Below are 70,154 nucleotides of genomic sequence, written 5' to 3' on the forward strand. Positions count from 1 at the left end.
TCCTCCACATTACACTTCAGTCAAGTGATTGCAGCTTGTGTCTGCAGCCCTGGACAGCCACAGAACATGTGTGGGCACCGGCATTCCCCAAAAGAGCTATTTCTCTGAGGTTGGGGGCAAGGAGCAGGAGGTGGTGTGTCCTGTGGTTGGTCCCAGCAATCACAGGTAGCAGAGAGTATTTCCCACAGGATTGAAATGATTTAAGATAAGGATTTAACATGGTGCCTGGCAGTTCGTGGGCACTCGGTATGCACTAGTTCTCATTGTTCTAGGAGAGTTTCTTTGGTTCAGAGATATTCATGCTGGCAATTATCTTGTTCTTCTAGCTCTCCTTGCATCTAGGCTCAATGCTGAGAAGACATGAGATGCTTCTCTGTTTATGGCTGCTGGCCAATCCTGTGAATCATACCAACTCTCAAAGTTTGAGCTCAGAGGGAACTGGAATCTGAGGCCAAAGAAGGCAAAATATTTCCCCTTCCCATTCTCATTAAGTTCTTGAGTTACTGATGTAATGGAAATAAACAGTCCTGGGTTCAAATCCAGGGTTTGCACTTAACTGCTCAAGTTACCTGCCTATTTCAATCATGGGAAGAACTTGAATGGAAAAGGATAAAGCTGGCCATTTTACTCAATGCCACTTCTTTCAAAGGATGTCTCCTTACCTGTGAATACGGGCAACAGCAATTCTCTTGCAGGGTTGTAAAGAAAGTAATGGAAATGCTGCAAGCAGGATGCAGCAGAAGCCAGGGAAAGATCTGGAGACTTCATATATGCCATCCATTCATTCTAGACCCTGGCAAATTAGGTTGAGTAAGGGGTCCCAAGTTTGTTTCCTTTATCTTTTCCCCTCTCCAGCAGGAGGGCATCCTGGTGAGATAACTGTGGCTGCTCTGCTCACAGGCCAGAGTAGGTACAGGGAAGAGCCCTGTGAGGTAGTGGAGATGCCAAGTACCACCTAAGCCCAGCCCCACTTCCTTCCACCACCGAAGCTCCTGGCACCAAACAGTGTTGCTTCAGCTGCTAGTAGTTAATGCTCGTTTACTTGGAAACGTTTTCAGTTCCTGAGAGCAATATGATGCTGGGAGGGTCCACTCCTCACTTTCCTTGTCTCCCTACACTGGATCCCCGTGCACCCTACTCCCAATTCAATTTTCTGTCCTTCAAGGCTTACCAGGCTGCAGGCCCAGGGCCAACGTGGGAGGTAAAGGGAGTTGGGAGGGCGGGAAACTTTTCCGGGAAGGGGCCCAGCGAAGTTTTGGCTGACGGCCCTGTTAGCCACGGCCCAGGACCCTAGGGTGGGAGTGTGACGGGAAAGGTACTCGTGCCTGGAGTGGTTGCAAAATCCCTGCCATGGGGAAGAAATTGAGCTCACAGGCACTTGGTGAGGGAGCCCGCTACTCGGCCCTCCTTTCAGGTGCCGAGGCCTAAAGGGGGTCCAGTTCCGCTGCGGAAGGCTGGGACCCAGGTCGCCTATGGGCTAGACACCCCGCCTTTCCAGCCTTTTAAAGGGGGGTGCGGTTTAGCAGGCCCCGGCAGGAGTGAAGAGGGGTCGGTGTGGCGGCTCTGTCTCCCTGGGAAGTGGGGCCGAGCCAAGTCCAACGCGGGGAGGGGACAGGCCCTCCCCTCCCGGCGCCTGCGGGGACCCTGCGCCTGTGTCCGGAGGAGGCCGGCGTCCAGCAGATGCACGGGGCGGGGGAGAGGCGGGGACGAGAAAACCCACAACAAAACTTGCGTCGCCGAGCGCACGGCTCGACTTGAATGGAAGGAGCCCGCGCCGGCTGAGCGCAGCGGCCTCTCGGAGAGCGCGTTCCGCCGGCGGGGCGCGGCGCGGCGCGGGAGTGCGGCAGGTACCGGGCGGGCGGCCGGGTGGGCGGAGGGCCCCGGGCCGCGCCTGGGCAGCGCATTCGGACTTCGCCGCCCGGTCCGACGGCCTCAGCCGTTGACACGGGAGGGGCCGCTGCCTCTCGCCTCCTTTCGGGAGCGCTGCGCTGAGGGGCAGACCCAGGGCGCTCTCTGAGGCGCGACCCCTCCGCCATCCGGACCCCAGCGGGCGCCTTTTCTCCTCTCCGTCCAGAGGCTGGTCCCAGCCCCCGGGCCCCTCCCGCCGCGCACATCTGGAAAGAATCTGAGGGTGAATGGGAGGGGGAGTGAAAGGATGCGGGCGGGCGACCCGGAATGTGTGTGTTGGGAGGGGGCAGGTGGAAGTGGGGAGGGGCGTGGACCCCTGAACTTCAAAGTTTGGGCGCAGAGTACACTGTGTCTCTCCACGTCGGCTCCGTCCAGCTAGCCCACCCCGACCTTTTTTTTTTTTTTAAAGACTTATGTATTTGTGCATACAAGAAGTGGGGTACAGGCCAGAAAGGGGTGTGTGTGGGGGGGGTGAGAGGATTCACTAGAGACAGAGCCCGGAACAGAACAGGCAGACTGACTGCTGAGGGGAGCAGCGGGCGCGGCAGGAGAGGTCTGCCTCGCCATGTGGGTTGCTCCCTGGCCGGGGATCGAACTCGTGCTGCAGAGGCTGTGGATAGTTTCATAGTTTGCGTCTTAATCCCTTGCGCCGCCAGGGAGGCTCGAGACTTACAGAAGGAAAACTGAGGCCTAGAGAGGGCAGAGGGACGCACCTGACGCGCGGACAGGTGAAGGAGTCCGAGCGTCCGCCTTCCGGACCCGCCCGGGGCTCGGCTCCTCAGCCCAGCGCCGCGCACTCGCCGAGCCAAAGCTCTCAGCCGGCGGCCTGGTGTCGGTCTGTCTGCGCGGCTTCCTCCCCGCTGGGACAGCTGCCCTGAGGCGGGGTAGGGGGTGGGGTGGGGGCGCTGATCGCGGGAAGCGTGTTGGGCGCCTTCCCGCCAATGCGGCGGAAACCCAGAGTGTAGGTTCTAGAACCTCCAGCCTGGTCTGGGGCGGGGCGCTGGGTGGTGGGGTTAAAACACCCGGTGCGCGGTCAGGTGGAAGAGGAGGCGGCCGCGGCGAGCGCCTGGCTGCAGCTGGGGCTGGGAGTGGCAGGTCTCAGCTGCAGCCTAAACCTCAGGAAAGGAGCGGGCGTGCACTAGCATGAGTGGCGCGCAGACCCAGGGGCCCCGTGGCACCGGGGGATGCTCGCCGGCGCTTGGAGTGCTGAAGGGACATATCCAGGCCCACGCAACCTGAGCTTCCACCCTTGGACGTCTGTCGGGCAGAGAAAGGTGAAGCTGTGGTCTACCTGGCTCCCAGAGGCAGGATGGTGTGAACCAAGAGGGCCCCTGCATGGTCACATCCACTTTTAGGGTCCCTGGCACAGTCTGCTCTAGCCTAGAGTGCAAGTTAAATGTCAGACTCACTTGACCGTTTTCGTGAACACTTGTGGGAGCATACTTTGTCTCTTCTATCTGAATCTTGGGCAGGGTGGGGTGGGGTGAACGTTAGACCTGGTAGAGTCATATATGAAAACTCTACTTGGAACCCTCCATGGCTCCCTGCTACCGACACCCTAGCGTGGTGGTTAATGCTCCTGGAGGCTTGGATCTCCAGCCCCCCTGCTTAAACACCCCTTACTCTTCTCTCTTACTCATGCCTTCCCTCCCTTTATCCACCTGAATAACTCCTACTCAGCCTTCAAGACCTGCTTAAGGCTCTGGACAGGAGTCAGAAGACAAACTCTAATCCTGGCCTTGCCTTTACACACTGATAAACTTGAGGGAGTCAGACCAGATAATACTGCAGGTCTTTTTCAACCTGGCTTTCACAAATTCCTTCATACAGAAATATTTCCCGAGCACGTGTGCATGCCTGAGGAGTCAGGGCAGGCTCAGCTGAGTTTGGAAGGATGCCGCGGATGCCGCGGGCCAGGGGTGTGGTGGGAATTTTAAGGCGCTCCCTCCCCCGGCCCAGAGGGCTGGAATCCTAGGAGCAGGGGCTTTTGAGTAGGAGATTTGCTGGGAATTGGGCAGCAGTGGGACCTCCTTTGTGCTTGAATTTCCTCATCTGCAAAATAGGAACACTTTGTCTCAGCATTTGTATTATAGTCAATAAGATGTAGCTGTTCAGGGCCTGGTACATAGCAGACAATCAATTATTTTTTACTGAATTTTACCTGAGGGGGAAGGTAGGGCCGGGGGCCGAGGAACTACCTCTTGATTTGGGTCTCCCTTCCCTGTTCCTCTTCAAGCCTGCCTTAATTCCCCACTTAAGCCCTCTGGGCTTGAGGTTTGGTTCCCCAGGTTTGGGGGAGATGGGAAGGCAGTGAGGCCCAGACACTTCCTCAGGAACAGTAACCCCATGTATGTCACATTGGCCAGGCTTGTCATTTCATATGCTCCTTACGAAGAGCTGCCGCTTCCGATGCCTAGACGAGTGAGTGCACAGAGGCTGGGGGGAGTGAAGTGAGTCATGCAGGACCACCCAGCAGTCAGAATTGGAACCCATGTCCTTCGGCTGCAAAGTTTGCCATGTGAGGAGGATCTGCCTCAAACTGAGCGACCCCTCGCCCAGCATTAGCTGTGCTCACGGTGTGAGTCTCATGAGGGAGACTTCCATGGATCAGGAATCAGCTCTCTCAGTTCTTCCACACACAGCTCCAACATAGTTGGGCAGACAAATGGACTTGGGGCCTTATCTCGATCAACATTTTTAGAAGAACAGAAAACATTGAGACTCGGATGGGCCGGTGACATGACCAAGGTCACACAGCAAACCAGGTGGCTGAACTACAGCTGTCCAGGATCCCAAGGTCCCCAGGAGGAGGTAGCTGGGGGCAGGGGCAGGGGTCACCACTTGTCAAGCCCTCTCATTCCTCCCCTTTGAGTCCAGTATCTCCTCTCCGTCCCTTCGGCCAAGTATCTCCCTGTCTGCCCAGAGAGCTTATTATCCCGTGTGCACCATTGCTTGGTCTCTGAGAGTGCCCCACCCTTCCCTCCACAAACCTACCTGTGTCACACTCCTGATCTTCAGAGGCTCCTCATCCCCCCTAAGATAAAGGATCACTTTCCCTAACCTGGTTTTCAAGTCCCTTCTTGGCCTGCTTTTAGCCAGTACCCACTGGCATCACTCCCAGTTCAAGCCCCCAGCAGACGCTCAGTTAAGCTATGTGGAGGTGCCAGCGGGGGTTCTCTTGCCCCAGGTCTTTGCACATACTCACCCCCTTGCTTATGTCACCCTTTCCCCTTTGCCTTCTGCTCAGCTTTCCTGGCTGGGGAAGGCATCGCTTCTTATGGGAAGCCAGGCCAGGTTAGTGTCTCTGGGCCCCACAGACTGTAGCTTCCCTCTGTCACATCTCCTCTGACCCTGGGATTATAATACTCAGTCATTACATGTGCTGGAGACCAGTGTTACCAACAGAAATATAATATGAACCACAAATGTAAGCCACAGTTATAATAAAAATTTTTTTAGAAACCATGTTTAAAAAATGAAACAAATGAAATTAATTTTAACAAATTTATTTTACTCAATAGATCCAAAATTATGATCATATAACCAATATAAGCATACGTGAGATACTTTCTGCAATATTAATATTACTGAGATAGTTTTCATTCCTTTTTGTCCTAAGTCTTTCAAATGCATATGTCCTACACTTTCCCTTACAGCACATCTCAGTTTGGATTAGTCACATTTCAAGGGCTCAGTGGCCACAGGTGGCTACCACGTGGGACAGTATAGATCTGAGCTTTTTTTTTTTTAGATTTATTTTTTATTTATACAAGAGCTGCAGTACAGTCCAGAGTCACGGGAGGGTGAGAGGATTCACCAGAGACAGAGCAGGGAGCAGAACAGGCAGGTGGACTGAAAGCACTGTTGAGGGGAACAGCGGGTGAGACAGGAGAGGTCTGCCTCGCCATGTGGGGATCTCCCTGGCCGGCCGGAAATCGAACCGGCGCCGCAGAGGCTGCAGACAGCTTCACAGTGCTGCGTTCAACCCGCTGAGCCACCAGGGAGGCCCAGATCTGAGCTTCTTAAGGGCAGGAGCCAGCCTGAGGTCTGTCCAAGTCCTCAGTGCCCAGCTGTGTGTGGCCCAGGGCAGGACTCCATAGCATCGAGGTTAAAACCGGGGTGGGGAGCTCGCTTAGCCATTTAACAGCTGTGATACTTTGGCCAACCCCACCAGACTTCAGCTCCCTTATCTCTAAGGTGGTGATGATAATATGTTAAATATGGCTCATAATGTTAATGTAAATGAAATATTTTCATAGATAGTTTACAGATCTTTACAGATACAAAACTGAAGGTGAGGGAGGAAAAATAACCCATTCAGTAGTGCACGGGATAGGTGGGGCAGGGTCCTTCTCCCTGGCTTCCTGTCATGATTGGAACCTGGGTTCATAGTTGGCCCCCCAGCGCTCTTGTCTACCGTGGGTCAGACAGACAGCAGGGAGGGCGGCTTTGGTCTAATGCTGGCTAAGGGCTGTTGAGTTAGCTGGGGGAGGAGGGTGTTATAATGTAACCTAGGAATGATTTGTTGACTGGCTGAGGATTTGCTGCTCCTTTAGTCAGGGGACAGGGGCAGCAGGGTGTGGTGGTGGGCACAGGGCCAGGCTCAGTATGCATCACTCGCTGCTACAGACTGATCCTTGGAGCCGTGGAGCTATGTGTGTGCTGGTTCTCTGCCAGGCCGGTGGCTGGGCCCCTGTCTGCTCAGGCCTTATAGGCCTATAGGATCAAGCAAGTCTGGTGATTTTTCCTGTTCTCTCTGGAGCCTTGTGGAGTCACATGCTTGGTTGGATACTTTGTAGAGCTCACCCAGTCTGGGTCCCAGTCTGGGACTATTGTACAGTGGTTATTGGTACTGGGCAGCACCCCCCTGCAAACTGAGGGCAGGGCCTATCCAACTCACCTGTACCCCCTGTACAGGCCACACCATGCCAAGGGGAGAGGGGCCCTCACAGTAGGGAGCTAACTGAGCCAATGAGTGAGCAAAATGGTATCTGACATACTGTGGCAGCCACAGGCTAGCAGAAGTTCCCAGCAGGCCATTGTCTGCAAACCTCCTGGGAGGAGGTGGGCCTGGGGATGGACTGAAAAGCACACACAATATCTAGACAAGGGGAGGGAAAGAAGTGGGGTTTCTGGAGCAGGTAATGGGATGGGTGGGATGTGGAAAATGCCCACAGATCAGAGATTAATGGTAGGGCACACTAACATTTATTGAGCACTTACTGTGCGCAGTTTGTGATTGCCACTGACTCTCAGTCTCCCCATGAAAATGACTGTTACCACATCGTGGTAAGGATAAGGAAACTGAGGTTCAAAGGGTGACAAAGTGTGCCCAAATTCGTAATACTAGGAGACAGAGCTGACTTCACAGCCCCAGCTGCCTGGGCTAGAACCTCCTTCTTTTTCTTTTTAATTGATTTTTCTTACATGGTTGTTCAGTTTCATACAGTAATTGCTTTCTCCCCTCAGGTGTAGTCCCCTTAGCTTTCCCACCACCATATTGCTTGTGAACCATCACCGTGGTCCCTTATCAGAGCCTCCTTCTTTTTTTTTTTAAAGATTTATTTATTTATACAAGCACTGGGGTACAGGCCAGAGGCGCAAGAGGGTGAGAGAATTTACCAGAGACAAAGCGGGGAGCAGAACAGGCAGAAGGACCGAAATACACTGCTGAGGGGAGCAGTGGGTGAGACAAGAGAGGTCTGCTGCACCATGAGGGAATCTCCCTGGCCAGCCGGGAATCGAACCAGCGCTACAGAGGCTGCGGTGCTATGCTCAACCCACTGCACCACCAGGGAGGCTCCAGAGCCTCCTTCTTGATCAGTATCACCATCAAGCCCCCGGTTAACTTACCCATTCCAAGCCCAGCCTTTAACTGCTCTGTGGGTTGTGGTCCCCCATCTAATGTTGGGGAGAGGACTCATGGACTGAGTCTGGAGACTACTATGTACCTGCATTTGCAATCGTTGCAGGGACGGCAGCCCTCATCACCTCACTGGTGCCAGCTGCTGTAAGTTTATGTGAAGATCTGTGTTGTAAAATGAGGAATGAAGCTCAGTGAGGTCAGAGCCACTAAGGAGAGGAGGGCACTCCCCCTGGATGTATAGGACTCCAGAGTCTGCACCTGAGCTACTGCCTTATTACAACCTGTCACACTGCAGAGCTGTTTTCTGGGTCCCTATACAGAGAACTCCAGGGAACAGCCCTGAATCAAGCTAGGCCATGACCTGCAGAGATGGCACCCCAGCATTTTCCTCATGACCTGAAGCCACCCCCTTTCCCCCATCCCTGCAGCTCCAAGGGACCCTGCTTGGGTACAGATTCCTTGGGGCCAGGCCTGATGTGGGTTGTGGGAGGTTTTGCAGACCTGGACAGAGCTTCATCTCACCCCACCCCCTTCAGAGGATGACGCTTATGGGCTGGAATGGGGGAGGGTGGTGGTCAGCAATCAGGCGTGTCTCAGGGACGTCACAGTAGACTACGTCTTGTGTCCCAAGGGCTCCATGATGACACGGGCCCTACCCACATGCCAACCATACCTAACAGGCTAAGCCAGCCCTGCTGCCAAGTTGGGCCTGACTCAACCCCTCTTGCAGGCACCATGGCCCAGAGCAGGGCGCTGCTGCTCCTGCTGCTGTTGCCTCTGCAGCTGCAGCTGGGATGGGTGCTGGCGGTGAGGACCCCAGTGTTTGACCGAAGTGCCTCCCCCAACCTGAGCCCTGAAGAGAACGAATTTGTGGAGGAGGAGCCAGTGCTGGTTCTGAGTCCCGAGGAGCCGGTATCTGGCCCAGCCACGACAGACTGCCCTCGAGACTGTGCCTGCTCCCAGGAGGGTGTTGTGGACTGCGGGGGCATCAACCTTCATGAGTTCCCAGGAGGCCTGCCTGAGCGCACCAACCATCTGTCCCTGCAGGTGAGGCCTATGCGGTCATGGGCTGTCCCCTGCATGCGAGATGCATGTCCCCCTGCCACGGTGCTAGAGCAGCTCAGGCATCAGCAGTTTGGCTCCGCTGTGGTGTGCTGCCCTCTGATGGCCGGGCACAGAGTGCCATGACATTATAACCTGCTTTGTTTCACTTGAAGGAGTCTGGGCCATGGCCTGTACATAGTCAGCCTTGTCTGAAAATGGACAGACCTGCCTGGAACCTAATCCTTTGAATAGACAGCGTATCCCAGACACCACTGGGACCAAGGATGTAAGAGCAAAGGAGACCCTCTAGCATTATCTGGGTGCTCAGAGGACAGAGAGCGTTACCCAGCTGAAGCTTGGGCTATCTTTCGGAATCTCAAGAAGTGGAACATGCGTTCTAGGCAGGGGACTTCCAGAGCGCTGGTGCACCCATGATCACCCTTGTGTGTCCCAGTAGTCCTCGGGGGAGAGCAAAGGGCCATTGCACCCATTTCCAGAGATCAGGACCAGTGAAGGAAAGTGATTGGTCCACGGTCACATAGCATTGGTTTACCTGGGCTGGCAGGAGTGGAAGCTCGAGGCTAGGGGGGCCTGTGAGGAAAAGGGGCAGGTGAGGACAGCACTTACTATTGGTTCACTCACTCACTCATTCATTCATAAAATATCTCCTGGGTACCTCTGGTACTGTGTGGGGGCTTGCAGGAAGCATTAAGACATATCCTGCCCTTGTGCTGACTGTGGAAGGAGAGACCTAAACAGGGAGAGTTAATGGATAGAGAGGAAAGGCTAGTGCCTGGGGCCAGAGTGGTCTTCTAATCCAGCCCCTGAGCACAGCTGGGAAGATTTCTGACCCAGGTTTAAAATGTCTTGTTAGTAAGTAGGGACTGCAGGGACCAGAAGGGGAGCCCAGAGTGGCTTCAGGCTTCCCCTGGGGATGCCTGTCACCAGGGGAGGATACTTGGGGAGCAGGTCTGGAGGAGAGATGCACTGTGAGTCTGAACTGCCTGTCGACTTACATATGTGGGTTCCTAGAAGGTGGCACCCACACATCTGTACTGGTTACTGCTGTACCTGCTGGTCCAGAGCCAGCACGTAGGGCTGCCTGCTACCAGGGGTTGGGGAGGACGGGGGATTCCCCAGGGAGGTGCCCAACAGAGGGACTAGCTCCAGGGGTTGAGGGTAGGCTGGGCCTCCAGTGGGGCAGGGACCCCGGGAACCCCCAAGCTACCTTCTCACTGCCTCTAACCCTCACTCCCCAGAACAACCAGCTGGAGAAAATCTACCCTGAGGAGCTTTCCCGGCTGCATGGGCTGGAGACCCTCAACCTCCAGAACAACCGCCTGACTTCCCGAGGTGAGAGTTCAGCCAGAGCCCATGACCGTGCGGGGGATGCCGGGGAAGGCCTGGGCACCTATAGGGAGAGCCCTGCCCTACAGACCTCGGGGTGTGGAAAAGAGCAGGCCTAGTCTGGGCAGGCAGGGGGGCCATCAGGCAAGGGCCTCCCTAGGGTTTTCTAAAAGCTACCTCTTGGTGTCTGTGAGGCCTGAGAGTCAGAAGGGGAGAGGCTTCGGAGACCTTTGTTATAGACTCTTCCATCACAGAAGGCCTTAGAGTCAAAGAATCGTAAAGTCCTCACGTTTTTAAATGGTTATTTTTTCCCTGATGATGAAAATAATTTGATTATAACAGAAACTTTAGAAATGTACAAAATAAAATGGAAAAGAAAAAAATCGATCCATTATTCTGCCACTTGGGGTTAATCATTATCGGCATTCTGGGATATTTCTTTCTGTTTTTATTTTATTATTTTTTTAAAGATTTATTTATTTATGCATACAAGAGCTGGGGTACGGGCCAGAGATGCGGGGGGTAAGAGGATTCACCAGAGACAGAGTGGGGAACAGAACAGGCAGACTGATGAAATACGCTGCTGAGGGGAGCAGTGGGCGTGACAGGAGAGGTTTGCTGTGCCATGTGGGTTGCTCCCTGGCCGACCTGGGATTGAACTCGTGCTGCAGAGGCTGTGGGTTGCTTCATAGTGCGTGCTTAACCTCTTGCGCCATCAAGGAGGCCCTTCTTTCTGTTTTTAAAAGGCATAATTTGTAGACTTTACGATTTATGCAATTTCAAGGCACAATTTGGTGGGTTTTAGGTTTATACAGTTCTACAACCATCACCACGGTTCAATGCAGTCTTTTCTCTTTTGTTGTTTCGTCCACAGCTGAATTCATAGTGCAGCTAATATAACTTTTGTAACTGCCTTATTCCCCTTCGCAGTTACATTTCTCATGTTGCTAAAAGCGGCATGGCCATCGCTTTACCCAGTGGCAGCAGCAGATCCCACGGGGGGACAAGGCGCAGTTTATATAACTGTTCCCTCTACTTAGATACTTGGGTGAGCCCCAGCATCTGAGGGTCTGGGAGCCCGGAACTGAGTGTCAGAGGCCAGCGACAGGACTGGAGAAGGGCCAGCCTGGCCAGGCTCCCAGAGACAGCTGAGTCCTGACTCTGCGCCTGCCAGATAGGGCAGGGGTGGGCCAGACCATGGGGAGGCTCAGAGACCACAGCCCTGCCTTGTTCTAGGACCAGGGAGAGCATGCCTTCCCCGCAGGGAAGGGTCAGCCGGGATCTTCTGTCCCATGGCCTGACCTTATAGGGATCTATTCCCGCCTGGGCCGCCCTGAGCAATTGAAGGGTCTGTTATCCCTGAGTGGATTCTCTCTGCCTGCGGCTCTGAGCTAGTGTCTCTCTGAGCAAGGGGAAAGAAAATGGGGCTGGGCAGGCTCTACCGGCTGGTTGGTCCAGACTGGCTGGGAAAGGATTGGGGCTGAACCTGTGTGGGGAGTGCGCTCCCCAGTGCTGGGAGTGGGATAGGCTAGGGGGTTGGGTTGGTGCTGGCGTGCTCCCCTGTAGCGTCTCCTTCATCCAGGGCTCTGACTGATGCCTGTCCTTTGAAGGGCTCCCAGAGGAGGCGTTTGAGCATCTGACCAACCTCAATTACCTGTACTTGGCCAATAATAAGGTGAGGGGCCCAAGCAGGGTGGGGTGTGCTCCCTTGACCCCCTGGTCTCTGGGGCTGAGCTCAGGGAACTTTCACTAGGGCCTCTTTGGGTTGGCTACTGGGTCCCCATCGCTGCTCGGATATGGCCCTGGGAGGACTGACCCAGACCCCAATCCTTAACCCAGGGCATCAGAGTAGTCAGATAATGAAAATGAAGGCTGAGCTTACAGGAGTGTCAGAGTGAGAGATCATGGGTAGTGGGAGAGCATATCTGAAGGGCTTCCTGGAGAAGAGGGCAGCTGAGCAGGACAGTGAAGAGTAACAGGATTTCAGACAGGAGGCCTGAGGGGAAGGAATTGCAGGAGAAGGGCGAGCATGAGAAAAGGCTCAAACGCATTCAGCTACCTCGTATTTGGCATGTTCCAGGTCGCTGTCACAGCCCTTTCTGTCTGAGTTTACTTGAGGTGTCAAGTGCCCTCCTGGGGCTTTTACTGTCTGTTTGTATCACCACCACCTCTAGTGATGGTTTCCAGGCTTCCCCTCTCCACACTTGAGACTCAAAGATCTGCCTGCTGAAATCTCCCTTAGCCATCTAATGGAATTAGAATCACCTTCTCCACCCACAGTTCTATGCCCCAATCCTCTGCCACCTTTCCTTCTCTGTAAATGTTGGCCCCAACCACCTACATCTGTGCTGGTCTGAGCCACAAATCCAGGACTTCTCCATTCACAGATTTCAGGCTCACCATAGCCCTCAGCACCCCAGCACTGGACCACCATCCAGAAACTGCATGCCCTGGACCTTTAAAACCAGGCCCTGTTTCTATCCTTAAACCTCCCCTCCCTGCCCATGACTATCCAGAGGTTTTGCCTTCTGCCCAGAATGAAACCCACACTTTTTTTGTGGCCACAGGCCGGTGTGGTCCTGCCTTTCCACCTCTCTTAACTCATTTCCCCATGGGCTTCTTTCACTCTGCTCCAGTCCCCAAACCAGAAACCCTCTCACAGGGTCTGTATTCCCTGCTCCAGCTCTCCCGGTAGGTGGCATTTTGGTGCCATCATACCTTAGGTGTCACCTATTGAGGGGGCCTGCCCTGAGCACCCAGCTCAGCTGTTCTATGTCTTCAGCCAGTTTTAGTTTCCAGGTAGCAGTGATCACTGTTGGATACTTTTATTCCTTGTTTTTTGCCTTCTGCACTAAGATATAAGCTTTTGGTTTGGGGTTGGGGCAGGAATTTCCCGCCTTATTCCCCAGGACACGTCCAATACCTGGAACCATGCCCAGAGCATTGTAGACTCGGTGACTGCTGTTCAGTGAGTGAAGACTGCAGTGGGCTGTGTCTGGGAAGTGTGGGTGTTCACTGTGGCTGGGCACAGGGTCAGGTGGGAGAGCAATGAGAGGAGAGGCCAGGGGCACAGGTGGGCTTGGAGACAGGCCCAAAGGACTTTCAACATCAAGCTCAGGCCTATGGGGATCCATGGAGGTTCTGCTTTGTGCTATTATGGGATAGGTTTCCATTTTAGAAAGATGGCTGTAGTTGCAGAGAGGAGACAAGTTGCAGGTGAGCAGCGGGCAGGGGACCCAGAGCCATCCTCTGGCCCTTCATTGGTCCTTCTGCCCCAACTTCCCTTTGCAGCTGACCTTGGCACCTCGGTTCCTGCCAAACACCCTAATCAGTGTGGACTTCGCTGCCAACTATCTTACCAAGATCTACGGGCTCACCTTTGGCCAGAAGCCAAACTTGAGGTCAGAGGGAGGCCCTGGGCTCAGGCTAGGGGAGGTGGGGGAGCTAGGGCAGAGGCTGCCCACTGAGTAAGGCACACAGAGGACCGCCCTGGAGGAGGGGTGTGCTATGCAGTAGGGCATGATTTCCCATACCCAGGGCTGTGATGGGGGTTATCAGGGGCTGCAGGTGCACTGGATCTTGAGGGCTGACACCTAATGACAAGGAAGAATTATCCAGCAGGTGAGGGCATGGGATGATGTTTGCAGAATTGTGGGGAGCCAGGTGAAAGTTTTTCCTCCTTCTACAGCCCTGGGAGAAGGAAGCATCTCCCCATAGGCAGAATAAGTCCTCATTGGTGCTGTTTTGGGAGGAGTGAGACCTCTCAGCACAGGAATGAGCTGGGTGGATGGTGCTGGGGGGCTGTCGCCAAACCTCTCTCCAGCAATGAGGAGGGGCTGATAACCCCACATGCCATTTCTGTCCCTAAATAAGTCACTTCATTCTCTCTATCCCCTGAGGGGCCAGTATTACCATGTGTGACCCCATCCCATGGATAAGAAGGTTAAGGCCCAGGAGATGCCCCAAAGCGTGAATGAGCTGCATCTTCCATGTATTTCTCTGTTCCTTGTCTTTTTTCCTACTACGTTAGCTCCATGAAGGCGGGGTCTTGGTTGTGTCCACTGCATGCCTCAGAATCTAGAACAGTCCTAGCACATCAGGACATTCACTGTATTTGCTGAATGAATGAGGGGTACTATCCCCTGAGCCAGGCCCCACACTGAGCACTGGGGGAACCGTCTCTGTCTTCAGGAAATCCACAGAACTAACTGGGTGGGGTTAATAGGTGGGGTATGGAGGAACATGGACTAGGGGTCAGGAAATTCTTTTTTTGCCATAAGCTTGTGGGGAAATCTCTGGAGGGTCCTTGGTTCCCTTAGCTGTGTAGGAGAAATGGGTAGAGGCAGGGTCTGAGGGTCTTTAAACTCCACATCCTTGGATTTGGGTGGGAGGAGGGTGCCCTGGGTCCCAGGTCCAACCTGAGCAAGGTTTGGAGGCTCACCAGGTGAGTGGGTGCTGGGCCCAGGTGCAGGGGACCACAGTTGCTGAGTGGGTGAGGATCTACGCGCTGTCCTCCAGGTCCGTGTACCTGCACAACAACAAGCTGGCAGATGCCGGGCTGCCGGACAACACGTTCAATGGCTCCAGCAACGTCGAGATTCTCATCCTGTCCAGCAACTTCCTGCGCCACGTGCCCAAGCACCTGCCTCCTGCCCTCTACAAGCTGCACCTCAAGGTGGGAGGGAGAGGGCAGGGAAGGGTACAACCAGAACTGGGACCTGGAGCTAGGGAAATGCCCAGACCCACGTGGGCACAGTAGCAAGGCTGTAGGGCCTTGGGCACAGGCAAGAGAGCGCGGCATCCACTGTGGAGAAGCAGACAGAAGCCCAGGTGCCTGGCCCTTAGCACACCTGGAGTGCTCCAGGCCTGGGCCTCCCCACCATGGCTCTCCAGACCCTCTCCACACCTCATCTCAAGGCTCTGCCTTGGCCTGCCCCGCCTGCCCCTCACATTCCCTTCCCTATTATCCCACCCCCCAGAACAATAAGCTGGAGAAGATCCCACCAGGTGCCTTCAGTGAGCTGAGCAACCTGCGTGAGCTGTACCTGCAGAACAACTACCTGACTGATGAGGGACTGGACAATGAGACCTTCTGGTGAGCCCCCATCTGGGTCCTCAGGGTGAGCACAGCTCCCTGGGTGCTCCGCCCAGGCCCCACCTGCTAGGACGTCTCACACCTGCCCCTTAGTCTCCCTGGAGAAGGAACTTTGAGACGTGTGCCTTTTCTGGCATTTCTGTCCCCAAGAACGAGTGACATGTATAGGGATGGCCTGCCAAATTTCCAGTGAGGCAAGGACGTGTTTGCAGAGGCTGACTTCTTGGTATAAATTAGAAACTCAAGCATTCTTATTGAGGACAAATTCATTTTGATTTGTTTTTAGGACCCAGGGTAGCTATGACAAGCCTTAAACAATTCATCTTCAGATAAACTCCTATATGTTAGAAACCATGTTAGGCCCTTCTTACAACAACCTATTGTTGAATCAAGCCAATAAGAGGCTTGGAGAGGACTGAGGTCCCCAGTCAGCTAGTGGCCAAGCGGAGGAGAAATAGAAGCAGTTCCCTGCCACTTCCCTCTGGAATCTGTAGGAACAAGCACCTTCCTCCCAGCCATCCTGACCCCCCACGCCTTCCCGCACCCCGACTCCCCTCAGGAAGCTCTCCAGCCTGGAGTATCTTGATTTGTCCAGCAACAACCTGTCGCGGGTGCCCTCCGGGCTGCCGCGCAGCTTGGTGCTGCTGCACCTAGAGAAGAACGCCATCCAGACCGTGGACGCGGACGTGCTGACCCCCATTCGGAGCCTCGAGTACCTGCTGCTGCACAGCAACCAGCTGCGCGCGAACGGCATCCACCCCCTGGCCTTCCACGGCCTCAAGCGACTGCACACAGTGCACCTGTACAACAACGCCCTGGAGCGGGTGCCCAGCGGCCTGCCCCGCCGCGTGCGCACCCTCATGATCCTGCACAATCAGATCACCGGCATCGGCCGCGAAGACTTCGCCACCACCTACTTCCTGGAGGAGCTCAACCTCAGCTACAACCGCATCACCAGCCCGCAGGTGCATCGCGACGCCTTCCGCAAGCTGCGCCAGCTGCGCTCCCTCGACCTCTCCGGCAACCGGCTGCAAACGCTGCCTCTGGGGTTGCCACGCAACGTGCACGTGCTGAAGGTGAAGCGCAACGAGCTGGCTGCCATGGCTCGGGGGGCGCTGGCTGGCATGGCCCAACTGCGTGAGCTCTACCTCACCAGCAACCGGTTGCGCAGTCGGGCCCTGAGCCCCCGCACCTGGACAGACCTTGCCCATCTGCAGGTAAGGGGGAGAAAAGGGGGGTGGGCTATGCCCGTGTGGGATGCTACTGCGTTGAGCCCACCCGTGTGAGAGGCTGGTGAAGGCTGGACAAGAGGGCTGGATGGTGAGGGAGGTACCCACTGCAGAGGCTGGACCTCAGGGGCGGGGGAGCTGACCTGTGCAGAGAATATGGTGGTATCCCTGGGTCAGCCTAGCTCACCTCCAGGTACAGGAACAAAGGTAGAGTCCAGTTGGAATGGCCAGGCTGAGCTCACCACCCACAGGCATGAACTTGAGAAGTGCTGTGGGTGTAAGAGGAGGTCATGGCTGCAGGGAAGGGGCCTCAAGGATATCTGGCCATATGCATTGATTGGGTTTCTGGCTACAAAGGAAACCTCCAGACTCAATGAGCAGCTGAAAAATCACTTCTTTGGAGAAATCTGGGAGGCAGGACCAGGTTCTTTGAGGTGAGGGTCTGCTACAGCTCAGCTGTCCAGTCAGTCAGAACCTCCCCTGATGTCATCAGGGCCCTGCTCAAAAATCACCTTCTTGGGAGGTCTTCAGATCCGTGAAGCTGGAGCAGGTTGGGAGTTGGGGGGAGGCAGCTAGCCTGCAGGAACAACCTTAAATGTCTCTCCCCATCCGGATGGCCCTACCAAGTGCCAGACACCAAATCCATCCTCCTGAGCCAGTGGATGTCCCTCTTTGATATTCCCCAGGAATGCTTTTCCAGGGCCCAATCTCCTCCTCCACACCTGCTCCTCCTGCTGCATTTCCTAAGTTGCTGAAAGAGGCGACATCCACTCACATGCCCAGGGGAAACCTGGATGTTGCCCTTGACATCCCCTTTTCACCATTGTCTGCCCCCCAACAGCAATCATTACTAAACCCTGCCAATTCTACCATCACATCTCTAATCTGTCCACTTCCTTCCATCCCTGCTGCCCATACTGCAACCAAACCACCTTCATTTCTGGCCTAGACCCCAGTTTCCTGGGAGCTGTCCCCTTATGCAATTAGACAGTATCCTGAAAAACATGCCTGCCATCCACTCCTGCCCAGTACCCTTATGTGACAACACCCCCCACCCGCCGCTCCGAGCATCCTTAGTATCCAGACCAGAATACTTGCCTTGGCCTTCAAGGCCTGTCTGCCCTTGCTCTTGGGTGTGCTTCTTAGTTTTCCAGATGCACTGGACTGTCCTCATACTGGCCCCTCTGCTGAAAGCATCTTCTCCTTGGTGACACCTGCTCACTCATTCTTTCCACAAGTCTCCTCTATATGCCAGGAATAGTTCTAGAACTGAAGGCCCAATGAGGAACTAGATAAATGGAGGGTCACTGCCTTTCTGGAATGCATACCTAGGACTCACCTCCTCCCTGAAGCCACCAAATTATGGGCAAATTAGATGCCTTCCTGTGCTTGGGTGAGTTTGGTCAGAGATGGGATATCTGGTGTGGGAAGAGATTCCTCCTCTTATTGCTGGATCTTTCTATAAGCAGTTGCCCCTGCTGCTTCAGAGCCCCTATCTGCACTAGTTAGCCTCCACTTCTAACTTGAGGCCGGGTCAGATCCCTCCCCCAGGCTTCCTCATCAAGCTCATTCCACTGGTTGCCATTGTCATATTTTGTGTCCATCTCCCCCCCTCTCCCACTCCCCCCGATAGCCTGGAGGAAATGTCTCAGTGGATTCCATGTCTCTGGCACTTGTGGGCACTGAGGATGTTTGGAATGAGTGGATAGCACTGGAGTTTACATGGAGGGAAAATGGTAGGGAGCAGGGACTCCTGCTCAGTAGGGAAGGGAAGGGGTGCTCCCTAAGATGAATGAGGCTTGTGCTCCCCTTGGATCTTGATTCCACTTGCCTGGTTCTCTGGACTCATGGCCCCCAAACTTGATACTGAGCCCCAGCCTGTTGGGGTGAGGAAGGGGGCTTAGAGATGTTGGGGCCTCCTGAGGCCACAAAGGTGTGTGTGGGGGTGAAAGTATGCTGACAGCCTGAGGGACAGCGAGCTGGCCTGTGCATCCCCAGGGTCCTGCCACTGCAGGTTTGATCTGCACTCTGGAAAGCCCACCGCCACTGCCTTGACTGCCTGCCTCTTGGATGCTAGTCCAGGAGGCACATGGTGCCTCAGATTGACTGGCCTGGGGCCTAGCTGTCATGCCAGTGTCACCATGAGCTTCACACCCTTCCCCTGGCTCCCAAGGTCCATGAATGACCAGCTGCACCTGCAACCCTCATCCAAGGCCAGTGGGGTGAGATTCAAAGATGGGAGCTTCCCTGGTCCTTTCTGGGATCTTCAGTCTGATGGTGGTGACAGGTGTGCTAAGGAAGGCCTGTGACACTTAGGCGTCTGTGAATTCATGTGGGGAGCCAGAAAGAGACATATGGATAGGACATATATCAATTTAAACAAGGATTTGGAGTCATATGCAGGGTCCAGCCTCTTATGTGACCGTGTGACCTTGGACAGATCTCTTAACCTTTTTCTGTCTCCCCATCTGGAAAACATGATAAACCCCACCTGACAGTTACCATGACAATGAGATAGGCTGGGGTCGGGGGAGTTGGTGGGAGCTTTGTAAGCTGTGAAGTGCTTTGACTCCCCTGTAGCTGCTGGACATTGCTGGGAATCAGCTCACTGAGATCCCCAATGGGCTCCCCCAGTCGCTCGAATACCTGTACCTGCAGAACAACAAGATCAGCGCCGTGCCCGCCAATGCCTTCGACTCCACGCCCAACCTCAAGGGCATCTTTCTCAGGTAACGCCTGCCCACCCCCTGGGTCTGCGCGGCTGCAGCAGGGTGCTGAGGCACATAGGAACAGCTTGCAGGCAGAGGCCAGTGTCTGGAGCCAGGCTTTACTTCTCACTGGCCACCTGGCCCTGAGTATGTCACAGAACCCCTCTGAATCTCTGTTCCCTCTGTTCTCAAGGCTGGGGACAGTCCTGGCCAGGACTGGTGAGGTAACAGGTTTGTAAAGTTGTTTCAGGAACCTTAAAAATTGGTGCATGTGGCCATCATGGATGTTACAGAGTTAGAGGAAAGAGTGTCTTCCCAGTTCACCACTAGGGAAGCCCAGAGAGCTCGTGTGACAGCTGTGTCCACAGCTGGCCTGGCTGGGCTGGGGCCTCACCCCCTGGGTAGTAGATATTCCAGTCCTCACTGGGCTTTGCCAGTTTAGAATAATTAAGGGGACCCAGCTCCCCAAAGAGAGGAGGATCTTCCATATAGCAGAGCCAGGGTGGTCCTTCTCAACACCCACACCTCTCCCCCACACTCCCAAATCAGAGAGAAAAAAGGAGACAGAACAGAGAAAGGCAGAATGTGTGCTCCCAGGGTCCTGTGTCTGGGCCTTGTGGGGGTTCAGTGTGACCCGTGCCTCGGCTCCTGCAGTAGAGTGAGGTACAGAGTTGAGGGGGCCTGAGATCAAAGCCCACAGCCACCTTTCCAGAGCCAAGGGTGTCCTGGCCCAGCTTGGCCTGCTCTGGTCTGTGTAATACTCCACAGCAAGCAATGAGGGGACTGCAGCTGGTGGCCCAGTAATGTTAGGCCTCGGGGTTAAGCCAGCTGAGAGGCCAAGGGGAGACTCCCTTGTCCTGCTCCCTTGTCTCCCTTGTCATGCTACCCACATGATAGTGAGTGTGAGTACAGGCCACAGTTTATGGGTGGGTGACCCACAGTTAACTCCTGCTCCCCAGGCTGTAGCCACACTGAACAACCTGGTCTCCCCGTGATGCCCACACGTCTCAACTTGCCCACCATCTCCTGTAGGGCTCGTCATTCCCCTTTGCTTTCTATGTGAGTCTGGGTGGGACTCTGAGGATTGGGTCCTGGCACTGACCCATGTGGGCGGCCTATACCTACGCAGGTTTAACAAGCTGGCTGTGGGCTCTGTGGTGGAAAGCGCCTTCCGGAGGCTGAAGCACCTGCAGGTCTTGGACATAGAAGGCAACTTTGAGTTTGGCACCGTTTCCAAGGACCGGGGTCAGTTGGAGAAGGAAGAAGATGAGGAGGATGAGGAGGATGAGGAGGAAGCGGACAGGCGATAGTGACCAGGGGAACTGGATAGAGGTAGGTGGCCTGTGTGGGGTGCACTCACCTCTCCTCACCAGTTTCCTGTCCCTGACCCCTGTTTAGAGTCTTTCTGTTCAGTTTTTATGCAGACTTCTGCTTCATCATTCATTTTTCAAACCTGTAAGAGCACTAGGTATGTGCCAGGCCCTGGGTGAGAGGCTGGGATGGAACAGCAGCCTATGGGAGGCCGCTGTGCCAGGGGAGTCTAGCCCTGGGTGATGGGCTTTGTGAACAGATCCAGGGGCCGAGAAGGTGGATGCAAGGGATGGATGTGGGGCCTAGCTATAATGGGGTGGGGCAGCAAGGATGGAGACAAACAGATGGGCCTGAACCAGGTTAGGTGGGGTTGGGAGTGGGGTGCAGACTTAAGGGGCCAGAGTAGAAAGGCTGGGTATAGGCTGAGGAAGAAAACAAGATCCCTACCCTGGCTTGGAATTCTGGATAGATGATCGCATCAGGAGGAGCAGGTATGGAGAAGGGACTGTGGAATTTGAGGGGCCTAGCAGACACTGGGGGAGCTCCCTGGGAGTGGGTTGGATATATGGGCTTGGGGTTCAGGAGAGAGGTCTGGGCTAGAGATGGGCATCCAGGACCAGTCAGCCTTGGGGATCTCACCCCAGGAGAGTAAGTGGGAGTACACAGCCAGCGTGAGAGGAGCCTGCAGAGAAGGCTGCTGTGGAGCAGCAAGGGAAGGAGGTGAGGAAACTGCAGAGTGAGGACAGAGATGATGCAACACTTACATGCAACATCAGCAGCTGCACACATGAGTGCAGCAGCTCCCATGTACTGAGGCTCATAAGCATGCATACAAACACACAAAGCACATGCTTGCAGATTCCACACCGCACACACATGCACAGACTCTGACATCCACAGATGCAGGACATGTGTATACTTGCACACACACGAGTACACACACATACTTGCCTGGCACACAGACCCTTATGTGCACACATGTGAAGCACACACATGTGTGCATGCAATATGCATCTGTGCAGTCTTCTCTGGAAGTGGGAAATCAGCTTTGTTCGTGCTCAGCACTTGTCCATGCTGTGGAAGTGAGCACTGCTGAGGCCACGTGGAGGTCATCTGTGACTCAGTAGGGAGCAGTCTCGGCTGAAAAGATGGCAGTGGATAAAGTATAAAAGGGTAGATCTAGGGAGTGTAGACAATGCTATCAGGAAGTTTTACAGTGAAGAGAGGAGAGGGTGGTAATGGGAAGGGGGTGTCAAGTACAGGCAGGGCCCCCTTCGTGTTTAGCCTTTTTAAAGGAATAGGCTGGTTGGAGTGTTGGTGGGGAAGGGCCACTGTGCAGGGAGCCATAAGACAACAGAGAGGAGAGCGGGTGTGAGCAGTGCCTGTGGAAATAGCAGGCGGTACTGGTTGGGGCAGCAGAGCCATCCTTGGTGACAGAAGGCATGGCGGGCCGAGTGGCTGCTGTCACACACAGGCGAGTGGCTCGGGGTGGGGCATAAAGTCATGGCAGCCAGTGCCCCAGTGTGCTGTTTCCTCTGTGTGTAGCAGGAGGTGCTCAGCAGGTGGGGGTGAGTGTGGAGAGAGGAATAGTTGGATTCATCTGTGCGTGGGGTTCTGGCTATGTGTGGGGCACAGGAGGGCAAGGAACGAAGAAGTTGAGTGAATTGGCAAGAGAATGGCTGGTGGTGTAGCTCCCAGGGGTCAGGCTGGGAAGAGAAGGAGGTGCAGACAGGAGGGTGGAGGGCATGGCCCGCTGGACAGGGCTATTGGAAAGCATGTCCAGTGGTGGCCAGGAGCCAGGGGGAGAAGTGTGGTCAGAGGGGATATCAACGTGAGCTACGCTGAGGGTCATGGGGGTGCTGCTAGGCCCTACTCAGATGTTGAATTGAAGTAGGGCCTGGGGCAGAGAAGAGCCTGCAGGGTGCTGAGGACTCCATGGTGGATCATGGAGTTGGAAACAGGGGTGCAGCTGGTGACAGAGTGTACCTCAGGGAGGCTACCAAGCATGGAGGGCAGGCCCAGAGGCTGTGCTCCAGAATTGCCGTCCTCTGGTCCTGGGGCCCCAGGATGTGAAGATGAGGCTCCCTCTCCCCAGGCATTATCCTCAACCAGAGCTGGGGGCAATGTCCGGGATAAATGGTGGTTCAGTGAGGACGCTGTCACCCTCACAAGGGGGCCTATGGAGTCCAGGGCTGGGAGCAAATCTGCCCCCCTCAGGAGGATATTGGCCACAGTCATGTCAATCTCATGGGGCCTTGGGAAAGGCCCCAGGGAGTGGCCAGTGGGACCCAAAGGCCCCTGGCCACGTTGGCATGAGCACCTCCCAGTCAAAGCCTGCTGACTTTGCTCCCAGGGGCATCACCCTCCCCACACACAGTGGCCTGACCCTCCCATAGCCCCCTTATGCCAGCCACCCAGGCTATCATCCACCTCCCTCAGTCTGGTCGTGGGAGGGCTGCCACCCTCCCTGACTCTCCTATGTGTTCTGCAGGACGCTGGACCACCGGATTCCTTTCTGCAGCACGTGCCTGTGCCTGTGAGCCCCCACTCTGCCACTTCACAGACACACCCTCCCAAAGGTCTTCCTCTGTGCCCCACCCATCTCCTCCATCACTCCTTGGGAGTCATGCAGACTTGGGATCTGACCCTGCTCTGGCATTCACGGGTACCTGCTCCCTGCTGGTCCACGGACACATATGTGTGGGCGTGCACACACACACACACACACACCAGTTGTGTGCAAACAGCCCTCTGTGGCCTATGCCACCAACAACTTGTCCCAGTCAGAAACAGCTCATCATTTGCCCATCTGTCCATCCATCCGTCTGTCCCCTGGAGAAGACACAGAGCGATCTCTATGGCATCTGTGGCCAGATGCCTACCACCTCTGGAACTCACAAAAGCTGGCTTTTGTACTTTTCCTTCCTGACTGTGGCCCTGGCACTGGCTGTCCTGCCTTTCAGTTGCTAGGGCAGTCACAGTGCCAGGGCCCCTCCTGTGACCCCCTGGCACCCCCAGGGACCACTGCGATGGGCAAGCCCCACTGAGGCTTGCTGGGAAAGTCTCCTGGGGCAGGACTGTGGTGGAGGTGTTGGGGCCAGGCCGGGTGAGAGGGAAGGGCTCAGCTGCACCACGAGATTAACTCTTTGATTCGTTGGCCTGTGGGGAGTTCTGTTTTTTTATAATTTTATAAGAAAAAAAGGTTAAAAATGTCAAAGCTGATTTCTCTTGTTACAGAAAAACTAATATAAAGCATTACCGCTGTCTGGCACTTGTGGTGTCTCTGTGTGTGCTTCCTGTCAGGTGCTGCACTAAGCCCTGGCAGGGTAAGCCCGGCGCAAGCTCCAAAGCACCTGTCTGGACCAGCAGGGGTCAGTGCAAAGTTCAGCTTTTGGGGCCCAAAAAGTAGTCACACAGGCAGAGGTCCATGGTGGACCCTGCAGTGGGAAGGGGATTCTAGGGCCGGGACTCTTCCCAGATGCCTCAGACTATGGCCCCTAGAGGAAAATGATGGGAATGAGGTGGGAGGTGGGTGCCGTCCTGATTCTGGGTGACCTTGGGAGACCGGTCTCCTCTCCCAGTATCAGTGTCTTCCTGGGTTGGGTCCATGGTGCACGCCCCTGGAGCTTCTCCCCCAAGCACACTCAGAGCAAAGTGTGTGGCCATAGCTCTTCCATGTCCCCTAGAGCCTCCTGGAGGTGAGGGGAATGAGGGAGCGTGTCTGGGAATGTCCTCAGGCATGGGTTCACTTTATAGCAAAACATTCACCAAAGGGAGCCAGATTGGGGACCTTTTGTGGGGACCAGTCTTGGTCCTGGCTGCAGAGCAGAGCCTAGACTAGGGGCTGGGTGATCTGTCCACCCGAGTCTGTCGAGATCATCCCCTGGGCAGGCTGGGAGGTACACTACCTCCTGCATGTGACAGCTTAGACAGGCTGTCCTCACTCTGGCTACCAGGACAGGCTCACTTGCACTCTGGCTGCCCAGGCAGGCCTGTCCCCACATTGAAAATCCAGACAGACACACCTATCTATGTTCTAGCTTCACAGACAATTATGTTTATGTCCTGGCTACCTGGACAGGCCTGTCTAAATTCCAGCTGCCCAGACAGACCTGCCTGGACTGTGACAGCCTGTATTAGCCCAATAAAGAAATGCTGGCCAGAGTGTGGTCAGTAAACCATAGCACTTTTATTTAGTTATCACTGAACTTACAAACACAGAGAGGTATAGAAAATGTAACTCACTTCATCACACAGGCTTTTGGGGAGTTCTGAACCTAGGGCTACGTGGGCAGCTTGACCAAAGCATCCCAGGTGAGCCTGCCTACCCAGATCTTGGCTGGCCCTCCTGTCCAGTGGGCCAGATATTTCTCAGGGTCCATGCAGCTTGGGTGAAGCCAGCCTATCTCCACATTGGATGAACTGAAGTCTGTGGCATGTGAAAGGCATTGGGCCTTGACCTCCAGGCGGGCCCTTCCTCAGGGATGTTCATTTTAGGCCATGTGTTATGGAATGGAGGGGGTGCTGGCTGGGCTGAGACACAGCTGGAGCAGAACCAGGATGTTGTTGTTATGTCTTCATAAATTGAAAGCAGTAGTATGGAGAGGGGTAATGGTGTCTATGGGACTCCTCTTAGCATCTGGCCCTTTTGGCACCCTGTCCTCCAAGAGGGTGTGGCCTGGACTTGAAAGATGTGAACCAGTCTCCTGGCCCTCACACCACTTGTTCTGAGACCCAGGGCAGGTGTTTTCCACTGTCAGAGCCTCAACTCTATCATCCAGAAAGTGGGGGCTGTAACCTCTGCCTGCTGCCTCACAGGCCAACACAATGGACACATCACAGCAGGGCTGGCCACCGCTTGCCCACCAGGGCTACCTCTCTAGACTCTAATTTCCACCAAGTAGAGTCAATTCTGGCCACACAAGGGAGTGAAGAATGTGCGAGCCTGTCAGCTGCTTAGGAAAGCTAGGAGTTGAGATCCTGCCCTTGGCCCCTAACCCCGAGGCCTCCCTGCAGGCTCAGACATGGGTCTCAAGCTCTCTGATCTCAATGGTGCAGTGGTGCAGGCTGGTGGTGGCCAGCTCCTCATTCTGCTCCACCTGGACGGGGACATGGTGGGGACAGGCAGGGCCCAGGGTCAGCTCCGAGGCCTTAGCCACGCTCTTCACACAGCCATTCTGCTGTGTCACCATGATCTCCTGGAGGCTCACCGGCTTGGTCTCACCAGGTGGAAGTTTCTGAGGAGGGGAAATAACCTGGGGAGCAGCTGGAGAACCTGCAGCCAGACTCCAGGGAGGACAGAACAAGCAAAGGGCTGGGGACCAGGGGTCAGCTTTCCTACAGAGGTGCTGTGAGGCCCCTCTGGACTCCTGTTCCTGCTGTCCTGCCTCCTCTCAGGACTGTCTTAGTGGAGGGAGGGATCTGACCCCAGAGTTCAGTAGCAGCTCCCTGCCTGGGCTTCACTTTCCTCCCCTGGAGTAGGGGAGCCTGCTACACGTGGTTATTGAAGGAGCCCTGAAGACACAAATATTTGCATCATTGTAGGTAGGACCAATGCCACCCCCATATGAAGGTTCAAGCCCCCTCAAGGGCAGTTTTTGTTTCACCAATGCACCTCCTAGTTCTAGGTCAGTATCAGCTGTGGTGGGTGCTCAAAACTGTTAGAGGAATTAGTTACCCCTGCACTAGATGAGAGACTGAGGCTGGGCAGCATGGAGGGACTGGCTGAAGGCTGCTCAGTTGGTTGGTGGCAGATCCTGTACCCTGCCCATCCTGGCCTGCTCTACCCTCCTGGTAGCCTTTGGCAGCCAGGCTGGGAGGGAGGCATTGTCTTACCTTGGTGTCCATGTCCTGAGCAAAGTCCTTCCGGCAAATGTGGGCCATGATCCCAGCGGCCAGCGCATCACCCAGCACGTTAATCATAGTGCGGAAACGGTCCCTGCTAAGCCAAGGCAGGTAGTGAGCAGCTCCACTGTCAGCATTGCTGGGGGTGTGTGTGGGGGGGTGACGCTCCTCCACCCCTACCCCCACACCCCCACTCCCCGCAGCACCTGCCAGAGCAGAGGGGAAGTGAGGTGCCTTCCAGGGCCTCTTCAGCCACCTCCTTGGAGATGTCCAAGTGGGCTGCTGCAGGGCCGGCCTCATGCGCCTGTGACCGTGTGCTTGCACAGCGCCTGTTCTCGGAAGGGCCTGAGCCTGGTTTCATGCATTGCTCTCATCACCTCGAAATTGTGTCATTTTTGATGCTGGGACCTCACATTTTCATTTTTGAAAACTGGTCTCACAAATGATGTAGCCAGGCTGGTGTTGATGAGTAAGACACCCCCACTGTGCAAACCAGGGCAGTTCCCCCTCCCACCCAAATGGCTGCTGCTTGAGGGGTGTGGGCAGGTGGGGGTGAGCCCCACTCACAGAGCCCAGTCGATAGCGATAATGAGGGCAATGTCATCAGTGGGCAGTCCCACGGAAGTGAGCACGATGACCATGGTGACGAGCCCGGCCTGGGGAATGCCAGCTGCCCCGATGCTGGCTGCAGTGGCTGTGATGCTGCAAGAGGGGCAGGGAGAGAAGAGGAGGAGCAGAGGGCAGGGTGCCTGTCAGGGAGAAGGCCAGAATGCCAGGGCCTCTGAGATAGCTACACGGGAGCTGCTAGGAGAGCCCCATCAGAGCGTTCTCGGGGGCTGGGAAGTATGTCCCTGCATGAGGGTCTATGGCTCCACGGGCTCCCATCCCTGGTCTCACAGAACCACCTAAGGAACTACAGGAAAACTCTTGTCTGCAGCTGCTCCTCTATAGGTTTCCAGGAAGCTGCCCAGGGATTCTGATTGCCCACAGCACAGCTCTACCAGCATCCTTCTGGAGGTAGATCCCCAGACTGGTACCGCTGGGCTGACAGGCAAGGCTGACTCTGCCCCTCCTCACCCCAGCATCCTTTCTCAGTTCCAGCCACACCAGTGACCACTCCACCGTCCGTTTGCCCTGCCCTTGGCCTCTGTTTCCCCCCGGCCCGCCTGCAGTAACCTCCCCTGCTCTGTGTGGCAGCCTGCAGGGCTTCCTCTGGGCGTCGGCTCCCCAGCCCACAGCACTGGAGAGGGAGCCATGTCCCGAGTCACAGAGGATGGCTCACACTCCTGGCCCAGCACTGACCAGCTGTGTGGCGTGGGAGGAGCTCCCCCCCTCTGGTTTCAGAGACCCTATCAGATCTGAAAACAAGGGCATCCTGAGGCTCCCAGCCCCTGCCCTCATCCACACAAGCTCAGGGGCGTGCCCACCTGATGGTGATGATCTGGCCGAAGTCCAGCTCATAGTTGTTGACCTGGGCGATGAAGATGGTGGCCACGGCTTCGTAGAGTGCGGTGCCGTCCATGTTGATGGTGGCGCCTACGGGCAGCACGAAGCGAGCAATGCGTCGGTCGATGTGGTTGTTCTCCAGGAGGCACTTGAAGGTGATGGGCAACGTGGCTGAACTGTGGGCAGAGAGGCCAGGGTTTGCCCACTGCCACCCCTCTTCAGCCTGGGATGAGCTTCAGGACAGTCAGGACCTCTGGGCTGTCATGTTGGGGGAGGACGGGCTGAAGGGACTTTGACAATGGTCACCTGGGGTGCCCTTTGGAGGTGGGGTCAGTGCCAAGCCAGACCCGCCAGGGCCTGGGGCAGCTGAGAGAGTCAGAAGGGGAATGCCCACTGGCAGAGCCGACCGTGTGCCAGGTACTGTGTGCTTCACAGCTTCTCCTGAGAGGTTGAGTCCATTTTAGAGATGAAGAAACAGAAGCCTGGAGGAGAGGAGGGGCCGGCCCAGAGCTGCACGTTGTGCATGTGTAGAGCTCTGGCCTAGACTCCCTGAGCCGCCTCTAGCCAAGTGGCCCTGGCAGGTTTCTTAACCTGTGTGAGCCTGGCCTTCAACGGGAACACCTAGACCAGAGCTCTTAAGAGTCAACATGTACGTGCTTAGAACGGTGTCTGCCTTGCCAGCTACTGGCTACAATGGCAGCCGCTACTATTCCTGTTACTGGGCCTCCCAGGGTAGTTCTGGGAGTAGAACTCTCATCCCTATTCTCCCCCAGGTCACTGCCTGGGGAGCCCACCCCACCTGCCAGAGCCTGTAGTCGGGCCTTAACGTATTACACCTCAAAAACCAGTCTTACTACCACAGCTACCTCCACATTTGTGAAGTGGGCTGTGCCTACATTTTCTGTGGTTTGTGGCTATAGACAAATGATGGCTGGACAGATGGACAGTTCAGGTTACGCCACCTGCTGCCCGATGCCCCATACCTGGAGGAGGTGGCCAGTGCGATGAGCAGGGCCTGGAGGATGCCGCGGATGAAGATGATGGGGTTCTTCTTGGTGATGAAGAAGTAGAGCAGGGGCAGGATGAAGAGGCCATGGATCAGCAGCCCACACACCACAGTGATGGCATAGAAGCCCAGCTTCTTTCTGACGACTGTGGGGTCGTCCATCTCCAGGATTTTGCCGGCAATGAGGAACACAATGCCAAAGGGGAAATACCTGGGGGTGGGCAGGGCAGCAGGCTCAGTGCCAGACAGGTAAGTGCTAGGCTGTATCACTGCCTGGTCTCCCAGACTCCAGGGAGAAGCCGGACTGTGTGCCCAGGTGCCCAGCCCAGGACATTGTTAATAACATCCTCAGCCAACCACCCCCCCTTCCCTAGTCCTGGCCTCTGAGGCCAGTGCTCGCCCTCAGGAGGCCCATGTTTCAGCCCAGCAATGCCACAACCTCTAGGGTGACCTTGAACAGGTCTCTGCATATCCCTCTCTAAACTGTGCAAGGTTAGAAGATTCCTAAGGTCTGAATTTTAACCAAAGAGTGGCAGCTGGTTCTCACTTCTGTTTCTTTTCTCCAAAAATTGAGCTGATGAGATTCCATGTGACAGGGAAACTGAGGCTTGGGATAGCAGGGCCAGGCTTACTTCTTAGCTCTACTCCTTCTGATTGAGCCAGAAGTGGCATCCAGGGTTGGAACTAGCCTGGTCAGGGGGGATATAGTGGGACACATGGACACATGGAGTTCTGCAAGCCCAGGCCCAGGCTGAGCCTCCTAGGAGAGCAGAGGATGGGACCGTGGTGTTCCTCCACCTCCCAGGGCAGGCGAGCAGGCTTACCACACAGCCACCGCCACGATCTTCATGACAGACTCATTGAGGCACTGGCAGAAGCTGACCAGAGGGGTCCCACTGTCACCCATACGGCCCAGCATGATGCCTGAGGAGGCAGGCACACACAAGCAAATCACAGGTGCTGCAGGTGTCACAGATGCTGCAGACTGAGATGCAGGCAGGTGCCCTGCACGTGCTGACACGCTGGTGGCCAAGCAGGGACAGACCCCGTGCACGGCTCACCTCTGCCCTTGACTGACTTCCTAGCAGCCTGAGCTACCACATCCCTCCCTCTTTTTCTCAGGCTCTGCCACTTGGCCAAGGTGGTGACCTCCTGACAGGGATGTTATCTCTTCCTCTTCTCCCACCCACACCCTATACAGCAGCTAGCGTCACTCCCTGCCAAAATGTCCTCCCTGAGCTCCGAGACCATGAAAAAGGACATCCAGGCTACCAGATTCAGGGAAGGATGAATTCAGGGAGGGGCTGGCTCCAGGTCACACTGTGGCCCAGCTGGCAGCGCATACCCATGCTGGCAGAGAAGATGACGATGCCCAGCACGTTCATGCCATCGCTGGTGCCAGGTTCTGACTTGTAAACCACCTCGGGCGGTGGGGTCAGGTCGAGGGTGAAGTTCTGGACCCGAGAGCCATTCTCTTCCTGGATGCCGTAGATGAGGATGCGCCGAGGAGAAACCTCTGATGCCCTCGTGGGCGACTTGACAATAGGGATAGTCTTGGTGCGGTACTGGTGGCGACACCCCAACCAGGAAGGAGTCAGGGCCAAGTGTGGTTAACATCAACAACAACATGGAAGCACATCTGCGTCTACTTATGAGCTATTTGATGGGCAGTAACCTCATGAGGTAGTCAGGACAGGGTTATTACCAATATTTTACCAAAAAAGAAAATGGAGATTTCTTCATCCATCTACACTCCACCCAGATGTGCCTCTCCATCCCTCCAACCGTGTATGCATTATTACACCACCAGGGTTTGCTTCTAACCATTGTCCACCTCATCTTTCCCTGTAACCCTTCATTTATCCATCTATCCCTTATCAACCATCCATTACCCATTCACTTAACAGCCAGCCAGCCCCGGCTTCCACTAAGGGAAACCTGGACCTACTATTTGGCCTTCGACCAAGACCTGAATACTCAGGGTAATGCTAACATCTTTATGTTTGATAGGTATTGTCAGTATAACTGAGAGTTTGATCAACAGGAGGCGGCTTGATAAAGTTAATTCTTATATTAGAACCCACAAAAAGGAGGCCACGTGGGTAGATCAGCCCACACCACGAATCTAAACCTAAGATAGCCTGAACTTAAGGGAAACACCTGTTAAAACACCCAAACTATATCAATCACAACCCTCTAACTCAGCTTCAGCTGTGGTCAGGTTACTTTCCCCTGGAAAACAGGACCTGCTAATTTCATATGGATATCCCCAACCTCCTAGCCAGTCGTGTCCTGTTTCTATGTGGCCTCTTCTGATGATCAATAAAATGTGCTCCTGTCCAAAATGCCTCATAAGAGTGATCCACTACTTGTCAGGCACTATCCGTGGGTTGTTTTCCCTTGAATAACAGACATCAACCACCAAACTTTTAAAAGAGGACAAAAAACTCTGCTGATGAGGTGAGGCCCCAGCTGGGAAGAATCAAGTAGCTAAGGTAGCTGCCTTTCCTCTGCCCCCAGGGCATTCCTGGCCTTTTCCTCTCATCCCTCAAGTACTAGAAGCCCAAACTGGAGTCTCCTAGCCTCCCAAACACTGAAGTATCATAAGGTAAGCCTTCTGAGGGGAGGTGGATAGGGTTGGAGAGAGCCACACAGGAAATGTATAGGACTGAAATTTCTGTTCTTCAGTTTCTTCATCTGTAAAATGAGAATCATACAAATATCTGCCTCATTAGATAAGCCAGACAACATGCACAAAGTGCTTACCACAGAGCCTGCCACACAGCTAGCCTTATGTAATGACTGCTGTTATCACCACCACTGCTATCATCATCATTCCAGTGCTGAACACTCTGTGCAGGGTCCCCAGAGACACAGGATTGAGCCCAAGATTTCTTCCCTGACTAACTGTCTGAATCAGACAGCTTCACAAAGAAGGGGACATTTGATTTGGGTCTTGAAGGAGTTTGTCAATAGAAAAAGGGGATTCCAGGTGGATATGAAGAAAAGCAGTGCTCTCTCTCTTCTGTCTTCAATAATTCCCCATCACTGCTGGGATAAAACCAAACTCCCTATTTAGAGCCCATTACTAAGCAACTCATAGCATTAAAGAAGACCCTAAAGTTAGCAAAGATACAGTGCTTGGCTTGAGGTCCGTGGTTCCTTATTTTGGAGCCTCCTCTCCAGCCCTCAGCCACCTCCTTGGTGTCCCCACACCCCCGACAGAGCCCAGCACAGGGAAGAGGGTCAGGAAATGCTTGCTGGATTGAGTCAACCAACCCTCCATAATTTTAGAAAAGGGAAAAGAATAGGATATTATTATATATGCAGACAAAGACTGCCACACAAGGATGTTTACCATCATTTCCAAAGGGCAAAACTTTGAAAACAAAGACCACCCAAAGGAGGGTCTGGGTGAATGTCCTACAGTCCAGCCTTACAAAGGGTGATTGCATCACCACTGAATAGTGTATTTTAAGAAACATTTACTAACCAGAAAAAAAGCTCATGACATAAATAGGGATGGGGGTGGTGCAGGCTGCACACTGTCTATGCACAATGATCCTAGTTTTATTTTTGAAAACATTTATGCAGAGAAAAGACAAGACTAGAAGCATACCAGCTACTTCCACTACTGCTAGGGCCAGGAAATAGAGATGATTTTTATTTTCTACTTTATATATTTTTTAGTATTTTCCTAATTTTCTACAGTGAACGGTATTACTGTTCTTATGAGAAGGACAGAGGATTTTTGTTTTAAAGAAAGAGAAAACAAGCTTAGGAACAGACAGGCCGGGCTTTGCCCACTAGCTCTATCATTTCTGAGCAGTATCTGCTGGGTAAATGTTTGAATCCTTTGGAGCCTTGGTGTCCTCACTGAGGAGACGGCCCTGTCCTTTCTGCAGGGCAGAGTATTGTGAGGACTGAGTGAGATGGTGTGTGAGCGCGCGAGCACGTGGCTGAGAGCAAGGACAGAGCAGGCATTACATAAGGGGAAGCCGGCCTAGGGATCCAGCCACAGGATCCAGCCACAGGTGGCGCTAGGGAACTAGGCCCCCCTCCTTCCCCTTCCCTAAGTTCCCTCCCCTATCCCTATGCAGCCTAGGGACCCCCTCACCTGTTTGAATGTGGCTTCCACAAGGTTGGCTGGGAACATGTTCCTGGGAAGAGAGTCAGAAATTGCAGAGTTCCAGATCCAGGACAGGAGGGAACTTGGGGTCATCTGAACACCACCCTGGGCACTTGAGGCCTTCATGACCTAGCTCCACTCCCTCTGCAGTCTCAGCTCCCCACTCCCAGCCACAACCCCTCTTCCCCCACCCTCCCAAGCCCTGGGGGTATGAGCTCCTGTGAGCTCCAACACCATTTGCTTACAGTTCCTCAAATATGCTGTGTGCTTTTCCAGCTCCAGGCCTCTGTCCACACTGTTCCTCTAGATTAGAATACCCCTCTTGCTTCGCTGGCTGGCTAACTCCTGCTCAGACCTTCTTTGACTGCTCAGGCCAGTTCTGTGACCCTTCTGCAGGTCACCCATGTTCCAGCCCATGCACTGGCTGATGTGGCCATCTCCCCGTCTCCCCCGCTCCGCCCCAGTCTCACAGAAGTGGATTCCATTATTCATATTTTATCTGTGGCACCCACAGAAGTGGGGGCATTATTTTTATTAATATTTTCATAAAGTTAAAGGAGAAGGGGGTCTTGTCCTACCAGATTTGAAAGCATAAAGATGTGACTGTCAAAACAGTGAGATGCTGGCAGTCTTATCAGAAAAATCAGTGTAATAGGAACATAGCCCAGAGCCAGAACTTCATACAGCCAAGAATTTCATGTCTGATAGAAGTTGCTTTGGTGAGGACAGGAAGTGAGAAAAGATCAGTGAGGGAAGGAAGGATTCATTAAAAAGTGTTGTGCAATTGACCAGCTATTTGAAAAATAGAAGTTACATCCGTATTTAATACTTAGCACCCAAAAACTTTCCACATGGTTTAATAACTAAAAAGAAAACTGAAACCATAAGAAAGTAGAAGAAAATGCTAATATTTTACCAGCTTTCAGCATTTGGAAGGACTCTCTAAGAACAAAATGAGCAATAAAAAAGTCACCAGATTTTACTACATTAAAATTAAGAATTTTCCAAATACCATATGGTATCCTGGATTGGATTCTGAAAAAAAGAAAATTAGCAGAAAAACTGGTGGTAAAATACAAATCTAATGGAATCCTGTCATCTACTATATAGCATTGCATGACTTTATTTCTTAGTTTTGACAAATAAGTGGAAGTTGCTAACACGGGTGGGGTGGGGGGAGTTGGGTGTGGGTATCTGGGTGTGGGTATCTTTGCATCTTTTCTGTAAACCTAAAATTATTCCAAAATAAAAGTTGAAAAAATTAAGAAGCTCTAAGATGGAACAATCCGAATAAATTTAGAAAGCAAATGACAAACTGGGCAAGTTCTATAACAAAGTCCTGTATCTTTAGGAGCTTTTAAAAAGCTTGTCTTTGTTTTAGTGTTCAGCCTCCCTCTGCAGGCTACCAGGCCCCTGGAGGCAAAGGGCTGCCTTCTGTTCCCTGCTGTGTCCCCAGCACCTGCAAAATCGCCTGGTGCTGGGTCAATATTTGCTGCCTAAATAAATGGCACATAAAACACTGATATTCCCAACAGAAAAGAAAGTCACCACTGGGCAATTCACTTAAAAAAAGCTTTTAAAAAACATTTGGCTTCATCACTAAATTAAAGACACTTTCACCTATCAAATGGGTAAGGTATTTTTTTATTAAAAATATTTTTTTATTTAATTTTTAAAAAAAATTTGAATCATAGAACGTTACCTCCGTAACTCTTAAAATTTTCTTCTACTTTCTTATGGTTTCAGTTTTCTTTTTAGTTATTTCTTTAAACCATGTGGAGTGTTTTTGGGTGCTAAGTATTCAATACGGATGTAACTTCTATTTTTCAAATTGAGGTAGCATTGGTTTACAGCACTATTTTTAGTGCAGATTGACACCCCTTCAAATGTATGTCACCAGACCACACCCATCACAGAAGTACCAGTTACCCTGCAACACAGCCCATGGGACCCTCCACTTTTTGCTCCCACCCCAACACCCCCAGGTCAGGAATCTTTAAAATGGCCACACGCAATGCTGAGGAGGGTTGGTGACCCGGGCACCCTGCAGCCTTTCTGTAAAGCAGTTTAGCGATTCATGTCAAGGGTTTTAAGAACATTCTTTGTCTTTATGGTTTTCTTCCAGGATTTATTCTAAATCAGAGATGCTAACAAGGATGCCCCCTCCGCTCACACCTCCTCCACCTGGATGGCTCCTCCCACTCTTGTTTGTTGCCAGTCTCTCCTGCTCTTTCAAGACTCAGCTAATACATGCATGGGGGTGTATACAGGAATACGAGTGAGCATTATTTCTTAACTTTACACCCCAGCAGCTTCTGTTGTAAAGCAGAAACTAATTTTTTTTCCACTGCTGCTAAAATACAGGTTCAGTGAAAGCATATGGCAGGAGAAACAGGGCTTAGAATGAGCGGCCAAGTCAGAAAAACAGGAAGGAAAGGCCATGGCTGCTGCCATTAATTTGTCACAAAGGGGAGAAGCAGTAGGGGTCAGGAGCTGAAATCTTAGAAGCTCAAATAAGGTCCCTCCCCAGCCTCTCAATGAGTTATAAGGCTTTTGCCACCAGAATAGTAGCTGCCTACAATGGCTTTTGACATCAAACAGACGTAAAGCACCAAAACCAGGCTAGTGCTGGGGTGTTCTTCCACACACCAGGCACACAGCCCACCAGAGGCAATGGTCTACCCTCCTGGGCGCTCATGACAAAATGGACGATACTCATGCTGTGCTGATTGTTGAATAGAAAAATCTCTCCCGGGCATGGGTTTAAGAGGTTTGAGTGACTTTCAGGGTGGTTTTCTAATGAAACTTAGAGCAAAGCCTGCATTAGGCTGAGCAGAAACTTAACAACATTTAAAAAGTAGAAGAAACCTAATGGACTTATACATAGTGGATGGTACCTAGTATGTATATTTCCTTTAAAATTAGAGCAAATGTCTACTGTGGCAAGGGGCAGCCAGTGGCCTACCCAGTCTCCTCTCTCTCCTTTTTATACTATCCGTGTAGCCCTGGTAGACTAGTATAGAAGCCCTGGGATATTCTGGGGACCCACAGGGCCTTGCCATCAAATCCTGTTTCCAGCCTCTCTTCCAAAAGAAGGAGCAGTATGATGTAGGTGGAGTCATTGGGGAGTGCTTCTTGGAAAACTTGGGAAAGGTGCCCATTTGGCCAGGACTTTTGATCCCTGATTTTTTTCTTTCTGCCTGGACTGTGGTTGTAATAGCTAGTGATTGAGCTACCCTCTTGAAACACAAGGTACACTGATGATGAAAGGCAAGTGCTGTGAGCCACAAGGCACACAGGTTGGAGGGAGCCTGGGGTCCTAGGACCACAGACTGCCCACCTCTGAACTGTTATGTGGGAAAAGTCGTGAGCCTTAATCTTGCCAAGCCTCTGCTGCTTTAGGTTTCTCTTAACTAACAGTGAAAAGCAATGCCTGACTAATACGTGTGCTCCTATTAGTAATCAATGAACTCAGGCTCCAGATTTAAACAAAGAATTATGTTTTTGATTATTAAATGGGAACATGCAGAACATGTGACTTTGAACACCCATAGAAGCCTTCCATTTGCCCCTTGAGGCCTGTGGTCCTGGCGGCAGTTACATAAAATGCAGACATAGCCCCCTGGGAGCCATGCCCATCAAGGACACACTCCGTCCGGGCCTCCCAGCACATCTCCCGGAGCAAAGTACAGTCCACCTTGTGGCTCCTCTCCTCTCTTACTATTTGTAGGTTCCCACTGGGATGACTCCCAACTAACCCCAATTCCATGTCCCCAACCAGGCAGCAGAGGTGGGAATTGTTCTTTCCTACGCCCAGATCCCGAGAACTTCGTCCAATTCCTGAGAGAGTAACTGGGAGCTATAAATAGAGTCATTACTTAATCCCTCTGGTGTTTTAATAAGATTGGGGGAAAAAAGCAAGGGCCGAGCTCTGATTAGTGTTCTATTTGGGGTTTCTCTGTGAAGCTGTTGGAGCCAATGTCAGTTTTCCGGAGCCCCTACTTGGAGCCCTAGGAAATGGATCCATGTCATGGGGGATCATCCAGGAACAGGCTGTGGTGTTTCTCTAGATGCATCTTAGAGATGGATGTGTATGTGCCCCCCACTGCCCCGAGGGGTGCTGTGGACCCTTATTCCCCTGTTTAGTTGGCACCCACATCTTTCCCACTTTTTACTTGTCTCACCACCTCAGTTCCCAGTTATCAGCCTTGGTAGCCACCTCCCTAGGCCAGAGCAAGTGTGAGGGGTACCCTCACTGCCAGGGTCCTCATTTTCTGTACCATGTCTCAGAATGTGACAGCTGGAATGGGTCTCAGAGAGTGACTGTCCTCACGCCCTTCTTGTCTGCCCAAATATGGCGGACAGTCTGATGTTGTCATTTGTCCTTGCTGCCCACCCCCCCACTCCCCAGTTCCTGGCACAATGTTTTCTCCCAGAACAGGTGCTTAATAAAGGTAGGTGAATGGAACAGAAGTGACTGCTACCCTCTCAGGGCAAATTCGTGACCCCAGTCACATCCCGTTCACTCCATCCTACTCCTGCTCATCTCTCCCAAATGCACGGGCTTCCTTTTTCTAAAGGGTACAGTCCCCCCCTCAGCCTGGATTCACGGTCTTCAAGCTTGGGCTCTGATTTGTCCTCCCAGCTCCATCTCTCAGAATCTGCTCCCAGAAGCTTCTGATCATTCCCTGAAGGCTCCTGTTGACTGTGGCCTTTGAGTTTCAGAACCACAGAATTAGAAAGAATCTTGGAAACTACTGGGGAAATGAAGACCCAGAGACAGGGACTGACCTGCCCAAGGCTATACAGAGACTTCTGGGCAGAGCTGAGACCAGATTTCTCTTTCCAATCTTCTGGCTCCCTGTCCTGGGAAGCATGTGATCTCTCTCTCCAGCCTCTCCTCTGACCTAGAAATGGTGACAGTGAGGTCTAACTGTTAGCTTTGCAAAACAACTTGCCTCAGGGTTGAGACTGACCAGGGGGGAGAAAACCTCAAACCAGAGGGATCAATTTTCCCCATGTGAAAATCAACCAGGAACAGCAACCGCTGCTGGAACATCTGACACTGACACGTTGTGCATCTGATCCAGAGCCCTCAGCCCCTGAGCGGGAAGGCGGTGCTGGGGAGGATGGGGGCTCCCTGAGCACCAGCAATTCCTTTCATCATGAGGAAAGCTGTTTCGAATCAAAGACTCCAAGAAAAGATGAATCATAGTCACCAAATCTTAGAAATAATGGATCTTAGAAAATGAAGCTTCTCGAAATTCCACTCCCTTGGCTCCTAGAACAACTGCTTTCCTGGTTCTCCTCCCGGGCCTCTCTCACTCCTACTCTGTCAGCTCTACATACCTCCCCAAGGTGGCAGTGGGCCAAGGCTCACCTGGAGCCTCTGCCTCACCCGCTTGGCACATCCTCCCTCAGCAAGTCCTCCCAAGCAGGATTCTGGTGGCATGGGTTACCGGATAAGGTCCAGCAGGGCGTCGGCTGAGCTCATGATGGGCTTCCCGCTCTGCTCAGTCGTCTCCTTTTGGGCTGCCCCTCCTGGGTGGATGACAGAGACCATGATGATGCCCACGATGACTGCCAAGAAGGTGGTCCACAGGTAGTATGCCACGGTGAGGATGCCCAGGCGACTGGAGGTCTTGGCATCCAGAGAGGCGAGGCCGGACATCAAACTGGGAGAGCAATGTTCATCGGGGTCTGTTGGGGAACATGAGGGCTGGGCACCCAAGCATACCCACTCTCACTCCCCTTTTGGCTCTGTCCAGCACTCTCACAGTGCTCTTGGGAACAGGTGGGCACAGGAATCCCCTTCCCAATAGTGCTGACCTTGTGATTCCTTCTCACCTCTCTCTGCTCTGCTCTCTGCCCTGAGCCCAGCGTCACCAGCCAAGTCCTTTCAAGTCTCAAGGTCTTTTCATGGGCTGTTTCCTCTGTTTGGGGTCCTCTTATCAGCATCCTTTATTTGCCTAACTCCTACCCACCAGGTACGGCCAAGCTCAGTGCCACTTTATTGGTGAAATCTTTGTCACTACCTGCTTCTCACCCAGAGTCAGGAACCCATTCTGAGGCTCCGAGAGCCCCAGCCTCCTGTGACGATCCTGGTGGTCACTCGCCTGTCTCTCACACCAGACTGGAGGACTTGTGAGAACAGGGACAGGTCTGACTTCCCTGTGGGTCCCCAGTGGCCAGCCTCGCTTCCTGGAGCTGCCAGTAAGCAGGGGTTACTGCAGGTGTGCCGAGTGAACTAATGACGGAGAGTGAGAGAATGAGTCAGAGCACTAGGCTGGGAGTTGGTGCCCTCCACCTAGTCCAAGTTCTGTCCACTAGCTATGGGCAGAAAGCCACTCCCCATCTTGGTGCCTCGGGTCCCCATCTATAAAATGGGGCCATGGTTAGATTTTTCTCCTGCAAGGTGCCACCTTGTGGCCACCTTCGGTTAGTGCCCCGGCCCACACTCCCCCTGGTGGGAGGCTGTGGTGACAGGACCTGTGGGTTCCCTCTCTTGGCTGCTCCCACCCCTGTCCGTGCTGACCTGGGCTCTCTGCCCACCAGTGCAGGTGAGCCTCTTATTTACTCTTCTCACGGCCCCTGGGCTGCAGGGCCCAGGAGTGAGAGATTAGTTAAGGAGATGCTTGTGCTTTGCTTTACTGCCAAAAGGATTTTTTTCCCCCAGAGCCCTTTCACTCTTTCAGATAAAGGAAATATTTTTCTAATTTTAATCATGTAAACAAGAGCACATAACCCCTTCGTCCTGTTGACATTAGACTCTGGAGCAGGCAGCAGACAGCATCCAGCATCAGGCTGAGCACAGAAAGTCTCTTCCCTAACACAGGCTGCAGTCACATTTGTGTGCACTCCGATCTTCCAGCTTGCCACAGCAAAGACTCACTCTTCTAAGATACAGTTTAAAGTCCCCCTCCTCTAGGAAGCCTTCCCTGACCACGAGCCTGGGCGAGAGTTCTTTCTCTGGACTCCCACGCCGTTGTATTGTGGTGCAACCCAGCCTTCGCCTCACTGAGGTGCTGTTTACTGAAAGTGTCTCCAGGGCAGGGTCTGATTTCAATGCTGGGTCCGCAGAGCCAGGCACAGGGCCCAGCTAGAGTATAGCAATTCTCTGATGAGGAAGTTTTTACAACCTCTGTTCATTCTTCTCTGCCAGGACGCCATATGTGAGTATTGGGCTTAGGGTGGGTCTCAGACATTAATCCTGAAGGGATAATGGGATTGCATGGCTGGGGGAAATGGAAGAGTGCCCTGCAGCCATTATCCATGAGAGCGATTATCCCTAGCTCAGAAACTGTCATTGGGTGGTGAGATTCTGGGTAATTTTTATTTTTATTTTAAATGAGTTTTCATGTTCTCTATTAGAATGAACATGTCTTGCTTTGTGTTGCTGCCTCACCTGGTCCTCATACAAGGCTGTAAGTCGGCCCTGCCCTGAAGACTCACACTGCGAGCCACTGAGCTTCCCAGTCGGCATATTAAAAAAGCGCAAAGAAACAGGTGAGATGAATTTTTGGTGAAATTAATTTTAATAATTCTTTAATCCATTGGATCCAAAATACTGTCATTTCATTGTGCAGTCAATATACACGTGTTATGCTCCTGCAGGTGTTTGAATTTGATTTTAATTTGTAAAATTAAAATCTGCAGTAAAATTAAGTTCCGCAGTTGCACCAGCCACATTTCAAGGACTCAGTAGCCACACTGTGTAGTTTGAGGGACAGATAACAAACTCAGGGAGTGGGAGGTCACCGGCCCAGCCATTGGCTGGTAAGCTGTAGTTGGTTTCACTCCTGTGGAAGAAGAGGGTGTTTTGGTTTTGGCTGACTGATTTCAGTGTGGTCCACTCCACGGAAGGCCTCTTGTGGCGTTGACGAGCCTCCCCACGGCAACCCTCGGATTTGTGGTGGTGAGCTCTCTATCTTTGGGGGCATCCAGTTGGAGCTGTGATGGTTGCTGTTGGGATGCTAGAGGAAGGTTTCAAGATTGAGTAGGAGATTCTCTGAGGATGACCCTTCCTTCTGGCTCAGATTTATGGTGAGGGGGAAATGGATAACCTTGCCTCTCTGACTCTCAGCCTGGCTGGGTGTTCCAGGAGTCCCCAAGGTCCTTGAGGGTCTAGGGGACAGCTTCAGGGAGCAAAGAGGTCTGAGGCTCCCTCCTAAGCCATCTGGCTACTACTCAGGGCCAATGGATTGTGGATCAAGAGTTGCGGTGATTGGGGAATCTCCTGAGCTCCAGGGCTCAGCCTGTTTCAATCTGGTAATTGCTCCACTTACAGAGGGATGGGGGGAGGGAGGCAGCAGCTGCTGGGCTCCTCAGGGAGGGAGAATAAAGCCTCTTACTCACGGGCACCTGGTTCCCACACCACCCCCTGAGGTGAGTGTCCTGACCCTCTCTGATGTTGGGAAGTACCCAATGCTGCTTGTGTCCCTGGCTATGGAGTGTGGTCAGGCTGCCTGGACTGCTGAGAGCCCCCTTCCTGTTTGACATCCTTGGTGGCTCCCCAAAGCCCTCAGTCCACACTCCTTCAAGGCCTTGGGTCCAGTGTGGCCTGATTCATTCCCCTCCTCCTTGTTGGGCCACCCCAGCCGCCATGATCACCCTGCTGCTCCTTGAGCCACCTTTGTATTTGTTCCTTCAGCCTGGAACCGTTTAACTCCAACCCCTCACCCCCCACACCTCCCCAGTCTGACAAATTTCCATTTGCTCTTTTCAAGATCAGCTCAGATGTCACTTCTGCCAGGATGCCTTCCCTGGTGTGTTCCTCTTGCCCACCTTCCCAGGGCACACTGTATTCTCAATTGGTTACAGGTCATGCTGTCGGTATGCCTACTCCTGAATCCCCGAGGCCCAGCTCAGTCTGGCACAGGACAAGCTGGCAGGGAGCAAGTGCTGAGAGTTAATGATGGTTGATTGTGAGGGTTATCCTAGGTTTAGAAGAGTGAGTGCCTGGAGACTCCCTGGTGGCACAGCGCTTAAAGACAGTGCTATCAAGCTATAGCCAGCCACTGCAGCATGAGCTCCATTCCTGGCCCTCCTGTCTCACCCGCTGTTCCCCTCAGCAGTGTATTTCTGTTTATCTGCCTGTTCTGCTCCCCACTCTGTCCCTGGTGAATCCTCTCACCCCCTGCATCTCTGGCCCGCATCCCAGCTCTTACATGCATAAATAATTCTTGAAAAAAAAAAAAAGAAGAAGTGCCCGGTGTATAATAAGTGTTTGATGCTTACTGTTACTAGCATATTCCAGTTACTAGCATCCACTCATTATCTGTCACCATGTCCTCTGATTGCCTGCCCCGTGACTGCGCTCCTCCGAGGAAGGCTGAAGGGGCTCAGTCAAGGCACTCAGCGTCCAGGGCCTGTCATAGCCAGATGCATGTGACATTAAGCCACGGTGGAATTTTAGACTAGATTGTTAAAAGGACACATGAGCTTCGATGACCATGGGCACCCATTGGGGGGCTCCCTGAGAACAGGAACTTGTGGGCATGGATGAGAACTGTTGGGAATGACTGCTGCAGGCAGTGTGCACTTCTGGAGTGAAGAAAAATGGACAGGGTCTCCGCAGGTATGCTTCTCTGCAGGAAAGCAGAGAGGACTGCTTTTAGCCTTCTCCTTCCTCACCATTTTTATTAATGGCTTGGCCAAGGCCACTGACAGCATGTACTCCATCAGATTCACAGAAGACAGGAAGCTGGGAGGAACAGCTAATGTTTGGATGAGGGAGTTGGGACTGAGCAGACCCCAGCAGGCTGGGACTATGGGCCAATTCTGACACGATGAAACAGAACATGGACACGTGTTGGGCTGTGCTTGGCTTCAGCAACCTGGAAAGCACAGACTCTGGGGTGGAAGGGGCGTCTGAGCCGCTGCCGCAGCAGCAGCACGTGGAAAGGGGACTTTGGGGGTTGTTCACTGCCAACTTGATGAGTCACTTGGGGCACAGGGCAGCCAAAGGGCAGGTGAGGCCTCAGCTTGTGGGGCCAGAAGACTGGGGAACTTGTTAAAGAGGCCATGGACCTATTCTGATGATGAGACCCACTGGGAAAGTGATAGGGGAGGGAGGTGTGTGTCCCACAGGGCAGCTGGGATCAGTGGCAGGTGTTAGAGGTGCAGGCGTGGGGAAGCATCTGAGAGGCCAGGGGCTGTGGAACCAAGAGCAGACCAAATCTGGGGCATGCTGGTCTTGATGAGGAAAGCCCAGGGAAGCAGGTCCCAGCTCAGTGCCAGGAATAATTTTCTAGCAGACAGAGCAATCCTGCCCTGGACAGGACCACCATGAGAAGCAGTGACCTCCCAGTCACTGGGGGGGTGTGACCCACTGAAGTCACACAGTGAGTAAGCAGATTCAAATCCCAGTCTATGCGCATGACAATATCCATAGTCACAACATCCTGGCACTGACACGACCTTGGAGACAGGAAGGAGCCCTGAGTCCTGTGGCCAAGTCCTTGGTCTCTGGCCTCAGCTGACCCAGTCAGGCGGACTATCGCAAACTGGTGGCTGGGATGCAGCTGCAGGGAGTCCACCCCACAGGCAATCAGAAGGAGGCATCTGGGGACCCATGGGAGGACCTTCAGCCCTTCCATACCACATGGCTTGTGTCTTTCCCCTGAAGAGACCACAGACCTAGCAGTTGACAGCAAGTGCCACATTAGCGCCTAGTTATGCTCCCCAGATGGTTCTGTCTCATCCCCCACCCTGAAGCCAACTGCTTCTAAGATCTGGGGCAGGGTGGCCAGATGCCCACTTGGCCAATGTCTGGGTCATTTGGCCCCAGCACTCCCATCCAGAGGGCAGAAATTCCTCTAAAGCCTCTGCTTGCAGACCTCAGAGGACTGAGAACACACTATGTCCCAAGTCAGTCTCCAACGTCAGTCAGTTATGCTCATTAGGAGGTTGTTCTTGTTGTCAGAATGAAATCCGCTTGCAGAGAAGAGAACTCCCCACACAGTCCAGCCCTGCCCCTGGAGCCACACCTCTCCCCCCAATTGCTTTAGATTCCACAGGGACTGGGAAAGAGGGAATGTTGGGGTTCAGAGGACAGGGGATAGGGCAGGAGGGTTCCTTCTTGAGCCCCTGGGCACTGGATCAGTAATCTATTGGGACTTATAAATATCAAACTTGAACTGAATCAAATGCAAAAGCTGGAGCAGCTGCAGTGGCAACCCTGAGGGCTTCTGCTGGACCATCCAGCAGTCTCTTCCACTTGTCACCAGAGGCTGTGTTCCCCAGTGTAATCAGTCCATGGGAGCTGAACCTCTACCCTTCTCTTTCCCCACAAGACAAAGTAAGTCAGGTGTATTCCCACAGGGAGTCCACATGACTCTGCCCCATAGTTCCAGACTGTTGGCACTAACGTGAGGAATGATGTCCTTGATATGTCTGTCAGGGCTGCCTGTGACCAGGGCCCCCACACCAGGGTGACCCGGGGGATATGGAAACATAGGTCTCCTCTCTCCCCTTGTGTTTTTGGTGGAGATGCTGGTGTCTGCCCCTCAAGGTTGGGCCTGGCAAGTGAGCTCCCCAGGTTGAACAAGCCCTCTCCAAAGCAGTGATCCTGCACAGAAAAGGTGGCAGGAGCTGTTTTCATAACCTGGCCCACCTTCCAGACTCAGATATGCTCACCCCCCTGTTGAGCTCTTGCTCTCGGTGCTATGGGTTCCCAGAAATGAATGAGGTGGGTTTGTGGTCCTGAAGGAGCTCCATGTGGTGGGCAGGGTGACCTGCAGCTGGAAACTCAACACCCTGGGTCACAGCTATGAGTGAGAGCGCAGTGGAGGGAAAGTGGAGTAAGTCAGGCTTTTCATCTCCTTCCTGCCACTAGCCTCTACAGCCACCACCCGCGGCCTTGTTTTCCTCCCAGGTTTCATTGCCCACTTGTGACATGCTGGTGCAAAAAGTGCTTGGAGTGTGAGCACTGGGCGCATGCACCTATGAATATGGACACCTGGGCAGAGAGGCCAGAGAGCACGGGGATACACGTACCTATAAGTATGGATGCCCGGGCCAAGAAGGGAGATAATAGGAGAGATTAAGAGAAGAGAAACCAGAGGGAGAGGAAGCATGGAGATTGTGGGGGCTGGAAGGCTTGGTTGCTGCCTGCCTCTTAGCCTCCCGGCCTCCCTGCCCTGCCTCCCTGCCCTGCCCCCTCTCGCCCCACTTGCCTGCCTGTGTCTGGTTCCCTGCTTCAGCATAAAACGCCTGTCAAATCTACTGAGAGCGCCAAGGTTCTTTTATCCATTTGCCGGAATCCGCAGTGATGGTGCCTGTACCAGGCAGGATCTAGTGCAGTCAGGGAATGAGGCTGGGCTGGCCAGAGGACCCTGCCAAATGGAGCCTTGAAGGCTGAGTAGGAAATCTCTAAACAGAGAGGGGGAAAGGGCATGGGAGTTGGCAGCGGGTGATGAAACCCAGGAGATTTTCAGTCACCAGGTTAAGAGTTGGGCCCCACCCACAGCCCACAGCTGGGCCACATCTCCCCTCCTGCCGAGTAACACGGTCAGCTGACTGGGCGAGAGGGCCAACGACAGGGCCCGGGGCCCCCCCGCAGTGAGAGCAGCAGATTTCTATTAAGAGTGGTTGCCCTGTGGCTTGCAGGGCAGGGTGCTGAGGCCCACGCCTCCTGCAGCCTCCCCCCTCAGTCTGTCCTGGGGGGCTCAGGGCAGCTGCCCCAGGACACTGGCTCCCAAGCCAGAGTTTGACAGCTGCTTGGCCCAGGGTCATCTCCAAATAAGTTAGAACGTGGGTGTTTGGGAGTTTTCTGCCAAAGTAGAGTTCCTCGGGAAAGGGGAGAAGGGAATATTTTTTTCAGCCAAACATGATTTCCCGATTCTAAGAAAAATCGGTTTTAAATTCTTAGAAAAAATACAAAGAAAAGCAATGCCCCCCCACCGCCCGCCACACACAACCCCCTCCCCCACCGCCTGCCACACACACCGAGAGAACCATGCACACACACACAAACCCGCACGCACTGGGACTTCTTCGCTGTGATGTGGCATTTACAGATGCTCTGAATGTTCAGCATCAGCGAATCACAAACACATGGATCCAGTTTTCCTTGAATGGTGCCTGGTTTAAGAAACTGAAGGAGGGGAGAGGAGGGTTTGGCAAAAAGCAAGTGGAGCATTGGAGGCCCTCGCTGGCTCCAGATGCTGGTTCGACCCATCCGGCTCCTTGGGCTGCTTTTTGTCTGGGAATGTGAGCAAACAAGGCTCTGTGGACTCGCCAAGAGTAGATGCAAAGTCTAGCCTCCATGGGGCCGCAAAAGAAAAAGAAAAGCCACCTGCTGGAGCTGCTGGATGAATTGGTAGATAGCGCTGTGTCTACCTTGTGGCTGAAGCCAAAAGTGTGGTAAATAATAGGTCTTGAGGTAAATCTAGAGTCCTGGGGCATAGGGATCCCCTAATGGGGATCCCTGGGTATGCAGGGGCCCTAAGTGTCCAGTGAGGGGAAAGGACCTTTGCATACTCTCCTCCAGCCACCAAGTGGAAGAATGAAGCAGGATTGCAAGATGAGGATGAGTGTGGGCAATTGATAGGACATCACACTGAATTGGAGAGGTGGGGAAGAGGAGGATATGGACTTATTTTTATAGAAGTAAGAGTAAGGTATTCTCCAAGAACTTAAAGAAACAGGAAGTTGCCAACATTCTTTGGGTTAAAGTAGAAAAGAAAAAGGATGGAGTAGCAATCAGTATTCCTGGGAGAAAAGGGGAAAGGGAGGTTTCTCAGGCCCCAAAGGCCTGACTTTTCTAATGACAGATGGTGTAATTAGCATGGGTCGTCAGCACTGGAGCACAGAGCGGGGAGCTGAGAATGGCAAACCACCCACCCTTCCATATACCACCCCTGAAAGAGGGACCTCAGTTCAAAGACATGGCAATGCCCTAGCAGGTCCTAACCATCAGACTGAATTTCTCTACCAATGCAACAGGAGGGAGAATTTTCTAAATTTTGTCTAAGGCTTCTGTATGCATTTTCATCTTGGTTATATTCCCCATACAATTCTCACCCCCCTTATTTTGACTGTAATCCCTCCTTCCCGCCCCCCACCCCCGGTAGTATGTCTCTGGTTTATAGCTGCTTGTTGATTTTGAGTTTTACTTTATTATCATTATTCTTTTTCCTGGTCCCGTATTTAGGTTTTCTAAATTCCTGCTGAGTGTGAGATCAGATTTTGTTTTTAGGAGAATTTTTGAATTGGCAAATACTAAGGTGAGAAGGCGCACACTGTCCAGGACAAGGGAGCACCTTTGTGGTTTCATGGAAGGACCAGATCAGGACCTGGAGACCTTCAGATATGCAGAGTGAGGGGAAAGTGCACCAATTTGCATGAAAGGTTCTGGGGGCCTTCTGAAAGTAGAGAGACTAAGACCTAACCCTTGTTCCCTGTATTAAGGTAATGCCAGGGTCCAGAGTGTCCATTACTGAAGACTGTTAGTACTAAAGACTCGCCAGGCTAACCCACCGGGAGGGAAAGAGCCTAAAGGGCTCCAGCCCCAGGGAGCTAAGCTCAGGGCTTGACTGAGGCTGCTTGGAGAAGTAATGATTCAACACTTCGGGGTCTAGGAGCCTGAGGGGGGCTAGGCACCAGCCAGCGGCAGTGTGCAGGCTCTTCCCACACCGTGCAGAACTAATATTCCATGACATCATGTGGAAGGAACCAGAACAATAGGGCTAGGTGTGAGATCAGATGTTCTAGTTTGCTCTTTATCTACAAGAGGGAATCTTCCACTGAATGAGATAAGCTCACCTTGGCCACTGAGGCACAGACCTCAAGAAGACACTGGGCTCCTGCTTGTAGAAAAGATAGAGCCATTCATGATAGTCAGTTCTCAAGGCTGTCCATAAAGCAAGAACCAAGTATAATTGAAACTGTTCTTGAAGATCCTTAAGTTCTTGAAGATCCCATAAAGTCCAGCAGTTAGAATTTTGTATAAGTTCATTCAAGACAGTTTTCTTCTCTGTTTTGGACTGGGTTGCTGTTTCTTTGGGTGAGCACCAGCTGAAGCAGTCAGCATACTCTGAGAAACCATGATCTAAAAACCGCCATTGAAAAACCATCTTCCCTTCATGCCCTAGAATCACAATCACCACAGGCAGAGGCTCTTACGCAGAGGGGCCTTGACTTTCTGCAAAGCAGACCCATCTCTCCGATGGTGTGCTCGCTCACAGGCACAGCTCTTTGAATGAGGGGGAGCCTCCTGCCTCCTTTATATTTTTCTTTCTTATTTAGAGCATATGTAATTTGATTCACTTAAGTTAAATGCACACATAATGGGACTCCACCAACATCTGTGGGGCCCTGTAAATTAAAATGGCAAATCTGGAGTCCACTCATTTAGAATTAAATAATTAAACTGCCCTGTCAGTAGACAGATTTCACCAGTGTGTTCTCCAAGTGATGAGCTTACAGGGAGAAAGTCCCTGGCCAGAGGCTGTATGCGACGGTCCCCCATGGCAATTGTATTTATTTCTATGAATGAATAAATTGGCATTTGGTTTATTTGTTTCTCTTGCAAACATCAGAGGTCAGCCCTGACAGGCCCGGATATTTAGGACCAGCAAGGACCACACCCTGGGTCTGGTGAATTCACTACTAAGACTAGTTAGAACAAACATTTACAGAAAAACATAACAGTGGCAGAATTTGGATTATGGAATGATAAGAGAATTGTTTCCATCTGTTATCTAAAATGTTTATAATTTGCTTTATTATTTTTTGAAGTATAGAAAGATCTTGAAAAGACAACTCCTAACCCATCTTCCAAGGTCAGTTCAAATGTTGGCCATGACACTACCCTGAGTTGCTTCGACTTCCCTCCCCCTGCTCATCATTCTTTGAATTAGCATTTACTTGGCCTCTGCTGTTACCAGACCCTGTGCTGGCAAGGAGAAATCAAATGAAAGAGTCAGGGAGAGCCCTGCTTCAGAATCCTCTTTATGGCCAGGGAGTTGCCCTGTTCAGAAGCAATTCCTTGGTGAGCCACTTCAACTGAGGCTAAGGGGCACTTCTATCCACCCCACTCCAGAGGCAGGGCAAAGACAAGATTTCTGGCTCATCTATGAGTTGGGGTAGAGAGAAGGAAGGTGAGGGAAGAGAAGGGTGGACACACCCGAAGGTGACCCCCAATGATCCACACCTTTGGGCAAGCCCCCTCCTGGAGTGTGGGTAGGAGCAGTGACTTGGCTGTAACTAACAGAACATGGCAAATGCGATGGGGTGTCACTCCCATGGTTACAGGAGACTTATCTTAGGAGACTGGGCAGTAAGGGATCCTGCCTTGACAAGCTGGGAATTGCGTTTAGAGAAGGCCCTAAGGCCTGTGGGGAGCCTCCAGCCTGAGGGTGGCCCTAAACCATCAGCAAAATAAGCCAGAAAGAAAAAGAAAAATACTGGATGGTCTCACTCATAGCAGGAATCTAGAAAACCTAAATAAGGGACCAGGAAAAAGACTAATTATAATAAAGTAAAAAATCAAAATCAACAAGCAACTATAAACCAGAGACACACTGTGGGGGGGAGGGGAGATGGGAAGAAGGGATTAGGGTCAAAATAAGAAAGGGTGAGAATTATATGGGGAATATAACCAAGATGAAAATGCATACATTGTGCAAAAATGAAAAATGATATATAAAAATATATATAATTAAATAAAATTTAAAAAAAATAAAGAAACAAACCCAAACCCCTGCTTGGGCCCCTTGGTGGTTCTGGTTCAATAAGCCTGGATGAGGCCCAGTGTCTGAGTTTTTCAAAGCACCTTTGGCGATTTGCTTTGCCTGAGTGACAATCCCCACACCAAAGTGGTTGCTTCATGAGGGTAGGGATGCCCAGCACTGGCCAGGAGCAAGAGTACAGAGAGCTGTGGGGGGTGGATGGGTGGATGGATGGATAGATGGGTAGATGGGTGGGTGGGTGGTTGAATGGATGGATGGATAGATGGATGGGCAGTTGGATGGATTATAGATCAGTTTGAAGCTAGAGAAAAGAAGGTTCAGGATGGAGAAGGGGGTGCTTAGAAATGTGTCATTTTTTCCCCATAAAGTTTTAATTTTCTCTCTGAGTAGGAACATTTTAAAACACTTCCACTTTCAGTGACACATTTGCTCTTACCAGCCCAAGCTGTATAATAAGTAAAGTGTATAAACACATACTGTTTTTGTTTTTTTTTTCAATTTAATACCACATTCCATTTCCAGCCAGGAGAAAGCACTTCAGTCTGCTGGCAGAGACCAGGCCTTTGAGAGGCCGGACTCAGAGGCTGGACAAGCCCTTCATCACCAGGTTGCCTAGGAAGGCACCAGGGCAAGGGTGCCTTTCCTAAGCCACACGGAAATGTGTGGTGGAGGCAGGTCTAGAATCCTGACTAGGATTTTCTTTTCTTTTCTTTTTTTTTTTTTAGTTAAATGACTTGCCCCAGGTCACACAGCGAGGCAATGGCAGGGCTAGAATTGCAGCTCAGGTCTGTCTGACTCCAGGGTCCACACAAGGGCCTCTGCCCTCGAGCTATTTCTATTCTGCATACCAAGGTGACCCCCAGGCAGTAAGAACTGTCGGGGCAGCCAAAGAGGCTAAAACTGCCTGTGCAGTCTCCATCAACACACTGATCTAGCTGTTGTGCAGTTGTCAATTTACCCCTCAGTCTCCCTCGCACCCTGTGAGTGCCACAGGAACTGAACTTCATTCATCTCTATATCTGCAGTGCCAATTCAGGATCAACTACCCAGAAAGCACAGCGCATGGCTGTGGAGATAATGGCTTTATCCACTTGACAAGTCCTGATGAGTCCCTGCCTACCGTGAGCTGGGCACTCAACAGTCTATTGTCTCTGCCTTCACAGAGTTTGCAGTACAGTGGAGGATAAACAAGTCAGCAATTGAAAACAGAAAAGCAATGCCAAATACGTGCTGCTGCGCAGGACAAGAACAGGGTGAGGCAGAGGGAAGGCAGCGGTGAAGGGGAACAGGTGGGGAGGGCCTTTGTAAGGAGGTCACAGGTAAGTTGAGGTCTAATGGGACAGGAGGAAGAAGAGGTGTAAAGTGTTGGGGAAGCGAGTTCCAGGCAGCAGAGAGTGATGTGTGATGACCTTGAGATGACGAGGATCTGGTCTGCTTAGGGAATGGAAAGGCCAGGGAGCTCAAGTGAGTGTGGTGTGAGACCAGGTGGGTGGAGGCAGGGCAGGAAGCTAGACCAGGCTAAGGAGTGCGGGCTTATTCTCAATGCCATGGAACCATAGAGGGGTTTTAAGAAAATGAATGGCAAGTCCCAATCAACTTTGATGAGATTCTTTTAGCCACTGGGTAGAGAATAGATGGGGTGGAACTAAAGTAAGGAGAACTGGGAGGTTACTGTGGCTTCTGGACTTGTGTGGTGGGGATGAGGTTGGGTTCTTATTTAGAAGGAATGTATTCATTCATTCATTCAGCTGGAGCTGCTAATGAACTAGTGGTGGGGGAAAAGAGAGTAAGGAAGGGGAGGCTTAAATAATTGGGTAGATGGAGCAGCTGTTTAATGACAACAAAAACAGGAAAAGGAACTTCCAGTGGCCTGGGTCAAATTTCAAGCTGGTTATGCTAAATTTGAAATGCTTCTGAAACCTCAAGTGGAGATGTCAGTTGCCTGAGAGAGCTCAGGGGAGAGGCCTGGGAGGGAGATCTGGGTTTGGAAGTGCTGTGCTGGTAGGTGTACATGCAAGCCCTGAGGTTCCCCTAGAAAGGGCCTGAGAAATGGCAACATTTAGAGATTGAATAGGAAAAAGAAACTGGGCTGGAGGGCAGAGCAGGCAAAAGCCCAGGAAAGTGCAAGATCAGAGAGAAGGGTATTTCAAGAGGGAAAGAGTGATCAAGTGCATCAGCTGCTTTGGAGGGATCGGCAGAACAAGCACTAAGAGTAGTACTCTTTGAGTTTAGCAACACGGAGACCATTCACCATCCCAGTGAATGACTCAAAGGCTGCAAGAAGAGACTACCAGAGTGGGTTGATGAGGCAGGGAATGATTCTGGAGGGAGGTTGCATTTCAGCAGAGCTTTGAAGGCTGAATCCTGAGAGATCTAAATGCTGCCTACAAGAAGCTGAACTGTACTATTAATTGGCATCTGGGTCTGGGCAGAACTATCTCCACTGCATTAGAGGGAAGGGCAAAAGGAGCTGGCTTGCTCCTCTGCAGCAAGGAGGACAGGGAGGCTGATGACCTGTTTCCAGGGGACAGAACCCGTTCATGTCCTCCAGGACTCAGAAGCTTGGCTACATAACTTGCTGCTGAGAAGTCCTGGGAGGTGAGGATTCCAAACCCATGACCTCAGAGCAAAGGGCTCTTAGACACCATCCAGAGCAGCCAGGTCATGACACATCCAGAACATGTGAGACCTAGAGAAGGGGCAGATCTTGCCCAAGGTCACCCAGTACAATCCTGACCAAGTGATCTCAGGCGATTCCTTGTGGCCCTCGCCCCAGTGGATATTGAAGGTTAAGAGTTCAGAATCTGGGCCTCCCTGGTGGTGTAAGGGGTTAAGACGCAACCTATGAAGCTGTCAGTGGCCACTGCAGCACGAGTTCGATCCCCAGCCAGGGAGGAGACCCACATGACGCAGCAGACTCTCCTGGCTCGCCTGCTGCTCTCCTCAGTAGTGTATTTCGGTCAATCTGCCTAGTCTGTTCTCCATTCTGTCTCTGGTGAATCCTCTCACCCTTCACACCTCTGGCCTGTATCCCAGTTGTTGTATGCATAAATAAATAAAATCTTTAAAAAAAAAAGAATATAAAAGGAAGTATGAAAAAAAAAAGTGTCCAGAATCCTCCATCATTGTCTTCCACCAGCCCTCCCTCACGCCTTATGATCCAGCCCTCTGAACGTTTAACATATGCAAAAATGTACCCTCTTATAGAGTTCACAACAGCTCTGGAGTAGGTGTTGTTATTCCTGTTTTATAGATGAGGAAAATGAGGCTCAGCAAGTTTGATAAACTGTTCATTGATACAAAGCCTGTACAGTACACCGCTGACCAGGATTCAGCTCATCAGTGTCTCTGAAGTCAACTTACCTGCATTCACCAGTCAGAGCTCCCTCCTATAGGAAGCAATCCCTGAACTCCCTGGTCCCCAGCTAACCTGGAGTCAGGTCATGTCCTATGACTGAAAGTCACTCGTTCCAGCCACTAAAAAGTCCACTGGATGTGACTAAAATACCTGGAGCCACAGCCTACTGCCCAGGAAGACCCCACAATCCCACTGCTCTCAGTCCTGCAGCTGCAGCCCAGCACCCACAGCAGGAGCAAGGACACCTACAGAAGCTGAGCAAAATGCTCTTTCCCCCTTGGCCCTTCAGCCACACACCCAGCTCCTCACCTGGAGACCACCAGTGGCAGGATCAGCATCTTCAACATCCTCATCAAAAGCTCTCCAGGAAACTGGAAGTAACTAATTTCCTGAAAACACAGAGAGAGCAGGTGTTATAGCAGGCAGCGCAGCCTCACAGTTGCACAGTTCTTGACAATCTTCAAAGCTCCATTCCATTCACACTCTTCTGTCCAGCACAGGGCAGCAGAGAACATAGAGAAAGTTCTTTGGAGTCCTGGATTCCAATCTTGGCACCTCCCTCCTGCCCAAGTAACTGTGTGGATTTAAACAAGTTACTTGACCTCTCTGAGTTTTTCTCATCTGTAAATAAGGATAAAAAACACTTTGTAGGGTTATTGGGAATGTTAAATTAGAGAAAGCACTTAGCAGAATTCCTGGATTAAAGTAAATGTTCATAAAGTAAATGTTCAGTAATCACACTAAATAACAGCTCCCCTCCCCTCACACCATTCACCCAACGCTCTGTGGTGTCCATCTGTCTGAAGTAGCAAATGGTAAGAGGTTCTCTGGGGCAGCTGTGTACTGTTCACACACTCATTCAATCCCACTGGTGCCAGGTGTCACATTGGGCACCAAAAAATGAATTAGGCATGGTTCCTGCCCCAGAGAAGTTCAGGAGACTGACTTATAGGCAGACCATGGATTCTTGAGTCAGTTTCCCTTTGGTATTGGGTCCACTCTCGTACCCTCCCCTCCTACCACCACTTTTCATCAACTTCCCAGTGTGTCTCCCATTTAAAATGCCGAGAGAGGGCCTCCCTAATGGCACAAGGGGTTGAGCACAGTACTATGAAGCTATCCACAGCCTTGCTGTAGGAGTTAGATCCCCTGCTGGCCAGGGAGCTACCCACATGGCGCAGCAGACCTCTCCTGTCTCTCCCGCTGCTCCCCTCAGCAGTATATTTCAATCAATCTGCCTGTTCTGCTCCCCACTCTGTCTCTGTTGAATCCTCTCACCCTTTGCACCTCTGGCCTGTACTCCAGCTCTTATATGCGTAAATAAATCTTTAAAAAAATAAAATGCTGAGAGAAAAATTGGGTTGGGTTGGTGACATACCGCTCGCTACAAAGAGTCCCTACTGAGCAGGGATCTCCATCCAGTCTCCTCACAGGCTGCTGGTTCTAGCCTATAGATGGGTCTGGGTTAGGGTGCCACAACCTTACCCAAACAGCTGTCCCTAGGGTAACCACTCACATGATCAGAACCTGTTACAAAGGGGACCACTAAGCCCAGTGAAGTTTGGATTTCAGGTAAACAACAAATACTAAAAAGTATATTTTTTGTTTATCTGAAATTAAAATTTAACTGGTGTTTCTGTTTTTTTGTTTTGTAATTTAATGTAATTAAATGTTGCTATTTCTGGTCTTCTTGGCTTGAGGTCACTTTGCTCCAGGGTAGGATTGTGGATGAGGTTCGTACAGGGACTGTCAAACACCATCCAAGTTAAAATTTTGTAGTTGCAACATTTTAAAAAATCAAAGCCAAACATAACACTTGGTTAATGGTGTCATGCTTTGAAAAGCCCCAAATCATAGAATTTTGATACTGAGAAGGGGTTTTTAAGGTCTTTTAAAGGTCTTTTAGTCCACTGACTCATTTTATAGATGAGGAAGCTGAGCCAGGGAAGGAAGGTGACTTGCTCACGGAGTGAGTTAGCAACAACTCAGAAAATCTACTTGAAAAATATATACCCATCATGGCTATGTATTTTTAAATAATTTTAATTTAATTATATAAATAGCACTATAATGATAAAAAAGACAGCACCCCCTCTCACCCAGCTAATCCCCACTCTCAGGAATGAAAATCTTCAGTTCCTTAGCGGATTCTCTGAGTATGGCTATCACTGAGTAATATGACAGTAGTAATACTGCTCTCTTTTGGATATCTATTAACTTCCCTATAACCATGATAAATAAGGATTTAGTTCCTGGTCCCTTTATTCTCCTCCTATTTCACCATTATATTTATATATATATATTTATATAATTTATATAATTATATAAATATATAATTATATAAAATATATATTATATAAAATATATAATTATATAAAATATATAAATATATTTATATATATTTATATATATACCAATTATTGGTTAAATTAATAATCCAGGTCTACAATATTTTGATCATATAATAGTATTCAGTTTTGAGCCAAGGAATATGCTATAACCAGAGCTCCTTTCTCATGCAACCTTCCTCTTATCCCTGAAGTTAATAATTCACTGATTTTTCATCTGCTTTGTTTTCTGTGAACCACTGATAAATTTCTTCAAAATGCTTTCACGTCTCTTTAAACGCCTAACAATAGCATTTTCTATACACCCAAGCACAGCAGCTCCCCTGTATCTCCCCTAACATTGGCCCAAGAACTGTCCATCTTCCCATTTGTAGGGAAAATGGAGTGGCTCGTCGCCTTCCCACCGCTAGCCTCTATGACTGCCACCTGTGTCCTTGTTTGCCTCCCAGGCTTCCTTACCCACACGTGATAACGTGCAAAAAACACTTGGGAGTGCAAGCACGGGGCACACGCATCTATAAATTCTGACCCGGGGCCGAGGGGTGGGGGCACAGGACACGTGCACCTGTGATTAGGGACACCGGGGCAAGTAGCCTAGCTACCTATAACCTTGCAGAGATCATTAAAGAGAGAAGCAGGGAGAGACTTGAAATCGAGGGGCTGGGAGGCTCCGTTGCTGCCTGCCTCAACCTCCCTGCCTGCTGTGAGGGGTGCCTGGGACGCTGGCCCCTGCACCTTTCCAGTTTGCTCTCTAAGCTCAGGGGTGCTTTCTTTACTCTCACTCTCAGACTTTGTTCTGTATAGGATCCCCTCTTTCCTGGATCCCTTCTCTTGGTTTACTTCCTTTTTTTCGGGAGAACATCTATGGTAGCCCCCTCAGTAAGTGTGGATAGAGGAGAAACTTCTGAATCCTTACCTGAGTAAAAAAAAATGCCTTTATTCTCCCCTTGCCTCTGATAATAGTGTGTTTATATACAAGATTTTTAAATTAAAAGAATTTCCCCTCTAAATTTCAAAGGCATTTCCCCTTTCTTTTCTGCATTCCAATGTTGCTTAAGATGCTTGGAGTCATTCTTACTTTCTGTTCTTTTCATGAGAACATTTTATTCAGACCATTTAAAGATCATCTGTTATCTCCAGTATTCTATAAATTTCATGGTGATGTACATGTGTGCAAGTTTCACTTCAAAAAAATTCACAGTGCTGTGGATGCTTTTTGCTTCTAAGAAACTTTCTTGTATCCTGTGGAATTTGTCTCCATTTTTTTCTGCCAGTCCTTTCAAAAACTCTTAAGAAGTCAGATGTTGAATATTCTGATTTTCTACTCTTATTTTCTGCAACTTTTTGCCAGCTTTTGACATTTTTATCTTGCCTCATCTATGTTAAGTTCCTAAAGCTCTTCCTTGTTCTCAGAGTGTTCCTTTCTTGCATCCCATTCTATTTCATGGTTGTAGGGTAAAGAAAATATCAGGCATTTCTGCCCTTTTGCCATCAGGATAGATGATGGATCCTTGTCCTGAATGCATGCCTGATGGCGGGCACCTGGAGTAGGGTGTGGGCATAGGTAGATGGGATTCAGTTGAGCTAAGACTGTGCTTTTAAGGGCGGCGTCACGGGGACACCAGCAGCAGCAGTAGAAGCCGAAAAAGAAGAGAAGCAGCAGCAGAAGCCGAAGCCGAAAGAGAAGCCCAGAAGCAGCAGAACGAACGCCAGAGAGCCCAGATAGAGTGAAGACTTGCTGGGGGCTGGGAGGCTGGTAGGCCAGCACCCCTACCTGCCATATATGCCTGGTGAACCCCAATAAAAGACCTGCAAAAAACCACTGAGGACTCTGACTCCTCCTTTACCCGGTCTGCAAGGGATCAGAAAACCTGCTCTGTGCCCTGTTCCTGCTTTACAATGGTCATTATCTTTTCTCATATCTCCAAGGCCCTTGAGACCTAAAAAAAAGTTTTCTTCTCCCTTCCCTGCATCTGCTTCATCAGATAGCCTCTTTTCTGTTTTGTTTTTTTTTTAAATCTGTTTTTCACATTAAAAGCTTTCCTCAAGTTTGTGGTGACCTTGGCTTTCTGCTCATATTTAAGTGTGAAGCCTGATGGGACTTGTCAGCAGATGGCCCCTCAGGGAAGGGTGAGGGGTGGTGACCTGGCTTTTTCATTGGGGGCTGATGGATTGGGGGAGAAATTGCCTTGATAGAATTTGGACTCTTTCTCTGAGGTTTCAATAAGAAAAGTCTCCTCCTCAGGCTGGCAGTAGGGCTGTGCCTAAGGCAGCTGCCAGCAACCTTAAGGCCCGCACTCAGAATGCAAATGTCCGCTAGTTTGCCTTACAACTGCCTTCCCTCTACACATCCGTGAGCCTAACATCCCTGAATCAAGCTTCTCTGGTTCCTGGGGGGCAGGGAGGTAGGGATGGTGATGAGTCCTCTGACTATATGAACTGGAAGGGACCTAGGGGTCTGCCTGCTCAGTAGCCAAGTTCCAATCAGTGTTCCTCCAACGTCATTCTTGACCTCTGCCTCCTGCAGCATCTTGCACTTTCAAGTCCAGAGCCTTTCTGGAGTTGTCCAGAATAATCTGACTTGGTGTTTACTTATACAGAAACATTTTGGCTTTCTGTGGCCTGTTAATGAAGTCATTCAACTCCATTCACTTTCTATCTTGCCTAATTTATTGTAGCCCTCAACTTCTTTTGTTTCGGAGAGTTTACCCTTTTTACTAGATAATTGCATTGCTATCATTTTAGTGAAATTTCAGGAAGGAAAAGGAAAATGGATGCATTTTTACATTTACCATGGCTTAACTGGAACTCTGAAAATGATCTATATATATATATTTTTTTTAAAGATTTATTTATGCATACAGAAACTGGGTACGTGCCAGAGGTGTGGCGGGGTGAGAGGATTCACCAGAGACAGAGTGGGGAACAGTCCCTGGCCGGCAAGGGATAGAACTCATGCTGTAGAGGCTGCTGCGGATTGCTTCATAGTGTGGTGCTTAACCCCTTGCGCCACCAGGGAGGCCCTAATCTATATCTTTAAATTAGATAATTCCAAGTTAGTCTTGTCAATTTTATAAGTTCTTTTTTACCAACAGGACATTATACCCGTTTTACTAATTGTTTTTGATTTTCGCCTGTTGCATAATCTTACAAAATAAGAGGGGCTTGTTTTTTGAGTCACAGGCAGAGATCAAACAATTCCTGGATTTCAAAGTAAGATGCTCAGAAAACCAAATAATTGTTCTGAGACTTCACATTTCGTTTTTCAATTTATCTGGCAGGCTAATCCAGACTGGAACACGTTTGCATTTCCAAACAGATGGGGAAGGCAGCTTTGGCAAAGAGGGCCCCCAAATGAGTTTGACTTTTAATAACAGGCCTTCCCACTTGTTTTCACAAAATCTTTTAGAGGAAGTGTGCTGTTGTTGCTGAGGACAATTAGAGCAGACTGTGCCATTGCCAGTTTACTTCGGCACAAAGCGGAGGGTTCTCTCTGACTAGCACTGAGCCAGGCTCACATTTCAGTTCAAGAAAGCCCATGTGATAATCAGCAAGTTGATGGGAAAAACAGACACCTACACAAATGACTCTGAAGCAAGACCACCAGCAGCTGGGTTATGGTGGAGGCATGAGCATGGGGTGGGTATGGGAGAAGAGTATTCTTTTAGATGTGGACAGGTCTGGAAGAATTTTTATAAGATATGGACTAGGAGATGGTTCTTGATGCAGGTAGGATTTGGACAGGGAGGTATTGGAGTGGGGAGTAAAGTTACATTTACTATGCACCTGCTATAAGAATCCTTTGCTTATGCCTCACAATTCTAGGAGACAGAATGCCCCCACACTCCATTTTTTTCAGATAGGGAAGGCAAGATCTTTCCAGAAAGGAGAAAGGATTTTGCCCTGGGCCACACAGTTGTTTACTAGTAGAGTCAGCCTTCCTCTGCTTCCAGAGTTCACACTTCTCCCTAAATTACCCATAATGGCTTAACTGTTACTACAGTAAAGGTGGTTTCAGTTCCCAAAGAGGGTATTTTCCCTGTAATGAAAAACAAGATCTGATGCCTTGAACCCCAGTCTTTCATGCCCCTGCACCTCGTTCCTGCTGTTACCTGTGCCTAGAAGATCCTTTTTTTGGAGCTGCTCTTGGATGCCCACTTCCTACTCTCCAGGACCCTGTCTGCCTCTTCTGCATCCGTAAGCCAGGATAAGTCACCATGCTTCTCATTCCTCTGGTGATGCCAGTTTGCAATCACTCTCACAGCCATCTTGTTGGCTCTGCAGTAGCCCTGCAGTCTGTTTATCCGGCTTATGTTGTGGATGCCAAGATGGGAACCAGAGAACAAAAAGACTTGCTTGCCATCACATCACCATGGGGACCCCATGATGCCCGGGGAGGCTGACCTGTGGTGAGAGGCGCTGTGTCCTCAGGAAGAAGCCAAGGAGGCAGCCCACGATGACAGATAGCACGGACAGGATGAGCAGTCCATTCCGCTTGCACACATCCCTCCCTCGTGTCAGAATGGTGCCCAGCACCATGGTGAGCCCAGCCTGCTGGCAGGGTGCGCAGCACCATCCCATGTACTGAGGCCAGTGGGGGCACAGGGTCTGGCCAGGGGTGGGCTTCTCAGCAGGCAGTTGGTTGGGGGTTCTGAGCACCAGTCGCCAGTCCCATGGCCTCCTCTGCTGCCCCAGAAGGAAGCCACAATCCTATTACCAGCTGCATCATTAAGAGCTGGGAGCAGATTAGGGCTTGAGAAATGAAAGTAGGTCATGTGGTCTGGAAGTTTGGGCCTGAAAGCCAAGAGTTCCTCTTAAACAAAGGAAGGGACTGGAGGCTGGTACAAGGGACAAAAGAACACTCATTTGGTTGGCTTGATTTTTACCCCTACATCATTCCAGAAAGAACTGAAGGGAAGGGGATGTAGTACTAGCAATCACTGGCATTAATTAAGCGTTTACTGTGTACCAGGTGCTGCTCTAGAGGCACTTACTTGTATTAGCTCATTAATGCCTAACTCCAACCCAAAGAAGGAAGTGCTGTGTAGTATTGCTTTAGGAAAGCAGAGAGGTTAGGTAGCTAGTTGTGTGGTGCCAAAGATCAGCTTTGCCTATGCTGATCACTGAGACTCTCTCCACAATTCCTGGGTTCCAATTTTCATTTTACTGATGAGACCGAGAATCCAGGAGCCAGAGGCCCTTGGCCAAGGTCACAGCAAGCAGGTAGCAGAGTAGAAATCAGGCTGATGGAGCCCCATGAACAGGCCTAGGGGTTCAAATGTTCTTGGCAGTATCGGGAAGAATGCAGGATTAAAATCCAGCATTGACCTGAGTTCAAACAAGGGCTCTGACACTCACTGTATCCTTCAGGACTTCCCTAAGCCTGAAGCTGGGGACTTGCAGGTTCACAGGGCTCATCATTTTCAGAGATGACAGAGCCCAAGGGGCCTATATTCAAGTCCTGGCTCTGCCACTTACTAGCTGTGTCCTCAGTTTCCCTCCCATAAAACAGACATAATAATAGAATCTACTTCATTAGGGCTGGCGTGACAGCCTATTCAGAGTATATTTGTGCAAATAGTGGTGAACTGTAACAGAGTGTGCTGAACACCCTGAACAGGGGAAGGGCTGTTAGGATCACCACCACACTTCATGTCTTTTGGAGAAAGATCTTTTCTTGTTGTTTTGCTATTTCATATGTGGCCTGGGCTGGCCTGTCCTGCCCTTTAAAGCCAGAGGGAATTACCTCTAGTCTGTTTCACCAGGAGTCTCTAATCTCATTAAGGGCAGTCAGGGGGCAGCAGGGAACACAGTCTGTAGGGATGGGGTGAGCATTGGGGATGCCTCCTCTGACAAAGGAAGGGGGTGGAGCATGGAGAGGACCATGCTAAGGAACTGCAGGGGGTACAAAGGGAGAGTGGGTGCAGGCCCTGAAGCCATGGACAGAACTCATGACTGGAAGGTACCCCTCATATTCTGGTCCCCATTTAGCCAGCTGTGTGACCTTGCTCTCTCTGGGCCTCAGTCTTGCCTACCTTTGAATAAGAAAATGGGGTCAAATGCTTTCTAAGTCCCCTCAATTCAACAAACCGACTTTCCAAAGGCCTTGCTGTTTGCCAGTTGCTTTGGGGGTGTGGGGTTGGAGTGATACAAATCTGAGATTTTTTTTTCCCTCCACTTTCAACTCTTAAAACCAAGAGTTTCCGATGTACCTTCTAACCGGACAAATACCTCGTTTTCCAAATTAACCAGGTGGTTTGGTTGCTGTCTAGAAGAGAAAATGTTCTGAGTAAATGTATGGATTTGGGTTCCGATCAATGTTCAGGCCTGAACTTTAGGAATGCCATGCAGTAGATGAGTATTGCTTTCTACTCCAATTCCAAGGTTGATGCCCACGGTGCCCCCACAACTGTCTTCCCACTCTGACACTCCCACCACCTGCCTCCCAGACTTGAAGCTTTCTATTGCTCCCACTGTCTTCATCAGGGAAAATTGCAACTCATTCAACCAAATGTTCTTATAGCACCATCTTGTGTCTTGTGTTCCCTTCCAAGTATTGGGAACAGAGCAATAATCAGACACAGTACCTGCCCTCAGGCTGCCTATAAGATAATTAAGGGACTCTAAGAAAAGAATTTATACTAAAGTGTAAATGACTAATAATGAGCTTACTAAGGATATTTGCAAGTTAAATCAAAGCCTCTTGGATAAGAAACGTTTAACAATGCTCCAGAACAGTGGAATTCAGTGAGCCCATACGCATATCGATACTTATACATTCTATGCTCCACTTACTTGAGACTTACTTGAGAGCAAGGAAAAGAACTCTGAGTATCCCTGTCTTTCCTTTTCCTTCTGTGTTGTTTTCAGTGTGAGTGGTTGGCTAATACAGGAAAGGTATACCAGCAAAAAAGGACCTAAGTTTCCTTGGTTATTTGCATAGCACGTATAGCTCCTTTCTGTGTTCAAAGCAGGTTTTGCTGGAAGAAAGCATGGTATCTTGTGGTTGTCAGCATTCTCACTTACTCAGCTGTAGACATAACACACACACCTTGTACTTGCTTATTGTCTTGCTGAACTTCCACACGTCACCAGGTTACTATTAATATGATGCTGAGCTCACGGAGCATCTATAGATGAAGTGGCAGATTTTTATATTGCATGTTTTCTGCTCACAGGCATGCTCCATTGCCCATCAAATATGTTTATAAAACACAAGTTCACAGATAAAACTATTGAATTGAGAGATGGTGACAGCAGCGCATCAAGACAAGTCTGGGACTCTCTGAGTGTGGGCTCTTGTGCAATTGCACAGGTCTGATGCCCCTGGAACCAGTCCTGTTTATAAGACTGGCTGGGTGAGGCATTTGCAGAGGCCAGGACAAGAGCAGAACTGAGCTGCAAGGGGCATCCGAACCAGGTGCTCAGTTAACAGAACTGGTGTCCCCTCCTCCCTCCTCAGTGCTCCCTTAACCCGGGACACACTTCAAAAATCATTCTCCCTTTGGCTGTTATTTTGCCACCTTTGTCTCCTTTATGATGTGGAATTTGCCTCCACCTCTCAACCTGCATGACACTAACCATGAGGACCCTCGTCTGGAGTTATCCCCCTCTGCCGCTTTCTGCACTACCTGTGTCCAGGCTCTCTGGCCATTAGATACCTACTTCCTTTGGGAAGCTGCTGAGGTCAGTGGTTAGAGGGGCACAGGCCAACTGCCTGCAGAACTGTAGTGCTGAGCTTCTGACTGTACCCAGTGCTTGTATAAATAAATAAATCTAAAAAAATAAAAAATAAAAAAATAACTGTAGTGCTGAGTGACGAGGAAAGACTGATCTTGGGCAGTTGGGACCACAGATGTCAGGGAATCAGATTAAGGAACTGAACAGAGAATGACTCAGCCTTGATTTCTGGAAAAAGTCGAGATGAGAGCAGGCCAACCCACTGGAGGCTCTGGCCACAGGGTGGACGGTTAGAAGGACAGAGATGTTCTTATTCTGACACTGAGATGCTCTCAGGGAAGCCACTTGTCTTCTCTGAGCCTTCATTTCCTCAACTCAAAGATTACTCCTGACTTCATGAGGGAACCAGGAGGCCATGAGACAGGAAAACCAACCACATGGTGGAGGATATGAACTTTGGTTTCAGCAGACCTGGATTTAAATCCTAGCCCTGCCATTAATGAGCTATGCTGGGCAGACTAACAGTGCAGAGCAGCTGTGATCCAGAAGTGGCAAGGCCCTCAGCCTGAGACTCTGCCACAGAGAGCTGGCTAAGGCCCAGGCTTCTGAGGAGAACAGGCACCCGGAAGACTCCAGCCCAAGGGACCAGCATGTACTGGAAGTTATGCTGTACGCAGGCCACCTTCTCCATGATTGATCAATTAGTAATTCATTGATCAGCTGGCCCCTGAATAATTTAGTGAGCACCATGGGGCACTGGTCTCTCTGCTTTCACACAGTTTAGATTTGAGTTGCAGACACCAAATGTACCAATCCACTTATGAATCTGCAAATAAGCTGCATTCCAGAATTTCACTTGTAAATCAGTGCCTGGTTCTCAGAATAACATGTTCTTTGGAGGGATATAAAAAAAGTTATACCCTCTACTGTATATTGCATTCCTGGCTCCATCCATAGAAAAATATTTAATCCATTATACATAGTGACATGTGCTTGTAATGAAAGCTTGTAGGAAAAGAACATATAGCTAAAAAAAAAACAACACTTTTTTTTTTTTTGCTCCTGACACAGAGTGGACATGGCATAAATATTTGCATACAAATATTGTAGACAAAAAACTTTCTCCTCAGTGGCCTGCTTCATGGCTCAGTTGTTTCCTTCTGAGAAGCCCTGCTGGGCCTTGTAACTGATTTTGGAAGAGTGACTAAATTCAGATTTTTAAGAGCTAAAGTTTTATGTAGAAAACAAATTCAAATGTTAAACAAACCACTCTCCATACGTGAAGTCAAAGTTCAAGTGACAAGCTGCAAAAAATTATTTGTTACTTGCATCAATCACAAAGGACTAATCCCCCTAGTATTAAAAACAAAACAAAACAAAACAAAACAAAAAACAACTTCCAGAAGTAGATGAGGAAACAATCATCAATCTTATAGAAAAGTGAACAAAAGACATGTACTGGCAAATCAGTTAAATGCAGATGGGCCTTCAACCTACTCAAAGATGGCCAACTTTATACAAAGGAAGAGAAATATAGATGAAAATACACTGGACGGTGTATTTTTTTTTTTAACCTAACGATTAGCAAAAAGCCAACATATTTGTCAGCTAGTTTGTCCTGGAACAAAATATTCTTCCCTGTTGTAGGTGACAAAGCACAAACCTCTGTGGGCAACAAGCACCATCTGTGAAAGTTCCCAATTCAATTACCCTTTGACCCTACATCTCACTTCTAGTAATTCATTCTAACGTGCACAAAGGTGAAATAACACACAACAAGGTAACCTTCACTGCACTAGTAGCCTCGAGTCATGGAGAAAGATGGAAATAACCCCCAGCCCGTAAGTTGGAGTTGGCTAACTGTTCTATGGGACGTCTAATGCACCATGTAAATGAAATGCCAGAAATATAGAAAATAACAGACATTGTACTTAAATAGAAAGATCTCTAGTATACATTAAGACATTGAATTAAGGTGCACACTAGTAATTATGTAAGTTGGGTGAAAATGAGAATAAACACTTAAGTTACTGGTGTTTGCAAAAGAGATGCTGGTAGGATACATAAGAAATGAAGAGAAAACTTATGAGACTAGAGCAACGGTTCTCAAACTTCATTGTGGATCAGCATTATCTGGAGGGCTTGTTAAGATACAGATCTCTGCTTTCCACCCCAACAGCTTTTGATTCAGTAGTTCTGGGATGGAATCCAAAACTGTATATTTTTAATAAGTTCCCAGGGGTGTTGAGGCTGTTTCAGTGCACTATATTTTGGGACCTACTGCCTATTGGGCCAGAAAATGTTATAATCAGGGTCAAAGGCTAGAGCAGATCTTCTCAAGATATAGCTTTTATAGCATTTGATTTTTTTTAAAAAAAATGTGAGTGAATCCTCTACTCAAAAATAAGTCTTATTTTAAAAAAAAATCCCAAATGTTCCATAAAATAACCTGCACCTCCTTCTCTCTCTATCTCCTTAACCTGTTTATTTTTCGTTATAACAATTGTTATATCTAAAATGTTATTTATTTTCTTTACTTGCTTTTCTTTCTCCCCCACTAGACTGAAAAATCATCACTGTTCTAGTCTCTATATTTCCAAAACTAAATTGTGTCTGGCACATAGTAGGTGCTTGATAACTAACTGCAGCATGAGTAAATTATCTAAAGAATGCTCTTAACATATGCTAGATCAGTGATTCTCAATCACCTGCAGAGTTTTAAAAACGTACACAAGTCCCCATCCAACCCCCAGGTTTTGATGCAAATGTTTTTACCTAACAGTTAGGTAATGTTTTTACCTAACAGTTGAAGTTGAGGGTGATGGAAGTCACTGCTCTAAACCACAGCAATGTAGAGACTTATGGTTTGAATTATCAACATAAAGTGTGTTAGTATATAAACTTGCCGCTTTTTGTAAACTGCTTTTGGGAGTGGTTTCAAGACCCTTTTTCTGGAGATTCAAACGTCCTCACTCTTCCCTTTCTCTCGAGGTCCTCTGTTCCATATCCAGAACAGACGACTGAAGGTATCACTGAAAAGATACCTTAATGCCCAAGCCCCTCTTTAGGCAAGGACCACTTCAGGCATTGGCTGATGGACACATTTAACTTTAAGAGTCGTGCAGGTTTTCCCCATGTGGAGCAGAGCAAGACAGTGTGTCTGAATCTGGGCTCACGGCCTCTGCCCACCTCCTTTGTGCTTTAGCTCTACAGTGAAGGTGGGGTCCTGAGGGCTTAGGCGATAGAGTGCTGCAATCTTGCCACACCATCAGTATGAAAAAAGTTGCAGAGACATGGCATCCAACCCTATGTAACCCACGGGCCACACACCAGTCTGTGATCTTAGGCATCCCTGGGCCTCAGTCTCCGCATCTATAGAACAGGGTGCTGATAGCCAGCTCTTAGGGCTGCGGCAAGAATTCAGTGCTATCACCTCCACTTCACATAGCACCCAATTAACGTCAGTTATTTCTTGGATTTTCACTTTAGTTATGGCATCAGTGATTTCCAGTCCCGTCTCCCCTTGGTTGATTAAGTAATGGTTGTAAAAGTTTATAGCAGGTCATTAATTGGCTGCCTGCACCAATGTTTTCATTGGCATTCAAAGTGTTGTTACAAAAATCTGACTTCACTGCCAGCATTTAAAAACTAGAGATTTTCCATAAATCTCTGGATCTCTAGCTTTGTTGGAAATATCTGCATCACTGCAACCGCTGGAGCTAGTGTAAGCTTCTCATTCCGCTCACAGTCTCCATGACCCTCCACCTTCTACCTAGTTACCCCTCACCTCCCCGGGGTTCCTTCAAGATCTAGTTGCTATCAGCTTTGGTTACCTGTTTAAACTCCCAATTTATAAAGAGCTCTCACTTCATCTCACTTGAACTTTACCCATGAGAGAAATGCTAATATTAACCCACCCTTCTCATTTTCCTGGGGACAAAACTGAAGTTGAGCTGTAAATGTAACCCTCTCGGGGTTAAGGATATCTGCAGCAGCAATAAATAGCTGAAATGTATTGGATAGTCAACATTGTGCCAAGCATTATTCTAAGCACTTTACATGTTTTAATGACTCTAATCCTCACAGTAGTTTTATTAGATATTTTCACTAACCCTGTTTTACAATTGAGGGATTGAGGCAGAGAGAGACATCAAGTGATTTTTCCAAGGTCACACAGCTAGAAAGCTCAAAATAGGCCCACGCCTTCTGAGCCCTAATTCTTATTTATTCCTCTGTGTCACAACGCAGTCCTTCCTTCTTGGTATGTAACCTGTGCAAAAGAGATATTTATTGAAAGATATAGCAGTGGAGAAAATATCAGCTTCCAGTAACCCTAGTATCTATAAATAAGTTAATTGGCATAAAGATGAGGACCTGCTATATGGATATATGATAGGTTTCCCTTCTCTTGAGTTGTTCAATTTCAGGTGAGAAACACTGATAAATAAAATTCAAATACAGGCTATACACGGACCGAGGCCACTTGCCTTAAAAATAATCAATGACCCACTTATATTTTCAATAAAGCCTAAAAATGAAATCAAGCAAGTTTACATTATTATCTTATTTTTGAATTTACATTTTTTAAAGATTTATTTATTTATGCATACAAGAACTGGGTTACAGGCCAGAGGTGCAGGAGGGTGAGAGGATTCACCAGAAACAGAAGAGGGAGCAGAACAGGCAGACTGATGGAAAACACTGATGAGGGAAGCAGCAGGAGAGTCAGGAGAGGTCTGTGGCCCATAGGGTATCTCTCTGGCCAGCTGGGGATCGAACCCTGGCTGCAGAGGCCGCAGACAGCTTCACAGCGCTGTGCTCAACCCCCTGCACCTCCAGGGAGGCCCTGAATTTACATTTTGACTCTGAGAATGGGCCCATGAGACAGATTGGCCTGGATCTGGAAAAACTTTATGACAAGAATACAAGACAGATTGGCCTGGATCTGGAAAAACTTTATGACAAGAATACAAGACAAAGTATAAATTGGAAGAATTTCCTGCTAAAATATTCCCAAGTTGCTATGACAGGCTCACTGGGATCCAGCAGAGATACTGAAGTTTAATGTATTTGATCAAACTAATTTCTACAACCATGTCCTTTGCCAAGGCTTCTGGGAAATCCAGGAAAGAACTGCAGCCTCCCAGAGACAGGTAGGGACAACAGAGTCCACACAGTTTAAACACCCGATCAAGAGTCTTAAAAAGTTAAATACATTCCTCTCATGAATCTCACTGCTGTGTTACACTTTTTCTATCCTGTTGCCCATATGTTACCTTGACTTCCTGTTTATCAATCTTAGCTCAGTTGACACCTCCAATAGGAAGCCTTCCCTGTCCCACCAGACTGTTTTTGGAGCTCATTCTCTGTTCACTCCCCTTTCCCCCAGCCCCAGTCTGTGTGGCACATATCACATACATGGTGAGCTCCATGGGGCAGTGTCATGCCTCTTGGCTCTGCATCCTTGACACCCTGCCCAATGCCCAGTCTGAGTAGGAACTTGGGTTAGCTGACCTGGCATGTTACTGCTCAGCCCCATTTTCTTCATCTGTAACACCTGTCTCCCCCTCAAACAAACTCTTCTTTGCATCAAAGAATTGTTGATTGAGAGGCTTCAATAAAATCATAGGAAGTGAAGTTTCAAAGCATGGGGCTTCATCTGCATACCACAAATGGTGGTCATTATAGCTATTATTTTTCACTGCAACATTATAACAAAAGTTTGGAAAAAGCCTAGTGAACTAACAATAGAGCAATGATTATGTAATTGATGCTTTTAGTTCTATTCCATGACATGCAACCACGAATATATGTGAAGACAATGGACCCTCATGGGACAATGTCTCCATTCTAAAGTTGAATGAAAATGGAGAATTGCTAATACGAGTTTTACAATACTCAGTAGAATGGCAAATGGAAGAGAATATGAAAAAATAGAAATAATCAGTATACCCTGTCAGGATCATGGGTAGTTTTTGTTTCCTTTGATAATTTTTAGGTAGCTTTAATAGTGTTGAAACATAGTATTCAAAATCACACAATTATTTTACCTGAACAAAAGTAATTTCTTCCTCGAAGTGGCTGCATTTTTTCCTGTGACTCCTGTAATACATTATCACAAAACTGGCGGTAATGGAAATGTATTCACTCACAGTTCTGGAGGCCAGGAGTCCTAAATCAAGGTGTCAGCAGTGCCACACTCCTCCGAAGGCTCAGAGGAGAATCCACTTCATGTCTCTGATCTTCTGGCTGCCAGTCATCCTTGGCATTCCTTGCTTTGTGGCCACATCACTCGGGTCTCTACCTGTGACCTCACGTTATCTCTGTGTCTGTGTGGTTTCCCTCTCACTCACTCTCCTTTTTTTTTTTTAAGATTTATTTATTTATTTACACAAGAACCGGGGTACAGGCCAGATGCGCCGGAGGGTGAGAGGATTCACCAGAGACAGAGCGGGGAACAGAACAGGCAGACTGACAAAATACACTGCTGAGGGGAGCAGCGGGCGCGACAGGAGAGGTCTGCTGTGCCATGTGGGACCCTCGCCAGCTGGCTGGGATTGAACTGGTGCTGCAGCACGGTGCTCAACCACCTGTGCCACCAGGGGAGGCCCTCTCACTCCCTCGCAAGGACACTTGTCAACGTAGTTTTAAGGGCCTTTGGGATCATCAAGAATGACCTCTTCATCTCAAGATCCTTAACTTAATTACATCTGCAAAGATACTTTTACCAAAGAAGAACAAATTTATAGAATCTAGGGGTGAAGATGATAATACATCCTTTTTCCAGAGGACACCATTCAACCCATTACAACTCATTTAAGAGAATTCAGAAAACTGGGGCGAGAGATGAAACTGAAACATCAGAACAAATGGTGGTTGTTGAGGGAAGAACTAGTGAAGAAGACAGAAGACAACTTTAGCACCATAACAAATAGGCATATTTGTTTAGGAACGGAATGAATTGAAAGGAGTTAAGGTTGAGCTATGAGAGAAATCTGAGGTCTGATACTTGCTTCCTATCCTCAGTAATGGAACCATAGACTTACTAAATGTCTTCTGTCTGCTCATTGCTGCTTCAACTTTCCTATTGCCTTGGCTGCCTTTGAGTTTTTGCTAATTGCAAGTGATGGTGACGACTCCC

General features: G+C 50.3%; 2 protein-coding genes across 3 annotated transcripts; one reads left to right on the top strand and one right to left on the bottom strand.

Annotated features, from left to right (window-relative positions):
• The first annotated feature begins 1,300 nt into the window (after positions 1 to 1,300).
• Positions 1,301 to 23,773, top strand: PODN (podocan). 2 transcript variants are annotated; one of them, XM_037499745.2, is made up of 11 exons: positions 1,301 to 1,381; positions 8,505 to 8,821; positions 10,078 to 10,171; positions 11,776 to 11,840; positions 13,457 to 13,566; positions 14,684 to 14,840; positions 15,145 to 15,260; positions 15,820 to 16,477; positions 19,070 to 19,218; positions 20,327 to 20,529; positions 23,000 to 23,773. In XM_037499745.2, exons 1-10 carry the CDS (start codon positions 1,351 to 1,353, stop codon positions 20,505 to 20,507), a joined length of 1,878 nt encoding a protein of 625 aa, XP_037355642.1. In that variant the 5' UTR covers positions 1,301 to 1,350; the 3' UTR covers positions 20,508 to 20,529; positions 23,000 to 23,773. The 2 variants fall into 2 exon arrangements, with proteins under 2 accessions (XP_037355642.1, XP_037355643.1); XM_037499746.2 differs by lacking the exon at positions 1,301 to 1,381 and adding an exon at positions 1,828 to 1,847.
• Positions 23,774 to 25,520: 1,747 nt separating this feature from the next.
• Positions 25,521 to 60,005, bottom strand: SLC1A7 (solute carrier family 1 member 7). The gene is made up of 11 exons (XM_037500231.2): positions 59,738 to 60,005; positions 53,295 to 53,374; positions 38,393 to 38,608; positions 32,922 to 32,964; positions 30,150 to 30,369; positions 29,629 to 29,728; positions 28,782 to 29,015; positions 27,780 to 27,974; positions 26,920 to 27,054; positions 26,344 to 26,446; positions 25,521 to 25,745 (listed from the first exon to the last, which is right to left on the bottom strand). Exons 1-11 carry the CDS (start codon positions 59,912 to 59,914, stop codon positions 25,527 to 25,529), a joined length of 1,722 nt encoding a protein of 573 aa, XP_037356128.1. The 5' UTR covers positions 59,915 to 60,005; the 3' UTR covers positions 25,521 to 25,526.
• Positions 60,006 to 70,154: the final 10,149 nt, after the last annotated feature.

This window comes from Talpa occidentalis, unplaced genomic scaffold (genome assembly GCF_014898055.3).
Source record: "Talpa occidentalis isolate TD23 unplaced genomic scaffold, MPIMG_talOcc4v2.1 talOcc4.9, whole genome shotgun sequence".
Taxonomy (NCBI): Eukaryota; Metazoa; Chordata; class Mammalia; order Eulipotyphla; family Talpidae; genus Talpa; species Talpa occidentalis.

Bases quoted from the DNA above. Each gene is read 5' to 3' on its own strand.
- PODN (XM_037499745.2), top strand. From the start codon at position 1,351: ATGGGGAAGAAATTGAGCTCACAGGCACTTG. The intron at 1,382-8,504 runs GTGAGGGAGCCC...CCCCTCTTGCAG, and splicing joins ATTGAGCTCACAGGCACTTG to GCACCATGGCCCAGAGCAGG. The intron at 13,567-14,683 runs GTCAGAGGGAGG...GCTGTCCTCCAG, and splicing joins GGCCAGAAGCCAAACTTGAG to GTCCGTGTACCTGCACAACA.
- SLC1A7 (XM_037500231.2), bottom strand. From the start codon at position 59,914: ATGGGATGGTGCTGCGCACCCTGCCAGCAGGCTGGGCTCACCATGGTG. The intron at 32,965-38,392 runs GTAACCCATGCC...CTCTCTTCCCAG, and splicing joins GCCCTGCTGGACCTTATCCG to GAACATGTTCCCAGCCAACC. The intron at 26,447-26,919 runs GTGAGTGGGGCT...TTGGCTTAGCAG, and splicing joins ATCGCTATCGACTGGGCTCT to GGACCGTTTCCGCACTATGA.